We start from the raw sequence: 69501 nt of genomic DNA, 5'->3' as shown, positions 1-69501 counted from the left end.
CATTAGAGGCGCACTCTGAAAGGCTCTGATGGTTTCACCCCCTCCATCAGCATGCTGGGAGTGTTTTTCACTGGCAGGGGGTCTCCCAGGAACGCCACAGGAGCTAGAGGTCAATGACAGTGGAGCAGATATCCTTGTGAGCCAGGCACTTGCCATCGATCTGCATCAATGATGCATCACAGCCAAATACAGCTGAATGGTAGGGGTCCTGCACAACAGCACAGTTCAGACAATAATCACTTGATGAGACAGTTTTCTTTTTTTTTTTTTACACCTATGACACAATTGTTTCGCTTATTGATAAAAAAAAAAAAAAAATCAAAGAGCAGTTTTTGAAGTTAATCCCAGTCTGTAATTGTCCCGCAGTGGGAGATTGGGAGGTTTGAGAGGCTTACACGATGTTCAGATGGAGGGAGCAAAGGCTGGCTGCACTGGGACAGAGGATAGATAATAACCCACAGTTAAAGTAAACAAAATGATATTGCTGTTGAATGGCACCGTTCATCTTGTTTTCGGGAGAATTGACAAGCCTACATCAAGGCTAATTGAGGGCTGTCAGGTCCTGGGTGTGCTCAGAAGCTGTCAGGCTGTTTTTGTGACGGGGGGGGGGGGGGGGGGAGACTCTCCTGTCTGAAGAGCAGCACTGAAATTCCTGCTATCCTCTGCTTCTGATCCTCTGCAGGCTGCAAGGGTTGCTGACAGAGTGAGAACTCTCTCTCTGTTTGTCTGTCTGTCTTTCTCTCTCTCTCTCTCTCTCTCTCTCTCTCTCTGTTTGTCTGTCTGTCTGTCTGTCTGTCTGTCTGTCTGTCTGTCTGTCTGTCTGTCTGTCTGTCTGTCTGTCTGTCTGTCTGTCTGTCTGTCTGTCTGTCTGTCTGTCTGTCTGTCTGTCTGTCTGTCTGTCTGTCTGTCTGTCTGTCTGTCTTTCTCTCTCTCTCTCTCTCTCATCACAGGGCTATGTAGTGTCAGCACCTTGAGTCTCAAAGAAGAACTGTGAACTTCTCTGACACACTCTTGTCGAAATCATTTCACTTTGGCCCGACGGAAGTGCATTTAGCAGCTGGATGCTGCACAGTGCAAGTGATTGTGTTACTTTAGCCTTGTATATCCAGCTCATCAGCAGCGCCGTGACCTTGTGTTAAAGGCAGAGGGACTCTCTGGTTACCCTCAGTGGAAGTCAATAGCTAGGATCAAATTCTTTGCTCCGTTTTTGGAGATGGAATGATAAAGTTGACTCGGTCACCATTTTGAGCTTGGACCACATTTGCTGTGGGAAAACTGAACCTGGAAGTAGAAAAGCCCAGATACACCGTACTGTGTCGCACAAAGCTGTAGGCCTCCATTAGGTCTGTTAAGAAATCTCTAGTCAACCAGTGGTCATGGGATTTCTTCGACAAATTGATAACTTGATTCAAATGAATAATCTATGAAATTGTCTCTCCAGTGTTATCGTCCATCCACTTTCAAAATCGAATGCTTCTAAGAGACGAACTTTTGCCAATTTTCTGAAATGGTTATGAACAGAACAGAGCATTTAGCCACTAATGAGCCATATTTATATACACTGTATAGTTGGTGGAGACCAAAACAAGGCTAAAAAAAACAAGGAGAAGATTGAACTCACATTCACCAACAACAGCTCTTTAAGTAAGGTATCAAAAATGATTGGTTTTGGTCTCTTCAGCTCTACTAAGATGCAGCACCTTCATGAATGTGTTGACCTATAACCTTAGTTGTTTTGCTGATCCTCTGGGTCGAGTGTGACACAAATTATAAATTGCCGCTGTGGGAATAAGGTCACCTGGCCTGATGGCACAGAATCACTAGCAACGGAGGACTTTTTAATTCATGGCAGGTGTTAATTATACAAAATCCTGATGTTTCATACTGTAACCTTGTTGGTCGGTACGCTGTTGTTCTGAGAGCTGAACAAGAGCTGAATATAAATATTGACTTACTTCAAAACTGACTGAGTTTGTGTTCAATTTCCTGAAACTGTGTCAGCAGCCACTGAAGTGAGGGAGATACAAACATCCTCCTGAAGCAGATTTGAATATATTCTGTCGTCTCTCAGGGGGGTTCATCACTATATTCATGCGTCTTGGCCTGTTAGTGATATTGTTTGACATGCTGACATGGGCTGGTTTCACATGCTGAGAAGCTGGACTGAACCTTTGTTTCTCAGGAACGCATCCTGAATGTCGTGTGATTTTGTGCGTAATTACATTGAAAAGAAATCAGTGTAGCATTTACAGAACAAAAAAAAGGAGACGCTAGCATTCATTCACTTCATGTCAAGTATAACATAGGCGTCATTCCATCATGTGGCCTTTACAGTAAAGGAAAGAAAGAGACTCCAGGCTGTAGACGCTGATGGCATAGCCACTAATAGCCTTTCATATCATGTGTACATTACCTACTTTATTGTTTCCCTTCTATTATGCTCTTTAACGTCTTCCCTGTGGCTATTGTGTTGTTACACTGGATCAACCTGCTTGGGAATATGTTCAGTACCATAACACAGAATAATAGACTAATCATGTTATTTCCATAAGCAGTGTTAAATTCAACCCAGAGCTCTGAATCATGTTGTTAAAGTCAGTGAGCCGTCAAAGGGAGTGGTCATTGTTCCGATGATGCTCTGTTCAATAGAGCACAACATGAATGGACAGCGTTTTATGTAAGATGAGCCATCTTGACAATGCCCTAAACAGGGCCACCATTATATGCATGCTCTTTGCATGTCTTTTGCATGTGCTTGCATGTTCTCACAAACGGCTTCCCCATCATCTAAGCTGGAAGAATAGCTCCTTTTGTATCTGGTGAAAGCAACATATCTGGGCTGCTAACAACTGTATGCAGTATTAATTGGGTAAAACACTCGGACAAATGAATGGCTTAGTAGCTTTGATTTCAAACCCTCAATGTGCTTTGCTGTACGGACAGACAACAAAGTCCTGTGTGCTACCAATATAGTTGATGTCAAATCTCTAAGGAATATTCTCTTCACACTGGAAAAGGGATATTTTATGCATATTAAAAAAGTCAATAATGAAATGTAGACTTGTATAAGCAGAACAAGTATAATGTGGGCATCTCATGGCACTTTAAATCACTCTTTTTCTTCAAATTAGACCATCATGACCGTTTTCTTCTGGGAATATTTACAGGTCGGCCTGCAGCTGCAGTTCTTTAACAGCCCCGTGAAATACTGAAGCATTTGTCGTATTTCTCTCAATGCAATTGGCATAGGTGAAGCGGATGCTGTTGATTTGGATATACTGAGGACACTGTGCAGTCACATAGCACCTAATTTAATTGCATCCGAGGATGGCTTGCAGGTCTAGCACACATGGATCACATACAAACTCTCTTTCCGTCTTCTGTTCAATCTGTGAATGCAATACGAGCGATAAATTAAAGCATGACAAATGTAATGTGCAATATTCATGACAAACCTGTCACTAAATCACTAAATAAGAATGATCTTGTCTGAGCTATTGTCATTACTGAAAGGCTCTCGTACAATAAGCAGTATTCATTTTCATCAAGGAAACTTCAAAACATGTTCTCCTGATAGATGTGAACAAATTGCTAGGGGCTAAAAGAATCGGCTACACAATGAAAACAATACAGAGCACAGTGTTAGAAGTGCATCTAATATTAGAAACGTGTTGAAGTTGCAGACATGTATCTTTTCCTTGCCCAAATGGAGATGCTGTGAATAATTTAAAAATGATACGGTGTTAATTTCTTGCCACCACTACCATCTGTTCGGTCCACTATATGACAGCTGTTTGCTTCTCTCTCTGTCGAGTCTTCAGTTTCCTTAGACAGGAGATTGATGGACCTGCAGCCAATAGAGGGTAGCTGCCCACCCGCAGTGGACATGCTATACCCACGGGATGACATCCTCTCACTCCAGTCTGGCTGTGATGGAGTCATATAACATGGCCAGGTGTGTGTGCCAGCCTCGGGGCAAAGGTCATTCTAGTGCTAATGATCATTGTCCCTTTTAAAAACAGTATGAAGTGGCTGATGTGCAGCTTGGTGCCTCTGGTGATTCTTAATTTGCCCTGATTTTTGCTGTGTCTTATTCAATATCCAGGCTTTCTGCCCTTTTCATAATCCAAAAACAAATGTAGTGCTGCCACAAGTGGGATTATTGATGCTGTTGTTTAATGACTGTCAGGATCTTTGGCATTTATTTGTGATTAACGGTCCATGTGAAGAGCTCATACTGGGAAACATGCACCATATTTACAGTTTGATGTCATTTCTCTCTGCCTGGGAAAAGGCTGTCATGAATTACAGGAATCTCACGGAGCGAAACACTGTGAAGCTTTATGAATTCCCCACTGGGAGGCGGGACAAAGAGACGGCGGAGGAGGCGGCGCTCTGAAAGGGCAGCATGTATGCATCTTCAGCGGGACACAGCATCCTCGACACATGGCACAAGCTCCGAAGCATTGCTTAGAACGCGGCTGGCTTCTCATGTAGGGCGACTCGCTCTGCACTCTTGTTAGCTTCAGCCTGCACGCCCTCCTCATCCAGCCGCTCTTTGTCTAGATAAGGATTGCGAAGGGTATTTTAGGAGGAACTGCTTGGTGTTGCTGGTGCAGAGATTTCTGGGTTTATTTATTCCCACTAGTCTTTTAGTGAGTGGAACTTGTGTTAATTCAAACCAGCAGCACTAATGATGTGCTGCCAATATCTTGTGTGCATACACCAGGCCTGCACATCCTGGATACCTCAATGAGATGGATCTGTCTGCCTCCCTTCGGTGCAGAACCGGGGGACTAATTGAATTACACATCCCCCTCCGTAGCTTCTCGGTCCCGTGGGAGTGCACAACTAACCATTTGGAATCTCTGTTTTTCTGAAATGGGGATGGGCGGCTTTATCAATGGTTCTCCTATGAGCAGCCAACTGTATAGCCACTTGTGTTTACATCTCCATAGCTACCATAGGATTAGATGTCGTCACTCCAAGTTCCAGACCTTTTGACCTCCTAATGCATGTGGTCCCGCAACAGCTGCTGCCCAGATGTACCCCACAAAGTTGCATTGCTCACTAATGAAAGAACTAGAAATAGTTCAATTTGATGAAGTACAACAATATATGTGACCTCACTTCACACATTTCCTTAATACAGTTTGTATAGAGCTTTCCCTGCCCTTGGGTGTGAAAGAGAGGTGTGTGTTGAAAGCCCAACATTGAAAAATGTTGACATTGTGACGAATGATGTCGTAAAGATTAACACTTAACCCAATTAAACCCACTTCACTTAACTGTGCTGGCTGATGTAAAGCATTGTTACCAACATCCACATTGCAATTCATAGGGAGTGTAATGAAACAGATGTATCATGTATAGAAAATGATACATGCCGGGGAAAGTAAAGCACTGAAATTATAATAGATTTTTGTGTTTCACGATTCTCACTGAAGGTCATACTTACCTGCCTTTTCTGTGAACAGTAAATAGATTTTCTAAATGCTCCCCTTTTAGTCACGCCATTCAGCTAATGAAAATCAGTTACAAGCTTTTATAACCAGACTCTAATTCATACAACATGACTGCATCTAAATGCTAAACTGTGGCAGCAAGGAAAGTGTGCTGAACGCTTGCTCTCTGTCAAACATTGGTAAAGCTGTGGTGAAACATTGGGTGTCCCCCCCCCCCCCCCCCCCCCATCTTCGCTGTTATGAATCCCTGCGTTTGTCTGTGGCGCTTTCGTTGTCGCCCTTTCATAAATCAGATTTACTGCTACATCTGTAGTGCCCATGCTAATGAAGTAACACCCAGTGCAGAGACACAGCATTGATTTCATTTCCTGCCTCTCTGGCTGCTCCCTGGGTAGCTAGATAGAGATTACATGGCGAAGTCATAAAAAAAGAAGAGATTAAAGAATCTGTACCCAACTGGAGTGTCACAGCTGTGTGCTCAGCCTCACAATTAGGTGCAGAAGTTGAAGAGAGAGAAGCAGAGATGGCGCCCCGTAGTACCGTGGGCCTCCTCTCTTTTCCTACAGATCTTTGGAGCGTAACTTTTTGTCTTGTTATCCCGAGCTGGATGTGGAGGTTGGCAGGTTCTTTTTTTTCTCTCCCACACATCTCTGCCAATGAATCGGATGATGCCTCTCCCTGTCAGGGATCTGCGGAGAGGCAACAATGAAATGGATGGGTTGTCCAGTTATTATAGAACAGAGGAGGGCACAATTCGTTGCCTGCCTGCATGCTCGCCTGCCTTCATACCCATGTGTTCAACCAGTGCCTGCGGTCTGCCTGCCTGTCTTTCCTGTTAGTGGTAGAATCAATGGCTGGTTGTTATTGATCATTGGTGCTATTTCAAACTAATTTAATTAACCTTATTATAAACAGTTTAAAAAAGCACTTGGTTGTTGCTTATCTTGTAAGGGTTGAAATGTCCTGATGTTTACTGCATTGTTACATGCTTAAACTGCAGTTCAGTTTAGTTTTAAAGAAAAGAAAAGGTCAGTTACATGACACGGGGGCCGCGTGTTGTTTATTGAGTGCAGTGTGTTGCAATCCAGTGCTGAACCAATCAACGGGAAATCAATCACAGAACATGATGATAATCGATTACTCGTTTAAATTACATTACATTACAGTCATTTAGCAGACGCTTTTATTCAAAGCGACTTACAATTCAGATTCTATCACATTCATACACCGTAGCTACGGGAGCTATTTTGGGGTTAAGTATCTTGCTCAAGGACACATCGACATGCGACAAGCAGAGCCGGAGCCGGGGATCGAACCGCCGATCCTCTGACTGAAGGACGGTTAGCCACAGTCGCTAATTCAGTAATTTGAGAAGAAATAATGCCGAAGCATCCAGCTTCCCAAAATGTCCCAAAAGCATTGTGGTAATTTACACCTTTTGAGACATTTGATAGACTAAACGATTAATTAAAAAATAATCAAGATGTTAATGATTGAAAATAGATCATCTTAATATCACAATATTTATGATCAAATATCTCGATATTGATATTGTGACGATATTTTAAGGTTAATTTTTGGTGCTTTAAAAAAATATTTACACAATGATATTTTTGATAAATAATCATCAGTAATGTGAAAATAATGACTAAGGGAGTAAACAATAGAACAGCTAGAAGAGTGTGAGTTCAGAAAATGACATCACTTCACTGTAATGCAACCAGGAAAAGAAAACACTTAAGCCAAATTACAAAATCCAAAATCTAAGATGACATATAGTCTCATATCGTGATAGTGATATAATATTGATATATTGCCTGAGTTGCAGCCCTTTTACTATCAAAAAGCAATATTGTGTTGGCAGTCCCTGTGCAATCTCTCTGGTATTCTACGATGCTTCATGCAGGCATGTGCACCATAGAGCCGTAGAGCACATTCTGACTATCAATACACAGCATTGTGTGCTACACAGGAAATATTGCCGCGCACAATCTCACAAATATGCAGCACATTTTTTGCGTGGCTTTATCAGTTAAAATAGCTTCTTCACTTAGTGTTTCCCCTCAAGCTGCTGTAATGTCAAAGTGTTGAGGACTAAATGCCGCCCGGATATCATTTTTGATGCACATAATTTGAAATGCTTCTGTGGCACACTGCGGGCGGGACATTAGAAGCACAAGTTCTGACTCATTCATCCAATCAAGTTTGGAGCAGATGCACTGAAATGCCTTAAGTGTATTTCCTTGTTAGGGCACTGAAAACAATTTGGGCATTTGAAAACTCTGCGCTCCAATGCTTCTAGCACATTACTGGGTTGAAGCCATGCAAATGCTGTAAGGTTTTTTTTTTGTGAGAGATCCCATTCTTTCTTGAAATCATGTGCTGCTCAATTTGGGAATTGTGGTGTTTTCACTTGTGTAGTTTCAACTTCTAACCCAATAAACTGCTTTAGAGTCCGCCTCCTGACTTACTATACAGCAGGAACTTCCTCATGATATCCACCAGGGCTGTCACCATTCAAATAAAACTAGTCAGAAGGAAGGAACGGACACACAATTTGTTCAAATGTATAGTCCTAAACTACGCTGCAGAGCTGATGCTGTTCCATTCATTCGCTGTGCCTCCTCTGCCTCTCTAGGGTTACAAGCTTACAGCTGACTCTTCATATTTGTCTACTGTAAGGTAATTGCATTTTACAAATTCAGATAACAGCTGTTATTGTGATGTATAATGGTGAAGAATCCAAAATTCTTGCCTCTTATTTGGTCCGTTTGACACAACGTGCTAATGTCCTCCATTTTGTGCCAGTGAAGAGAACTGCAAAAGCCTAATTTACTGCAATAGATCAAAGCGATCTGAGCAATCGGACTTTATGAACTGGCCCCAGCTGCAATAGAAGGAATTGGCCTGTTGCATTTATGCAACTGCAATTTTTGAATTCAGACATATCATAATGGATCAGATATTAAATGTGTTCCCATGTTGTCGGCCCTATTGCCCACTGTTCCTCTTTTTGTTCCTGCCTCTCCTGAGCACATGTTCTGCCTTTCTGTGAACATAAACGTTTGTTTATAATGTTTCGGACAACGGAGGGAATTGAATCCTTGCTGGACCCGAGTTCATTCTATCAATTGCTAACTTTATTGATCCCCAAGGGATAAAAGAAAAATGGATACATGTAATGATAAACTGATGATGCCCAGATGTTCTGCAGAATAGATCAAGAGACAAGCAGTCGTTGGGCTTTTTAATGAGGACACTATTACTGATATGAGGATAAATAGTATAGGATAAGCTGATGTCCAACTTATAATAATCACATCTTTGATGTCCTGGGTATAAAGGTTTTTTTGTTGCGTTTGATGTCCTGATTCTTTGCTTTCACCTCGTCTTCATTGAAATTCAAATGCACACTGTCTCTGTGGCAGATGATTGCCATGTTCTCATCTGTGCTATCGCTGCATTTCTCAATTAACGACAAATTGCCAAAAGCTGTCAATGAAAATAACATTTATTCCTAATAGGCTCTTGACGTAGGTGTTGTGTTTATAGCAGATCATGAAATGTTATTGCAGTTGCTCAAAAAGCAGAAATAATAAGAATTAAAATTATCGGCTGGCTGAATGCCCCCACTTAACTAATTAGAAGTCTGTGTCAGCATTAATGAGTTGTGTGCTATGGTTGCAGAATTCGTCGAGGCAATTAGTGAATCACAGAAAGCATGACACTCCACGGCAAACTGCTGAGCTACACAGTAGCTGGGTCACAATCAGCAATACGCTGCCCCGGGAATGACCTCTGGTGTGCAGACTGCGCCAATCAGCCACATTAACATGTGTAATTTACCGCTATGCTGAGATGTCGTGTGGTCGTGCTGTATGAAATGATATTGTGAAGTGTAAAGTCGGTTTTGCTGCGTGTGTAGTGGGAAAGTCTGTTCAGCTGAGTGAGCAATTAGCTCGCCATATAGCCAGAAATCAGGAGCAGATGATGAGAATGTGCTATGAAAGAGACTTTTGTAGACCTCTACATCAAAGCCACATACAGTTATCTGAAGTAGTTGAAAGGAGCTCTTCAAAACATTCCGGACAAGTACCAAAGCATTTTCTTAAATAGTCCATTGTCCCAAATGATGTAACTAAAGCCGTGCTAGTGACTATGTGAGGATGTAACCCTTTAGCTAAATGTTAATGTCAACACATGTCAACATGCTCACAGTGACAATGCTAACCTGCTGATGTGTATTAGGTATAATGTTGATCGTTTTAGTTTGACTTGTTAGCAGGCTAACATTGCTTATTGGCACTAAAACACACAAGTACAGCTGAGGCTGATGGGAATTCCTAGTTTTGCAGGTATTTGGTCATAAACGGAACTATTGGAGAAATTTAGATTTTGACCCAATGGTGGTGCTACATTAGATGCAAAGTCAGGGGTTATTAGTACTCATCATCTGGGGACCATGAATAACAGTCTAATATTTGTGGAGATATTTCAGTCAGGAAGCGGTGGACCGACCGACCTGCAATGCCGTCCCCAGCGTCGTACTGCGAGCATGTCTAAAAATAGACTCGAATATATTCTTTCAAACCCTCTGTATTGTAAATGTCATCTGTCAAATTCTATAATACAGTATTTTCTTTGTCTACTACATTTTTTTGTATTTTCGTGTACAGAGCCTCAGCCACATTGGTTGAAAATTGGTCCCTAGACAGAAGTGATAAGACCGTCGCTCCTGCAATTTCTTTGTCTCAGTTGCTTTGCTCAGAAAAAGCTATAACTGACATGAACAGAACGAAACGAGGCTTCAAGTCATTTTGCAAAGCTGCAGTGTCTTACAAATGCACCTGTTCTCCTGTGGACAGGACTTGATAAAGGAAACTGAGATTTGCATGACAATTGTGGCAAGTAGATGTGTTACTTTTGTGCTATCACAGTAAGATATATCTCCAACAGAGAGGATGATAACTACAGATGTTAGAGCTGCTGTCATTACAGATGCACGTTTGATCATTTCGGAAACATTGCGGTATAAGTGGATATTGTGACGCAAAGGGTAATTTGACTGCAAGTCATGGTTCTTTGTTACCTTCTGTGGTCGAGATGTCAGAGCTAGAATGTCTTTTTGTGCGTCACTGCTTGTGGAGTCTGCCGAGTGCACCAGGGATCGCTTTCATTCCCTCAGGATATGTGTCCTTTAGCCATCACTGAGTGGATTTCAGGTAAATCAACACAGAGAAAAACTTCCTCTTTTTTTCTAATGGGCTTGAGTTTCACTAACATCGAGATGCAGAGACACATCTTGGCTCTGGGCTCAATTTCTTTTTACAGTATATACTTACAGTGCACCAACACACACACACCCTAAATGGATAGCGCTTTTGTGCCACTTTGGGAAATCCTGTTTCTGCAGAACTGTGAGATGGTGAGTGGTGTCATTTAAGGGATGCAGCATACATAGGCAGTCAATAACAAACTATGTTGGCATCAATCAAACCCCATCTTCATCTGATCGCACCCTCAGAGAGTATGTGTATCTTTATACAGCCATACCAAAGGATGTCTGAATTGTTGCAGTTGCATGAATTTTTAATCAGCATAGTGTAAGCCATGAACAGATTTTCTTCAAAGAAAATATAATCTCACAGTCTCTGTCTCTTTGAGAAGTGTTTTTGCATTCACGTTGTCCTTCACCAAATGCTCTTTGACGGGCGGGGGAACAGACTTAATTACACTCTGACTGCAGGGAGGGAAATAACTGCCCTTGTGAAGTATATTTTGGTCACTGAACCATCTAAACACCTTGCCCAGGTTTCCAAAGGGTTTTTGATGCTCTATATTTGTTAATCTTTAAAACTAATTGGGTAAAAGGGTTGGTTAATTTAACAATCTTTATGCCATAAAACGTGAGTAAGGATATTATGAAAGTTATGTATAAACACAGTGATTGCAGAGGACCTCCCACACTGCTGTTTAAATCTACCCTCACTTTTGCAAAGTAGTTATGCACAGTAACTTTGAAAATGACTAGTAGTGCCTCAAGCTCGCACTCTTCCTCCTGTCTTGGTCGGGTATGTCCATGTTTTTTTTTCCGAAGCAATGCAGTTAAATATGTACACTTTTAATTAAGTTTTCTCTGAACGACTGCATGATTATTAAATGGGCTACAGGCTCCTCGGACATTAATTATACAAATGCCATAATAAACTCAAAACATACAAATTTTCGAGCACAAGATGGTTTTCTCAGTACCAGTTGTTTTTCAGCAAACTCATGAACGAGCCACTTGTGCAGTTGCGTCTTTAAACGCATCTAAACTTTGCATACTATGTTGTTAATAGAGTTTTATCTCCTTGTTCCTTTAAAGCTGTTGTGGGCTCCCTGATAACCTGGCTATTGTGGCATTTGTAAAAGCTGCAACAAGAGAGATCTGTTCATCACTGTATATTTGTACACTGGTGTTTAGTCAACATACACAACTGTGGATATACTACATTGAGTCTGTTAATCATTATTCAGAGTTGCACCTGGAAGCAGATATATTACAACAACAACTTCAAACACGGTGTCTTGCAGAGTACCTCCCGTGTTACTCCAGCAAACATGCACCTGCTTGATACTCTTGAACGAGCTGCATGAGCAACAGCCTGGCAGGATTTGGGAATTAATCAAACCTCTGTTTCCCGAAGCCCCATCCATGACAAAATACTAGTTAGATGCAGGACGTATCATAAACTCTGTGTCTTTAAACCATCTGTTGACATCCTCCATGTATGGTAATAACTTTCTCCTCCGCAGACGTTCACTGGCTTGCATCATTTCCTTAGCATTTGGACAACTTTTCTCTGAACCTGCTTCACCTTTGACCAGATTGCAGTATCCGGTTCTCATCCATTACGCCACGATTTCTGTGGTCAATGAGCCATCTAGCTATGCTGGGAGTCTGACGATGGGCCTTGCATTCAGCTGCCAGGGAGAGTGCAGAGAGTGAGTGAGTGCAGTGTGTTTGTCTGCATCCACATAAGATGTTGTGCATCCAACAGTCCCTAAGCTCATTACAGTAATCAGGTTAAAGAGAGGGGAACTGGGGAGCGCTTGGCCTGCGACATGTTTCCTCTGGACTTCCCCAGTGAGACGGAGAACCTCTCACACAGGCTCCGGCTGAGCTACTGGGACCCGGCCCTGCAGACGCCTACTCCTAATGATCGGCTCCCGCTGCTTCTGTTTGTATGAAACCCACACCGGGGCATTCAACTGAACCCATGCTGTCATAATAACCAGCTTGTAATTGTAAAGCCCTTCTGATATACAGCCATTCTTTTGGAAGTTTCTGATCCATGTATTGTGGTCCACACTCATTTAGTAAATAGCAAATCCTGCTCTTTGCAATTGGCTGTGTTTTTGCACAGATGAAGCCTAAATGATGAAACACCGATGAAAAACAGATGAGACTTTCCTTTAGTTTATCTTCCCAAAACTGCAGCAGCAGCAAAGTGAAACTGCTTAAATAGTGACTGGATTTACAAATGTTGCATGACTGTACATGGGAGAGGTCTTTGTTTGCTTTTGGTTTTGGAGCTTGTATTTTGCGGAGTCAAACGCTGTGATTCAGCAGTAATGATAGAGTCTCTTTTGCATTTCGCCCCTCCCGTTTGTGCTCTGGTTTTAATTAGTACTTTCAGTTGCAGAACATCTTCTGAGATCATTGAAAATCTCCTGCTGAGTCTTTTGTATCTAGCCTCTTGAGAAACTGCAGAGTGAGTTCAGAAAAAGTGATTCAGCCACACTTCAGTTGATCTGCAGTAGTGACAGTTTGTCTCTTTAAACACTGAGTGTGTGTGTAACCATTGAAGCAACTTCAGGAACCATCTTAGGAACCACTAATGGAAGTCGGGGCTTCTTATCATTCATGGGTTGTTGTTTTTTTTCTGTGCAAACTGCTCTGCTTAGTAAAAGCCCCATTTTTCCTTCGGTGCTGACAGGAGTCATCTGACTTGGGAATTGCCCAAAACCGGGGTTGCTATGGTAACCAGCAGATGTGGAGCATGAAATGGTGAGCCTGTGAGTCCTTAACTAGGCATGGCAGCACCCCTTTACATGCTCCACTCCGTATCGTGTGGCTCCTCTATCTCAGCATGGGTCCAGCTGCGAGACGTGTCCAGAGGTGTGTCGCTGTGTTTCCCATCTGTCGCCTCGGCTCCGAGCTGGAGGCGGTCGCAAAAAGAATTTAAAGTAGTCAGCGTGACGCTTCTCATCACTTGACCCTGTTGCACAATATGCTGAGGATATTGACTGTGGGTGGTTAGTTGACCAGATGTTTATGTTGCGGATTTAAGCCAGAGATGTTTGTTTCTAGTAATCAGGAACACTTGGACGTGGTTTAGGGGGGGAAAGAGGGAGGGTTTTTTGTGTCCCTGGCTTTGCAGTATAGCTTGTCTCACTTGGTGCTGTATTACATGTTTCACATGTCCTAACTAGATACCAGGGGTGCAAAGTAACCGCTGCTGTTTCTGTGATTGCATTTTTCTGAAACCACGAATTAGAGCTGCGGGATAATTCAATGTGATAATTTAACATCTTTCGATGGAATCATATCATGATGAAGCCATCAGATATCGTGATATAATGATAGATAACATTTTTTGTATTTCATTGACTGAGATAATACTCAGTTCTTTTCATTTGTTAAGTAATTTGTTTACACAAGAGTAAACAAAACCACATGGTTGTTTTATATGTTTTTACTGAATTACCAGAAAACATCAACTTCTTTTGGAAATCCAAGAATAACAGGCTGGTTTACACTTGTACTCTTCTGAAAGATATATTTATGTTGCATTGAACTTTTTCTCCTTGTTTCAATATTTGAGAAAACTTGAGAAAAGACGCTCACTGTTTCGGAGAGCATCACAATCAGGTGTTTGTCGTTACTATGAATGATTTTACTTAATTTGAAATTTGTTCTTTTCTCAAATGGATATTCCTATAGCAAGGCACAAATGAGTGAAATGCATTTATCTCATCCACCTCTCCTCACTTTCTTCTTAAAAACACGTATGTCTTTGAAACATTCTTCAGAAAAGTCTTCCAATTTGTTGGCCAGCCTCCTGCGCGCAGCCTCAGCTTGAAGAACTTTCTGAAGTGTACAGTATTTGTCAGAGGGAAAGTTGTTGTACATGCGGCCTCCAGCCAATTTAAACATTTGACTCTCCAGTGCTTTTAGTCCTCGCTGAGAGGAAAACAAAGCTGCACGGAGTCTCACATGATACTGCGCTTGGAATGTACTCCCAAGTTAACTGAATAATGAGCTTTTTTTCGTTTGCTTTGGCCTTACAAAGTTTGCTTTCAACTTTTATAGTTCGTTCTCGATGTTGACCAATCATTTTTATCCTTTTGAGAGTGCCCTCTATAGAAAGCTGTTTGGTTCATTGCGTGAAAGAAAAAGGTTCTTGCTTAAGTGGTTTCTCTGTACATTCTGTCTGCCTTTCTCTGTACACATAAGACACATACGTCTTCTTCACCACACCGGGGGGGATCAATGCACCGGTAGACGATATCACAGCCAGTTTCTCATTCTCACTGTGCAGCATGTTACATTATGTTTCTCTGCAGAACCTTCAACAAAGCAGTTCAACTGAAGTGACACTTTCACATAAAGGTATTTTCATTTTTCAGAGACGCTCCATCTCGGTGAATCAAAGTCAACTCCCTCAATCTCTCTTTCTGCTCAACATTTCCAATGTGCCTATGACAGGATAGCCGAGAGGCCTTCCGGATGAAACCCGGGATTCTACAGTATAGTCATGTCCTGTATACAGACACAGCAGCCTTTAACATGGCCAAAGCTCCCTCTTTGACCTTGTCGCCTCGACATTTAAAAGCTGACTTTAGTTGAAAGTCCTGAAATCACTGCAGAGTGCACCCTACATCCAGGTGACCCTGGAAGCAGTTGCAGCCGCGGCCCCGAGGGCAGAGTGGATGTGGCTGCTGCTGATGCTGTCCGGCCTTATATGTCCAGGAAAAGGTGGGCACAGCAGCAGCCATGGCAACTGTGGGCAGGAGCTGCTGATCTGGAAACAATGGGCCAACAACATGGCCTCTCCCTGAACCTCACCTCATGCAACAACATGGTCTCACTCAGCATCAGCAGGAGATTTTATTGTTACAAAGACCTCTTTGATGTGGTTATACTTTAGCATGTTGGTAAGTGGTAAAGCTAACGAAGAGAACGGATAATAAGAGATTGTGCGGAAGAAAGTAAAAGGAACTGCATGTCACGATTAAACTAATATGTCTGCTTGTGGCGTTCTTAGCTAAATGTTTGGTTTCGCTTTAAGAGCCAGGACAGGGAATCTCCGCCTTTGTGTGTCAGGTTTCTTCCTTTACAGCATGCCAGAGGATGTAAAATGCTGATGGAGTCCCTCTGTGTATCACGCTTTGGAGAGAAGCGTAAGTGTATGTTCCGTTCCACTGCTCTTGATACTGTAATCAGCATGCAAGTGGTAGTAGGCAGTCGGCTGCTGAAGTATGAGAGAGAGGTGTTTGGGAGGCAGCGCAGACCTTAGATTGGATTGTCGCCTGATTTACAGGACACGACACTTCAGGCAGAATATACTGATTGTTGGAGCCAGAGGTGTGTTGTCTATATTACTCATGCATTTTGAATATTAAGGTCAATAAAGCCAGTTTGGTATGTTTATATGTGTGGATTTATTTTATGCACGCAAACTCCCACATTCCCCTCACCTTCTACCTATTGTACTGTATTTACTTGTGCTACAATCTCAGGCATTAACTCACAGACTTCGTTAAATAAGAAAGAATTTCGCAAGCTGCTGCTTTTCATGAGGAGAGGCTGCATCAGTTTGATTGTCTTGCAATGGTGTAGGGAGGCAGATCAATGCTGACAGCGGGTTTGGCATCTTAACTCTGACCTTTTGTAATTGTGATGCAATGATTTCCTGAGCCTTCTCTTTGTCTGCCTTGTACTTACATATTCTTTCTCTAATTACTGTCAAATCTGCTGAGTCTTTCCTTGATTCTCCTTTATCTCCCTGCTTCTCTCAGTCTGCATTTAATGAAATGGAATTTCAATCATGTCATACTGTATTGCTGGCACATACAGTAGTCCTACTATCAGGAAGTGTAGCAGAGAGGAGAAACAGCAGGCTTATCACTGTAAGGCTCCTTTTTGGTTTGAGTGACATGACTGAAGGAATCCATAGGAGGACACTCTTTTTGATTTGGTTTGATTTTACAATCTACTGAAATTGGATCTTTTTTGGGGGGGTTCTCTACAGCTGTTCTATGGTAACTGAAAATATTTTGTGGTTGTCTATGTATTACTGATAAGATACTCATTATTCATGGTTTGGTTAGATTATTAAGAAATGAAAACGAAGCACAATCACTTAAAAAGAATGGAAGGATAATTTATGTAAAAGTCCAAGCCATATAAATGTAAATGTCTTCCTCTCGCATGTCATCACCTCAGTTAAGAGGGATATTCTGTGATTGGTGTGATCCGTGGAGCTGATTACACTTCACTGACTGCACTACGTGTGCTTCCAGGTCAGTTTGTCGTTTGACAAAAAAACACACATAAGGTACAAAATGCATCTAAGAGGAGGGAGAGAAGGCTGAAACATTCATGTTCACTGTGCCAAAACGCTCAATCACCTCAGGGTTTCCTATGAACAAAGGTTCAGTTGAAGCTGTCCTTTTGTTTGTTTCTGTGAGCAAAAACTCAAACTGCAAATGTGTGTTGGTTGAGCTGAACAAACGCATTGCAGTGACACTAGTAATACCAAGTTATCTACTGTATTTTGGTTCAGATTAATGTCAGCTTGTGAGCGCATATATATTATATTTGACCAAGGTGACATTGCGTTTTATACTCGACATATTGTGTATTATATGTGGGATATATTATACACTATTCAACAAAAAATGGAAATATGTTGCATTTCTGCTGGTATGAAATGATATTCTGGATGTTAATGCTACGTGCCAAGCACCACTTCAGTATTTTATTCTCATTGTAATCATAAATACAGCAATTACATACCCACATATACTACGGTGTGACACAGAGAAAAACTCACAATGTTAATAAAAGAGAAATGAACCCATAGTGGGTTTAATTTGTGTGATCCACCCTCATTCACGAGAAAGAACACTTCACTAATACTGAGAGTATATGATGGGAGGTTTTATAATACATTGTTTAACTAATATTCTATATTAGATAAAACATTTTGTAACCTTCATTTTTTTTTAAGCAAACTATTCTTTAGACTCAAATCATTTTTAACTGTTGACTCCAAACATGTTACCTGTCTCATATCATTACATCACTTCGTCTGGCGTAGTTATCAGTGAAAACCAGATGCAGGCTAGTAGACCGCATGCTGTTAATGCTCCTTCAGAGATTTATGGTTAAAAATGCGGTTGATAATGATAATTGAATCATTGTGGGCTGAGTCCTTTGTTGTTTCAGGCTGATCTGCATCCATCACTGTAGGTAAGGAAAGAAAAAATGTTTGGGCAACGTCTGGCTGAGCCACCAGTAACCATTCCCACTGAGTACCCCCCCCCCCCCCCCCCTCCCCCCCGACTGAGTGGATGGACTGACTGACTGAAAGACTAGTTCATCGGTTGAGTCACTGCAGCAGCTGGGTGGAGCTCTCCTCCTCTCGTAGCTGTTTCTGTCTCCATCTGTTAGGAAGCTCGTTCTTCACGTCTCTAAATGAGGGATGAGGGATGGTGCATATTAAATAACTGTGTGTTGTCAGACTTTGTGAGACTGTTTGGCCATCTGAACCAATAATATCTCTGGTGTAACTGAGCCAAGTACATGTGATGCCCACTCTTTGAATTTCTCAATTTACTGAAGGATTTGCCATCGTAATCTTCAAGAATTACAATTTAAGAATTAATATAATTTCTCTAATCTGCTGCTATTGTAGCTTTAGTGAATACCACTGTCTTTAAAGAGCAGGAAGAAACCGTTACATTTATTGCACTGCTTCTGCTCAGGATCCTTTTGAAACGTTGCTGCTGGAGGACGCTCCACTCCCCTGGATATTTTTAGCGTAATAGGAGCCGCTCCCTCCCTCCCCGCGACAAGGGCAAGATTAATTATTTCTGTCAGCATCCATACCCTCAAATTGCATTACAGCAGCAGAGTGTGTCGCCCAGGAGCAAAGCCTGAAGTCCGGAGACTGGGTCACAGCGGCAAGGTTCCTTTTTAAATGTGGCTGAAAAGTGGCTCTACATTTAGAGGTTTGATGTCTTTCTTTATCTGGATTAATAACCACTGCTTGACTCACACTGTATTAAGTGAAATAATACCATGCAAGCCACTTATAATATGACAGCTTTTTTATAGTAATACTGGTGAACTTTAAATGGCAAGGGTCGTTCCTGTGATCGTTGCGTTGAGCTGAAGCAATGATTAATACATTTTTTGACACGTATTGGAGGAAGTGATAAGGGTAGAGGCGAAAGCCTTTGACTTATTAATTATTTGAATTGCATTCAGTTAGACTCCAGATTCAGTGGGTGTTCTTTGCAAGGAAATGAGCACAAGGACATCTTGATAATGAAAAGAACATAGTCTCTGCAAGGCAAAAGAAAGTGGACATTTGGAAATGCACCAGAGGGAATGGTTCATTTTATATCTACTATCTGACAATAAAATGTGATAATAAAGCAGCACTTTAATATTTTTACACCTTCCTCACCTCGTGAATGAATGATCCTGCTCCATCGATCATTCTTTTGGCGGCTTACGAGTATTTTTTGCATCTTACTCTAATCATATCATCCTCATGTTATTAATGTGGTGCAGGCAATCTGACAGAATGATGTCTCTGTGGCCCCGTGTTGCTACTTATATGACAGCCCTTGGCTATTAAATATATGTATAATAATTTGCTATATGGTAGTTGTAAATCATGTATGCCTCACAGTCACAATAAAGATGTATTTATGATGATTTATGATTGATTAATGCCTACCTCTTGTGCGCTGTTGGTGCTCTGATTCAATCCAATTCAAATTTGGATGCGAAGCGGTCAAAATTATAATTAGATTATTCGATTTAGAAACAGCTTTCACATCTGGAGGAAATGACACACCTGACCTTGACACATCTCTCTGTTGTGGAGTTGTACCGAAATATAGTTCCTGGGTTGCAGTAATATTAGATTTGAATACGCAGATGATCAAAACAACAACCCTTGTTTGCTGTCATGTGACCCTTCGTTGTCTGTGTTCCAGGAAAACGTAATGGTCTCCGGAGACATACTACTATCCTGCATCACCGACCTTGCTTTCAGTCGGACGGGGATAGTATAAATGGCTGATGTTGTGCTCCGAGTGTCGGTGCAGGATGTAAAGTAGGAGGAGATGTGGTGTGGAGCAGTTCAGTCAATTCGCATTTTCTCAACGCACACATGATATAATCCTGCTGTTCTCAACAGTCCTGAGAACTGCTGAGGTCGGAATTACTCTCGGCCCTCCACTTGATGCTATCGACATACTACATGCTTAATTTAAACAATAATAATAATCCACCAGGCTGCAGATAATATAGCGTGGTAAATGCCAATTCAGTGAAGGCAGCCGCCACTGTATTTTCCTGCTTCTTCACTGGCTATCCCAATGAGCTTTGGGGGTTATTTTCCAATTTCATCACAGCTTGTTAAAGTCTAATTGTCATCCTTAACAATAACTGTGCCTGCTTTAGAGTTGCCGTACTAATCTACCTTTTTACCCCAGAGTGGCTGTTTGTGTAGATGTCTGCATCAGCATCTCTATTTCTGTTTCTACTCCCAAATGCTGCTGAAGCAGAAAGAGTGTACAACGCCTTGTTTACCAGGGAATCATTACTGTTCCTCCCGTGGACTCAGTTTAATGGGCTGACCTTGACAATCCTGTAACAATGTGGGGGGATGGTTTAGATTAGGCATTTTGAGAATAATGAATTACAGTATATGCACTATGAATAGTTGCAAGCACAAGTGTTTGCATTGTCTTCATGGATGTTGGTGTGTTTAGAGAACACATCTTGTACTCTACAAAGTGTGAATTGATTAAAGAGACAATAGTACCTTTACATCTGATTTACAGCAGACAGTCTTGCATAGTATGGATGACACATACTGTTCAGTAATTGCAATATGTTTTTGCCATGAATGTGTTCAAAGCAGATGTAAAGAGCTCGCATGTTTCACAGTTTGAAATCATGGCTGTGGCTCCAAGTAGCCCAGGCGTATCTCTTTCGAGAACAATTGGCTTTTGTTGTGCTCTGCATGTCTTACATCTTGTCGTTCACACTGCATGTGAAACACACACGCAGTTACTCTGCTATTGATCAAATAAACACCACACAGTTGAAGCACCCCTGTACAGCATTGTTTGCCTGGTGTCCTTGAAAGAATGTTATTCATTCTCATTCACACCCCGTTATGTTCTGGACGGTCATTCTGCTTTACGTGCGCTGTTCTATTGGAAGCTTTTGGGAGAGACCGGTCCTGCTCAGGCCTGGGCCTCCACTCTTTAAGTAACCTCCTTGGTTGTTGTGTGACAGACCGGTGCAGTGATTGCAGCAGTTGTTATACTCTCGGGCTCTTCACCGCTGCTGATATTACAGTCAATCAGTAGAGCTGTATCCTCTCCAGATGGCTCCTGCCTCCCCTGGTCTCTATTGAATTGTCCCTGTTTGGCTGCTCTTTGCCCATTTTCATGTCTTAATATTTACAGTAGTGGCAACTAATTCAAAGCAGGACTCTTTTCTGATGGACTGGGGATTGTCATAGGAGATAATGTTTGGAAATTACATTTTGTGGTCTACCTAGTGATCTAGAAAAGGTAATAAAAGAGATAAGACTCCTCTCATTGCTCCTCTCTCAGACATCCATCCATGCTGTAAAGCAGAGCCAATGAGGAGCTGGCTGCATTGGAGTGTTTGCACGAGGATCGTAGTGAAAAATGTGCTCTCACACGACTGTAAGCTCAGGGATTATCATTATCCTCTTGGGTTTCATCATGTGCTTTCTGCAGTGCTTACTCTCTGAAGTGACTGATGCTACTCACAACAGATCCCAAAGTGACTGTTGCTTCAGCAGGAGTCCGACGATAATCTTAAGCAAATATCCGTTGTCAGGGGTAATATCGGCTTTTTGGCACAGGCGTACCCGTCTGAAAATATTGCAAAACTTCAACAAAAATACATTTATCTATATTTTAGGTGTGGGTGTTGTCTGTGAGTCTATATTGTGAGCGCATATGTGGCCTGTCGTGTTGTCAGTCTTGGGTCTAAAGCTGCTTGTCTGAAAGAAAGTATCTGCGGAAGAGCTGGATGACAAAAACTCTGTGGGGCTTCTGTAGAGGGGACAGCTCATGCGGCGCCATTACCCCTTCTTCTTTGTGCTCGTCTTTCCCACTTTGTATGAGGAGAAGCTCAGGGAGGGATAGGGGGTATTGGAAAGGAACCCGTGGCCATGATAGAGCCACAGTCACAGGTGGGCTCATTCACAACGCCGACATTATAGAAAATGTACCTTTCTGATTTTCTCTGCTCTGACTCAAAAGAAGCCTGTGGATGAGCTGTGAATCCCGAGCGCAAAAAAACTCTTTGATTCCTGAGATCTGAATCGTGTCACTGGGAATACTTGAACTTTTGCCATGGAGAGAAATACTCAAATTATTTTAGGGTTGAAGTAGAATTTGGAATACAGAAAAGCTGAAACGATTAGTAGAGTAATTGATTAATTGATGCAGCTATTTTGATAATCAATTAATTTGTAATTTTTTTGAAGTGAAAAACACAAAAATGAATTCCTTCCAGTTTCTCAAATGTGACTATATGCTGGTTTTCCAAGCCTTCTATGATATTCATATAAATATATTATAAAACATAAGCAATTTGGGTTTTGGAAAATTGTGAAGGGCATTTTCTTTTAGCATATCGTCCATACATACATGTGTGGACGATTATTGAATTAGTAGAGAATCTGTCTCTACTAATTGAATAATAAATGACAATGAAAATAATCGTTAGTTGCAGAGCTGTAATATAGTACTGTGATACAGTATAGTTCAGTACTTGAGAAGTTGAATCTATACACCCATCTTCTCAGAGATAGCTTGGTAAGCTTTGAATGTGTCACAGACTCATTTTTGTTCACAAAATAATGTAATAACTAGATTGTAGGTCTATAACGTGGTTAAGAATGAGGCAGAGAGCCCTCTGAGTATAGATGGCCCTATTCATCATGTGCATCCCTCCTCCTGTTGAAGCCAAGGTCAGAAAAGAGGAGAAACGCTCTGCAGTATCAGTCTCTTTCCTTTTTTCCTTTTTATGAGTCTCAGAATATCTGAATTGATTCACCCTAATTGCAGTATGTGACTAAAACACTCACTGATTTGTCTCACAGTGAAGTCTGCTTCTGCTGGAGAGTGCGAGCCAGGAGAAGAGCGAATAATGATGCGGCGGTGGAATGTCATTTTCTGTGTTTTGACTCGGCTCCCGTTATTGCTGACGATTAGAGAGATTTGCACAAATTTACCTTCTTCTGCTGAAAGGTTATGTCGCTTGCCTTGGTTCAGAAAACTCTGTACGCACACACCGCAATCAGGCAGAGGCTCCCCATGCACTTAACCCTTTAATGTCAGCAGACCAGCAGGGAAGAATGAGTAGCTGCTGACGCAGGGGTACGGACTGACGCACACGTTCAATTTCACAGGTCAGAATGTCCCCAAGAGGATAATGATTTATTCTGTGCTTTCTGATGTTGTATTCTGAGTCTGGGAGTTCCTCTTTCCACTTTGTTTCATGAGAGGACATTTTAATAATGCTTTGTTGATGACCATAACACAGGCCGTGTATTTGGGATTTTAGCCAGCACTATGACTTTACACACTCCGACACTTACATCATGTTTCTACTTGTGTATTTTCCAGGTGTGTGGGTCGGTGAGGCCATTAAACTACCTACCAAGATGGTGGCTTTGTCACTAAAGATCTGTGTACGCCAGTGCAATGTGGTGAAGACGATGCAGTTCGAACCATCCACGCCTGTGTATGACGCCTGCAGGATCATCAGAGAGAGAGTCCCAGAAGCCCAGACAGGACAAGGTTGGTGGATGACTCATAAAATGTCATTTACATAAGCAAAATCTATGTGCATTCACATTTGCATGCTGTGTTTGACTTTGTGTTCCAGCGTCAGATTATGGCCTCTTCCTGTCTGACGATGACCCCAGGAAAGGAATCTGGCTCGAGTCTGGAAGAACCCTGGATTATTACATGATGCGAAATGGAGTAAGATTACGTCCTATAGTTTGGGGTGGAGAACCGTCAGTGTGACTTATCATCTCCTAAAGTGATTTACATTTTTTATCGTTAACTGAGATATTTATGCCTCGCTGCTCGCTCGGAGCGAATGCAGTTTACTATCCGAGAACAGTCAGCGGGGTTTTGGACCTCATTGTGCTTCCTCTCTTCTCAGGATGTTTTGGAGTATAAGAAGAAACAAAGGCCGCAAAAGATCAAAATGCTGGACGGCGCAGTTAAAACCATCATGGTGGATGACTCAAAAACTGTCGGGGAGCTGCTCGTCACCATATGCAGTAGAATAGGTAAGTGATATTCTCCAAGTACTGCTAATATATGAATCTTGTCAAGCCGTAGTCCAACGCTTAAATTATTCATCTGTATTTTATTTTTAGTCCGAGTCATACCACTTAGCGTCATACTGAGCTGCATTATGTTCCTGTGTTATTACATGCTATTGAATTCATATTTAAGCAGAAGCATTTGTTAAGTACTTTGTAGCATTCATGTACGCTTGATGAAGTCCTAATCACTTTTTGTTCAGAGCACGATGGGCATGATTTATCAAGCTACAACAAGCTTGTTTCTAATAAATGCTGACGTGTTCTTCCTAAGGCCCAGAACGTGCCATCTTTCCTGTCACAGAGGTGTTCCCTAAGCTGTTTATTTCAATTATAATGGGCTGCCATCAAGCTCAATTGGGTGAGGAGGAGAGGGATGTGTGCCTGGCAGATAGCTTTATTTGAAAATGTTTGTTTGGAGTAGGTCTTTCTGCTTGGCTTCTCCTCCTCCTCCTCGGCTCCCATTTTAGTTTGCTGGCTCTGTGCCAGCTTTCCTTCACTTCTGTTTCAAAGCATAGAGAAAGAGATAAAAAAAAAAAAAAAAAACAGAGAGAGTGCAAAAGAATTGCAGAGGCACTTTCTCTATCGCGGCACTGGTTATCATGCCAGTTTGAAGCATCCCCTCCTCTGAGAATTCCCTGGCTAACTTGTGCCCCTTTTCAGGAATCACCAACTATGAGGAGTACTCCCTCATTCAGGAGGTGACGGAGGACAAAAAGGAGGACGGAATGGGGACGCTGAAGAAAGACAGAACGCTGCAGCTTCGAGATGAGAGGAAGATGGAAAAGCTCAAAGCCAAACTCCACACGGATGATGACTGTGAGTGTGAGCTCGGGAACAGCCTCAGAGTGTCGTCGATATCTCGAATGCATTCACGGCCGTTTCTTATTTTTGCATGCGTGAATCTGACTCGACACCGTCATCTGGACATGTGCTTTTTAATTTATTGCATGGACATATCAAAGTTTAATGGAATTACAACTGTTATCTTCAGCCCAGAGGACACCAATTATATTTTGAAGCATGCAACTGTATAAATCACATTTTAACTTTGACTGGAAACTAGCTTTCATTTCCCTGTGATACATTTGGTTGATTGTCTGTCGAAGCTGATTGGTTTCACGTTTCCAAACTGCCGAGTTAGTTTTACCATCCGTATTCTCCTCTCGCAAAATCTTTGTAAATTTAATGTCTATTAATTTCAGCGCGTGTGGTAACAGAGTGTGTGTGTATTGATTGGGCAGTGAACTGGCTGGACCACAGCAGGACGTTCAGAGAGCAGGGAGTGGAGGAAAGTGAGACTTTGCTGCTCAGGCGCAAGTTCTTCTATTCGGACCAGAATGTGGACTCGCGGGACCCTGTGCAGCTAAACCTGCTCTATGTTCAGGTAAAACAATTACAAACACTTCTATGCTGGTGTAGCAAAAAAAAGAATAATAATAACAGAAGCGAGGGGATTAGCTACTGTACGCCCACATGTTTTTGCTGTTACAGCTCAACCTGAAAAATGAGACTCAAGCAGGCTAGCATATGAATTACACTGCAATGTTTTTTTGGGGGGTTTTTTTTGTGGGGAGTTCCAGATAGAAAAGCTGCACTTTGTTTGAGTGCAGCAGAACCAGTTGTGTAAACACAACAGTGACATATTCTCATTTTATAAAGATGCTAATATGTGAACAATCTGTATATTTGTCACTACAGGGGACCCCTTTCACATTACTTACTAATTACACTTGTGCTCATTTGATCCATTGTAAATATATAAATATTGATTAGTGCAGCTAATCCTTGTTCCTCTGGGTTTCCCATAACATTAGTCTTTTTACATTTACACTCTCCATTGAAAGTAACACCAGTGCTGTTTGTGTTGCCCATTGTTGGGCTCAAACCTTGAGATGGCCAGATGTTTTAATGTTGCTGGATTATCTTTAACATCATTCTATCCTTCTTTATGTTTTGGCAAGCTCAACAAGATGGGGTTGAGGAGGTTATATCTATTGTAGTATAATAGTTGTTCATAAGGTTCAGGGGTTTTCAGAGGCAGTGAGTCATATCAGTATCTAAACACTTCCTGTTTGCAGATGTGTCCAACATGCAGCATGTATCTAGCTGGAGAGAGAGATATTCGGCATTCGGAGTTACGTGTGGTTGATGCGGTGTGTATTTAATAGATAAGTGGCTTTCTCTCTCTCTCTGTCTCTATCTGTGAGTGTGTTGGTTTAACCAGTTTTTTTTAAAGCCCTGCTGGCACCGGAGGGGATCCTTGGTGGGGGTCTGCTGAGTCCGGTATTGCACTAGTCAGGGTTTGCTCACTGCACACATCACTGCACGCACATTAACCCCTCCTGGAAACAGTATCCTTGCTCGCTCTCCCACACAAAATCTCTGCAAAAACTGCACTCACTTAGATATATATATATATATATATACCAGGTCGGAAATGTGTGTAGTCGTACGAATTTGACTCTCTTCATCTTTTCGATCCCTACTGCGTTCCTGAATATGTTCATAAAAGGCATCCAGTCATCCAGGAGGAGGGAGGAGAGCAGCTTGCGCCTGCTGTTTTCCTTCCTTCTATCTGTCTGTTTCTGTTTTTGCCTCTATTTTTCTTACCCTCCGTTTCCTTCCCTTCCAGTTCGCCTGTCTCCACTCCCTCTCCATCTCCCACTCATTCTGACATAGTCGCACACATCCCCACCCTGTTACCCTAGCACACATCACAGCGCGGTGCGTATCATGCTCTCCGCTCAACACAGACTCATATTTCCTTTCACAATAACAACCCCGCCCCTTGCCCCCGCCTCCTTTCTGCCTCTCCGTTACCCTTCCCCATCTATCGTTCCCTCTCGATCTCTCCCTGACACACACTGGGATTGTTACACAGGCAGATCACAGAGACTCTTCACATGGCACTGGCTCTAATTTGTCACTGTGTTAAAAAGGCCAAACAGAGCCAGAAGAGGGATCTTCAGCAGAGTAGAACATACCCCAGGCTTGTCTTCCACTTCTTGTTTTCTTTTCTTACACAGCTTTTTACTTCCTCATTCAGAATTCCTGTAATTCTCAGAAACTCAGCAGGATTGAGTAATTGAGTTCAGATTGTGTGGATGATGACATTACTGCTGGCTTTTCTTTGACAAAGCGATGATGTCAAATGTTTATTAATGATTTGATTTAGCTTTCGTGATTTCAAACCCACACAGAGACACACACACACACATACACATAATGGAAGCTCTGCCAGTAACAGACTAATCTCCTTTACTACTTGGCCACTCCCTTTCTGTCATGTATTTATGCTAAGACCAGGATAAACCTCTGTAGCAATAGCATCCCCCTGTGTATCCTGCTCTTTTGCTTTTGCTCTGCATCACTTTAGTTGATTCTGAAAGCATACTATTTGTACCGTGAGACAGCATAGTCCAAAGCAGGGACGGATGAAGAACTTGTCTTCAAAATAATATGTATCCTGTTGCCTCCTGACATTTCATCATTTTTTTCTTCCATCGATAGTTCTGTAAGAGCTTGTGAAGCATCTTTGCTTTATTGGACATGTGAGAAAATAAAGGAACCAAAGGTCTGATTTGAACCAGGCCAGTCCAGGTACAGAACTGTAGCGTAATGAGTCCCCAGGATGCCCCCGAGCCATCTTTTATTTAGGATTTGTCTCCAGAATACAACTGTGTTGTTTAGCTCATCAAGCTGTTAAATATTCCTTTACTCACTGATTTATACCATCCTGATTGAGCACTGTGTGCATTTAGTCGCTTTAGTGTATCCCTATGTCAGCATTTATTTTGAAGGCTGCATTGTACTCTGTGTGCTGAGCCATGGTGGACAAGTTGACCTCAGTGTTGTAGCCTCGGGCTGTATGTGTCACAGCCTCCGATGTCTTGTGCTTCACTTCCACTCGTGCAGCTCTAAAATGTCCCTAAAACCAGCGCCTGTATCGCTTGCCATATCCGCTCTGAGAAAAGTCACGGTCGGTGGTCACTTAATAATCATGGCGGAATAATCTGCCCAGTCATTTGACCAAATAGAGAGACGTGCACCTGTAAGTTGTCTGCTTCATCTGATGTTTAGTTATTCATTCAAAATGACCCAGCCAATAAATAAATTCAATGTTGATCTTAAACTTTACTGAATGTGGCAATGCCAAACTGGATGATATAATATATACTGCAGCGTAAGCAAAGTGTATTGACATGCCAACAGTATCCCATTTTCTTAATCTTATCCAGGTTTTGATCATATGGAAAACGCTTTGCTCCACATGTGTCCTGTTTGCATTAGCTGATTGGCCTCAGCTGTTTCATTCAGACTTCACTGTCGCCAGCTCATTCACAGCTGTGTGGTTATCGCCCGACTGGCAACTTCCATTCATATTCAGCAGGCGTCCAGGGCTGATGCACTCCTACTCCACTATAGTGTTCTTCCTATCACCATTTTCTTCACGTAGGTGGAATATGACATTCATATGGAACATAGACGGACTGGTTGTTTACCTCCTTGTTCATACTTCTAAACAGGCCAGAATCCAGGCTAACGGTCATCTGTGTGTCAAACCGTCATTTCCGGACCTGAATGACGCAGCAATTTAGGATGAGCCCACTTTGGCCACTGTTGCGTTTACCACTCTGCAGGATATTGGCTTCCTCATCTTTTCGCCAGTAATGGAAAGTGAGAGCAACAACCGATAAAATGTATCCTTTGCATTACCGGTGTTAAACTTTCCTTTCAGTTTATGGTGTAGATCATCAAATATTATTTGTTTTATTGGCAGATGGAAACTGGAGCTGAAGACGTATCAGTGAAACTTGGTTAAAGTGTTTGCATCCAACAGTATCCTTATAATCAGTGCTCCAGCAAGCCCATCTGAATTTCTCAAAACCAGGAAAGGCGTGACCTGGTTTCTGAAACCATATTTACATATGCAAATGCATAACTACGATACTCCAAAAACATGATAATAACATACTAGTGTGCATATTAGTATCTACGGCAGCTGTGCTGTTGGACAGATTGTAAAGATAATACAAACCCTCACTGAGGCTATTGCAGACAAGCAGCAAAACCTAATTGAAAATGTCAAATTTTACATTGACTTCTTAGCATCTTACTTTACAGTAATACCGTCTGGTGAACAGTAGCAGAGTGAATGGCATGTGTGAGGGCTAATTTTAGAGTGTCTTCTTGTGTTCAGTAAGAGCTTACTGTATGTACTCCGCTGTGAATTGCACTGGGGAAAGGGCTTGATTGTGAGTGGAGGAGATTGTTGTCCTCATTACAGCAGTAAGCTGCCGCTTAGTTTTTCATTGATGTAATAGGACGTAAGAATGAGCCGAGTCCACGCTGTGCACCGATATGCTAATGCTAAAAATCACTGATGGAGTCTCTCTCACTGGCATCGAGCTTTTGCAGCCATTCATTTTGCAGCAGAGAACTAGAAAGAGGGAGTGAGAGAAGAGCTGACTGCCCCCTGGAGAACACAGCACACACTGGCAACCATTTGACTGATGTCGAGAAAGGTTTCTCCCTTTCCATTTACCTAAATGGGGAAGATAATGTCGACCGCCTGGCTGAAAAGCATTGAAGCATTAGTGATGTACCTAGAGCACCAAACAAGGCACAAGCGTTCTTCTTCTCTCTTTTCTGTTTTGCTGCGGTGGAAAAGAAATCCAGTCATTAGATCTCTTTACATCATATTGAGGGCCCTTCTGTAATGCAGACGGGATATTGTGAAAAACTGCTAAATTCCTGTGATGTGTTTTCTTTTTTAATAACATTTAATGGGCTGTGATGACAAATTGTCAGAGCTGTTACATTTGAAAGCCAACAGAGTGGCTCTTATTGCCACAAACACATCGTATGTGGCTCCCCTGCGTGGATGAGTCTCAGTGATGATGTCCCTGCTCTAGAAATACACTTAGTCATTCACTTAGAAGACGTCCTCGCTGAAGCCACAGTGCATTCAAAGCACACAATGATGTGCTCATTATGGAGCTCTGTTGGATGAATTTTGGATAATTCCCAGGCCTTTGTAGTATCCTTTTCCTGGATGTGTGTTTTTGCCTCTCACTTACCCTCCCCCCTCCCTCTCTCATCATGTCTCCTTCAGGCTAGGGATGATATATTGAATGGATCCCACCCTGTCTCCTTTGATAAAGCCTGTGAGTTCGCAGGCATCCAGGCTCAGATCCAGTTTGGACCCCACGTGGAGCACAAACACAAGCCCGGATTCCTGGAGTAAGCTTTTCCTTATCAAAAAGATGCATTGACACCAACATTCACAGTAACTCTGTACAGCATGCTGTACCTTTTAGATGTTCATTTCACAGCTGTGCATACACAGTGGTTATCTCCTGCTTCAGTACAGGCCGTTGCTTCAGGGATTTCCTCCAGTGGAAAGCTCAGGGATGATGTCAGCTGTTACAAATGTTGTCTGATATGTAGGCAGTAGGGCAAGAATGACCTCATATGTGAAGCTATGTTAACAGAAAGGGAAATGTCTGTAGCTCAAAAGAGTAACCATTTAAAAATGTCATTTATCTCTGTAGCCTGAAGGAGTTCCTACCTAAAGAGTACATCAAGCCGAGAGGGTCCGAGAAGAAAATATTCCAAGTATGTACATTACATTGCTGGAATGTTGCATTTAAAAGTGTTTGAAACTGTGTGCGGCCCCTGGGAATTACACTAACTTGTTCTATGTTTAGGCATAAATTAACAAAATACAAAACATGCAGATAACGTAACACATAACATATGAAATGATCAGTCAATGAAGGAGGTGGAGATGTGACTTGTATTGTTTGTCCAGGATCATAACAACTGTGGAGAGATGACGGAGATTGAGGCAAAAGTGAAGTATGTGAAGCTCGCCAGGTCCCTGCTGACATATGGAGTGTCCTTCTTCCTGGTAAAGGTAAGAGCTAAAACCGTGCTTCTTTACCCCCAGTAAAGAGGTCATTGGATTAATAAGCACAGCAGACAGTATGCTCACATTCCCCACAAAAGAAATCCCATTAAAGAATAATTACATCTTGCATCTTGTTCTCCGATCATCATCATTAGATATGGTGACAGGTTTATTGCATGAGATCTAGAAGTGCAGCAGTATTGCTCAAAAGAAGTTAGTCGAGGTAGACCCAGGTAGGCCAAACGAGTTGGAAGAGAAAACAAAGGGGAATGGTAAAAACCAAAGATCCAATGGTTGTTGTAAAAGTCCTTCAAAGTTTACAGACAGGCTTCAGCTTTGACCTACCATGCTTGTTTTACCTCCATGAAAAAGTGGTAGATAAAGGGTGAGTGTGATAGTCTGGCCGCTTGTGTTTCCTGCTTCGTTTAACTTTGTTGCAGTAAAGAGCCACATTTGCAGGTCTCAGCAGTTAACTTGCAGTACTTAAAGTACAATGTTATTATAACTGACATAAACGAGGGCTGATGATACGAAAATAAAACCAGGGTTTCCCTTTAGTAATTACAATACAAATTTAAAGATACATCTGCTTATAGAAAACAGGCGCATAATGCTGCTGTACTAATAAGAGGCATCTGTGATTTGAAAGCTGCTCTGATATGCTCTGTGCTGTCAAACGGGTATGAAAGCGTGTTGAAAACAACACAAAACCCCATTATCACGACCAATCGCAAGCCCCAGAGTGGAAGCTTGTGCGTTTGCAGTTCAGCAGCAACACTCTGTGCTGTGAAATACTAGTGACAATAGCAATTCTGTCCCGTTCTGGCTTGGCGAACACAAAAGTGGAATGGAAGTGCAGCATGCGAATGGGATGAAGTCGCACCGGCAGATATTTTAAAAGCTCTCTGACAGCAGCCCATTTGGTTACGAACGTGCAGGAAAGAGGGGGAAAAGAGGAAGCGGGCAGTTGTCCGCTGGGGTCTTAATGGACGATAAATGGAATGTTTGGCCCTGAAGTTAAAGCAGACTGCAGGGTTCACATTGTCTTTGTGCGTAAGTGCGCGTACGGAAGAGTGCGTGTGCATCAACATGGACGAGCGCTGTCTGCGTTCGATGAGGAGATGTAGTGATGGAGATTTCAAGACTGTTAAATAATTCACTCCAGCTGCACTCTGCTCTTGATGCTAGCAGAGGCAAAAGCACAGACCTGGCTTTGCTGAAGCACATCTGAGAGTTTATTGTAACCTTCTATTTCTCATCTGTCAGTCTTTAATCACTGCAGGTTCTAGGTAGGCAAGCCCTCTGTAGCTGTAATCTTCACACATATGGAAAAACTGTGCATTGAAGTAATTGAGCCTGTGTATATGTGTGTGTTTGTAGGCCTGTACAATATAAAGCCTCCCACTTCTATTGTGTTTTCTTGCCGATTTTCCCCAACAATAATCAAGGTCAATCTATTTAAAAGGATATAATACCTTAGCTGCCCACTTCAGATTAGAAAATGTAACTTCCTGCTTGAAATCAGCCTTGATAATTGTGACGTTCAAGTAACATAACCTAAAACAATGGAAGTTTTTAATAAATCTACGTTCGAAGATATCATGAATACTGGGATAATGTTATCTGTCCTTGTGTTTAAGAGCCCTGAACCTAGAAGCCGCTCTATTATTGGCCTTTGTGAGGTTCTCAGAGATCTCGGTGATAAAAAAAGAAAACAACGAAAAACAATAGCCTGTGGACATAAATTGTACGTATTTTGAACTCCCCCGTCTCTACAAACCGATAATTTATGTGTAGTCCTCTGCACCCCTGGGGGGGAGCCAAGTGTAGGCTCAGTCTCTGAAGTGAGCTGTAATAGATTTTCAGTGGGCAGAGAGTGGAGGACACCGTAGCTTCTGAGGCAGAGAGCTTGTGGAAGCGCCATGCTGTTGTGCTGACAGTGACTAAACTCCGAGGAGACCCTGCTCAATAAAGCAGCAGTTAAACAAGGCCGAACTCTGCTGGGTCAGTTCACAGCTGCCCTTCTCCTCCTCCAATCGGGGCTGTAAGCCACGGACACGGCGTGTATTACGACAGCACAAACAGAATGGCACAACCGTTTTTTTTTTTTTTTTGCATTCGCGCCTTGAATGAATCATCTGTGTAGGTGTGAAGCACCGACGTAAATGTTGTCTTATGTTGTCCTATCTGACAGGAAAAGATGAAGGGTAAAAATAAGCTTGTCCCGCGGCTGCTGGGGATAACCAAAGAGTCAGTGATGCGAGTGGATGAGAAGACGAAGGATGTGGTCCAGGATTGGCCTCTGACAACAGTCAAGAGATGGGCTGCCTCCCCCAAGAGCTTCACCCTGGTACTGTGCGACTATCTGCATGAGGTTCTCAGCATTACTCACAGATGTTGTATACTCCTTATCCTATGCACATATTCAGTTATTCTGTGAACAGCTTGATTTACAAGGCTCTGCATCCCATTTTCATCTTTTCCCCAGTTTTAATTTCCCAATACAAATGGCGTCCTAAAAATTGTTGAGGCCTTAGACTTCAACATTGAATGTTTTCACTATGCTAGCCAGCTATTTCATCTGCGTTAACAATAGACGCCTGGGGAAGAACGTGCAGAATATAGATGTATTATTTATCTGAAAGCGTTTTCAATTTTCTTTTCCAGCTGCTGGCAACAGTACTGTCTGTTTTTCTCCCTTTATTGGAAAGGAGCGCTCCATTTAAAGATTAATAGATTATGCAAAAAATACTCTACGGTATATTTGCCAACATTGATTTAAACTGAAAATATTCACCCTGGCGTTTCTGTAGAATGCTTTGAAGTTAAAAGTTGGGGAATCACGACATGTCATTTCTAATCAGGTCTTTGGAGAAATAGGATGGGCCATAGAAGCTTATTAGGTATAGAATGTTTTAGCAATGCCAGATAGATGTTAAAATATTGCCCTGAATCTCTGCTGTCTTTAACTCATTACAAAGGATTTCGGAGAGTACCAGGAGAGTTACTACTCTGTCCAGACTACAGAGGGAGAGCAGATATCCCAACTTATTGCTGGATACATTGACATCATTCTTAAGAAGGCAAGTAATAACAAATGTCATTTTTGATATTAGACATACATTCGGTCGATATTGTTGACTGTGATGTGATGTCTGTTGCTCTTCTTCCTACAGAAGCAGAGTAAGGATCGATTTGGCCTTGAGGGAGATGAGGAATCCACCATGCTGGAGGAATCGGTGTCCCCTAAGAAGTGAGTACAAGTCTAGTTATTCTTCATGAAGCTAAACCTCACTGTTTTTATGTGTGCATGTGATTACATTCCTGCCAGCAGTACCCCCAAGAGAGGTAATGTTAAAAAAGCACTTTATATATATATAAAATTAAAAAAACACTAACACTGTTATCGATATTCAAGAATGCAATTTGCTAAATTGCTTCCTTGTAGATTTTTTTGTTTGTGCAGAGCTAAACACAAAACCTGCCTCAGGCTCGAGGCGCAAAATGATCATCTTATTTCACAAAGAAAAAACGCATCATTCAGAAGTTAAGATATCACGCAGGTAAAGAAATCACCTCGTTGGAAGCAGTTTTATTCATTAATTTATATCTCCCAGTTGGAAGCCATCTCTAATGATTTCCCTGTGTAGCTTGGTAAATGATGGAAATGAATGTGATGCTGATGGGCCAGGGCTCTATCACACAGAGCTTGGGAATTTGTTGTCACTGGAAATCCACATGGCTCTTAGAGAAAGCACTCGCTGGCAGAATGGGGCATCATATTCCTGCTGCTTATGGGCCAATTGACTCATGTTGTGGTTCTCAGCACAAAAACATAATTGCTGCCTCTCAAAACAAGCCATAATTAACCAATGGAGTCAGGAGCATCTGTTGAACTGGGCAGGAAAACAGATTTCTTTTCCCCGTACAGTATTTTTTTTCTGACAATGTCTACTCACCTTGTGAAGAGTTTTTAGCGGGATAATTATTTTAATTATAATTTTGTAATTTTCCTCATCTAAATTAGAAACAGTTGTGTTATCATCTGGGACAATTATATGCATTTAAAGATACACTCACAAGTAACACAAAGCATAATGTTACTCCAATGCAACTCTTTCCACAACACGCATGCTTTCACATGATTTATCCTCAGGTCCTTGGGTTGGACTGCATCCTGTGCATGCATGTTGAATATACATACACACTGAAATAGTGTTATCATTGAAATGTGTTTAATTATGAAATTCAGCATGCACGTCCTATCTCTTTTCTTCCTGTACAAGGTCCACAATTTTGCAGCAGCAGTTCAATCGAGTGGGCCGTGTGGAGCACGGCTCAGTAGCACTTCCAGGTATAATCCGGTCTGGGTCTATTGGCGTTCCTGATACCTTCAATATGGGTACTATGCCCTCGGCCCAGCAGCAAATCACCACAGGGCAGATGCACAGAGGACACATGCCCCCGCTGGTGAGTAAGAGCACTTGCACTTGCAAGCAAACATGGCGTCCTGGACAAATGTCCTATTCCCCTGTTGTCACCATATTTTGACATGAAATGGAAGCATCCAACTTTGGGCCAGTCTCCGTAATTCAAATTAAAACCCCAAAAACTGAATCGAAGGAATGAGAAAATGATGTAGCACCGCTGCTGTGCTCAGTTCTATAATTTTATCAGAACACAGTGTCGAGGTACATTATCTAACATCATGTAAATCTGCAGAGTTTGAAATATTGCTTGTGGTCCCTGCTGTCAACAATGAACAACAATGAACAACATGAGGAGGGCTAAGAGCGAGATAGGGAATGAAACATATCTCTGTTCACATTAAAAGCCCATCTGTGTTTATAGACATTAGATTGCGAGACCGAGAGTTTCACCGATTTTCCGAAACATAGTACAATACACATTGTGAATTTAGATTGCTTTTGTCATTTACTCTCTGTGTGTCTCTGTTGCTTGTTGTTGCCAGAGTCTGGCCCAGCAGGCCCTGATGGGGACCATAAACAGCAGTATGCAGGCTGTGCAGCAGGCTCAGGTGGACCTGGGATATGTAGATAGTCTGCCTCCACTGGGCCATGATTTGGTAAGTCTCCCTCCCACTTACTACACAGTTTTATTTTACAGTAGACGCAGCATGGATAGATATACCGTAGTACTCCTCCTTTACGTCATCATTTTCAGAAACCCCTAGAGTTCCACTTTTCTAAAACTCACACTGGATGTGTGCTTACTGATGTTGCAGCCTCTGGTTTTCAAAGCAAAGACAGATTAGAAAGAATTAAGCATTTGCATCACATCAAAGTCCATCATATTTCTCAAATATAATTAGGCTACCACACTGACTGTAAATATAGAGGCTGTATTTAATGCTTGAGTGTTTCCAAAGCCGTAGGTGTTGTACAGCCCTAGTCCTTTAATCCTGCATGAAGTTTATTTGAACTGAAAATCACCCACTGTGATGAAAGCCAATAGCTCTTCTTTTCCTCCTCCACCGAAAGGCATCCAGGGTTTGGGTTCAGAACAAAGTGGATGAATCCAAACATGAAATCCACTCCCAGGTTGATGCCATCACCGCTGGAACAGCATCTGTGGTCAATCTCACTGCAGGTGAGTGCCCAGGAGAATACTAAACAGCTTCAGTATTCATCATCAGCTCCAGAATTCTGTTTTATGTCTGCGCTGGACAATATTGTGAAAATAAAGTTTATCTTTACATTATTGTGTGACTCAATAAGTCACTGTTAAGCCCTCAATGATGTGATCTTTTAAATAAAAGTGCATTTCCAATTTTTTCCCCTGATTTCTACTGATAAATAACTCTTGAACTGAAGCTCAACTTACTAGCTCAACTTACTGGCAGAGTCTGTTTCTGCTCCCCGTGCCGCTCGGCACAGTGCCCGTCAGGTTCCTGCCAGTCTATTGTAGGGTTTTAATCTTACCTCGCCATCTGTTTGGTTGCACTTATACACCCTCCACTTGCAAATACAAATCGTTGTCCTCTTCACGGCCCCTTGCTTCATCAACGTGCTCATCACTGTGGAACCATCTCAAATAGGCACTAATTATGACACTGACACTGATGTGTGTTATAGCATACGACACGCACGCTGCCCCATGGATTGGCTAAATCAATGTGGCAGCAGCACAACAAATTGAGATGCACAGCAGACGTGTAGTTTGTAATGATGACGCTCCAACTTTCCCAGGTGAGCCCACAGAAACCAACTACACAGCGGTGGGCTGCGCCATCACCACCATCTCCTCCAACCTCACGGAAATGTCCAAGGGTGTCAAGCTGCTTGCGGCACTAATGGACGATGAGGTGGGCAGTGGACACAAGCTCATGGGCGCTGCCAGGATGCTGGCAGGAGCTGTGTCGGATCTGCTCAGCTCTGTTGAGCCTGCAGCCGCTGAGGTGAGACGCCCGCTGATGATTGTACTGACTTCGCTTAAATCTTGGTAGCCACAAAGCCACAAACAGGGTTGCTCTGCATGTTATGATTTGTATCAGTGTCCCAGTGAAGATGAAGGTATTCTGGGATGATTTTTGATCCAGAAGTCTGGTTTCGATAATTCATGGAGAATTATTGAGAACGGGCCAAGCCAGAGTAATGGATGTGGTGATGTCATTCTCCCACAGCCCAGACAGACGGTGCTGACTGCTGCAGGAAGCATCGGACAGGCCAGCGGGGACCTGCTCCGTCACATGGGGGAGGGCGAGACCGACGAGAAGTTCCAGGTTGGACGCCACCCACTCACTGTTCCTATGACACTGCCGGCCAAACAGGAAGACACACACATAACCTCAGGCCCCCATTAAAAATGGCAATACACACTCAAGTAATCACCTCAGACTTTATTATTAGACTACTTTATGTGAATTTTATAACCGTGTCAGAGGGAGAGTTTTTAGTAGTAAAACGACAATACAGTATCTCAGACATCCAACACAAGGTTATCTGTAGCCTTCACGATCTGCCTCATTTATGCTTTTACACTGAAATGTATTCACCTGCCACATACACATCTTTTGCCTTCTCATGGCCTTGATACCACTTGTGACCAAATAGCTTTGCTGTATAACAGATTCAATTTATTATTCACCTCCTAAAATACATACTCACTATCTGCCTCTTGCTTAAGGTATTTTCACTGTTACACTATTGTTATTCTTCTCGCATTAGATGGCCAATATTCACACAATTTCACCAAAATGAGTTTAAAACATTTGCACTCTCCTGGTCCCTTCCCTCGCATGTATCGCAGCTGTAGTGTGTTTCAGTGAAGGACATTGATTACTATGTTGCAGGACACCCTGATGAATCTGGCCAAAGCAGTGGCCAATGCAGCTGCTATGTTAGTCCTGAAGGCCAAGAACGTGGCTCAGGTGGCCGAGGACACCATATTGCAGAACCGGGTGATCGCAGCTGCCACTCAGTGTGCCCTGTCCACCTCACAGCTGGTTGCCTGCACCAAGGTACGGATTTAAAACTTGTTCATCTCAGTAGGTAAAGGACACACCAAAAGGCAGGAAATCACTGGCCATTGCAACTTTTTTACAGTTTACTATGAAGATGTGCAGCGTTGTTTATAACTTGTTTATTATTCAACAGGTCTTTGTGCCATATCTTAAACAAAATAAGTGACTTATTTATCAGAAATGAATGAATAACGCGTTACCTTTTCATTTTCTAAAGGCCTGAATTCTTGTGCGTTACTGTGACACAGTCGGTCTAATATCATAATAGTCTTAACTCTCGTAATTATCCTCAGTTCCTGCTAACGACTGTTTATGGTGCAGGTGGTGAGCCCAACCATCAGCTCCCCAGTGTGTCAGGAGCAGCTTGTCGAGGCCGGAAAGCTGGTGGACCGCTCCGTGGAAACCTGCGTCAAGGCTTGCCGCTCGGCCAGCGACGACGGCGAGCTGCTGAAGCAAGTCGGGGCAGCAGCCGGTGTGGTGAGCCAGGCCCTCAGCGACCTGCTGCAGCACGTCCGCCACTACGCCAGCTGTGGAGAGCCCATCGGACGTTACGACCAGGCCACGGACACAATCATGAATGTGACAGAAAACATTTTCACTTCCATGGGTGATGCAGGTGAGTACAAAAAGAAGTACTCTAGGCTAGAGAATGTTATGGGTAATGTCCAGTTCAAAATGCTTTGTATTAAAGTTGTTTTTCTCAGGTGATCTTTAATGAGTAGGATTACCTGCTTTCACTTAATGTTGTCATGTGTTCTGGGTGCAGAAGAGGGCCTTCAGATATTGTTTGCATTTGTGTCCATGTTAAGTGATCTACAAATCCTGTGAAACGTTGTCGAAGCTCAGGATATTTTTTAGGGTCGAACCAAGAGGCTGAAGAAATTCCAAACCCAGCCAATTCTCAAGGGGTTGTCAGAAACATGTCATCCAAAACCACTACAGAGCTCTCAATCTGGTCTCAATCAGCATCAGGGAGGCTTTGAAACTTCAAAAGAAACACATGAGGAGGGGCGTTTTTGGGGGGGGGGGGGACAAACTTTTGACTTTCTATGAATCAACAACAAAAAAACAATGCGGCAAAAGATCAACATTCAGTGGTGAGAGATTCTATTCTACAGATAGTGTATTTGATGGTTTCCAAAGCCATTGGATGTAGGTTGTAAGCAACCTAGATGTCTTGTCTTTCCTCACAGACTTCTCTGGGTGAGTTATTTCGAGCTGGAGGAAGCGCAGCTTTTTATAGCAGATGTGTGGGGAGATGTTACATATATTGTCAAGACTCTGATTTCTGTGAGAGAGGATGACTCACCTTCAGCTACTTATAAAAGTTAATGAAGCTGTGATTGTGACTGAGCAAGACGAGGACATTTACAGAAATGTCTTAGTGATGCACAATGGTTGGGTGACATGATAATATAAACCATAAGATATTATTCATTTGTCAACTGTCGGACAATCCATCGTACCGTTTCTTCTTAAAATGGGTGTCCCTTTAATATATCTGGTTGTATTACGCTCAGTGTACAGGATTTTTGCATCAATTACACGCATTGGTGTATCTTCAAATCTGTATTGAAGTCGCTTGATTAGTCAAAAATAGACATTTCCACTGGTCGTTTTATCTCTGCAGCCTCGACTGAATATCCAGAAAATATATTAGCTAAATGAATGATGAAAACTCTGAAATGTAAACATTATTTTCAAAAAGTTCTGGCACTCGAAATGGATACAAATCAATCAAACAATCTGCACAACAAACAGGCCTCATTGAAAAACATCAAAAACTGAATTTCATCTGTAATATGGGCTTGTATTTGTGCCGTTATCCTAGTTGTGTGGTGTATCTGCCCTTATGTACTCACTTACTGTATGTGTGAACAGGTGAGATGGTGCGTCAGGCTAGGGTGTTAGCCCAGGCCACCTCTGACTTGGTCAATGCCATGAGATCTGATGCAGAGGCAGAAGTTGATGTTGACAACTCCAAGAAGCTGCTGGCTGCAGCCAAACTTTTGGCTGATGCCACAGCTCGGATGGTGGAGGCAGCTAAGGTAACAGTGTTTAACTAGTAATGTAGTTTACTTAAATACCTCAAGTTAAAAATCAAATGTATCTGCTTTCTGTCACTATAACATTATATTTTCTTTAGTTTGATTAGTGCTTTATATGTAATACAGAAGAGTTGATAGTTGGTTTAACCCTGTTACATCAGTATGATCAGTAACTGTTGACATTGTGCATTTTATTCTGTTTTTCTCTTTTTTTTAATCAGCACTGCCATGGTGTTCTTGCATGTCTAATGTCATATACTGAATGCATGATAAGATGAACTTGGCTAACTTGCTTTCATTTGATAGAATACAAATTGTGGCATTACTGTATGCACTACTTTAGCTACCAGCATCATTTCACATTCAAAATAAAAGGGTCCGGTATCAGTGGCTCTTAATAAGCCCCTGGCACTGTCGAGCAGGATGCTATCAGTGTGAAATACCCAGACAATCGAAACGCTGCCTATGGCACATTAGATGTTTTTGATCTGTGACACATTAATAACTATATCACTGCCATCATCGAAGAGGAAGTGGCAATCAGGCACTGACGGTTTCCTTGGAAACTGCCAGAAGCAGACGGAGCTAAACGCCTATTTGCATCTTTCATTGCTGAGGTCTGAATAATTATTGTTATTGTTATGCTGTATCATACGTGGCATTGTGTTTATGTGCTCTTAGGGGGCGGCTGCTTACCCAGAGAACGAGGACCAGCAGCAGAGGCTTCGAGAGGCAGCTGAAGGGCTTCGTGTAGCCACTAATGCTGCAGCTCAGAACGCGATAAAGAAAAAACTGGTCAACAGGCTGGAGGTGAGTCAACGTGTTCTCATCTATGTGTTGTTTGACCTTGATTGAAACACAACACTGCTCCTTGCTTCTCCATACCAACAAAGATTTCATATAAATATTCCTTTCCCCCCTTTGTTCATCTCTTCAGCACAAAGATATTAGAAATAAATGGAGTTTATACATTAAGCTAAAGGAAAAATATGCCAATACCGATAATGAAATCCCTGTACAAATGTGGCCCATTTAGTACATTTGTCTGCGTTATTTCTCTTTTCCCGTCGCAATGAGTTATAAATCCCATTAGTGATGTCCCCCCCGAGAGCACCCAATGTTCAATTTCCTAGGCACATAAACTATGCATTACCCAGCGCTGCTATCAGACATATACGTATCTCGGTCTGCCTCCTTGCATCAGATGGTCACAGTAATGGTGCTAATGGTCGCCTCAATCGAGCAAATGTGTGAGCCATTGAAGACTAAAGTGTCAGTAATCTGCAAGTGTGCATGTAACAATTATCAGTCACCCCTTAAGACCCCATTAAACTTACCTGTTGTCTCCTGACAGACTGTCATCCAGCTGCTGTGCAGATGTGCACATGCTTTCGGTAGAAAATGCTGCTCCTACCTAGCATGTCAGTTCTACATGCGGTTCAGTCTTGTTTTTTTTTCTGTCAGTATAACGGTATCACGTGTTCTGGCTCTCTTTTATCATCCTTGCCTCCTCATCGACTCAACAAGGAATGTCTTCTCCCCCTGCTTTCAATCTTGTCATCACTTCAAAGCTAGTCTTGTGTCTATGAATTAATGTGAGCTAAGCAATGTGTTGTCAGTGCTTTAGTGTTGGAAGCATTGCAAGGGGAAAGAAGAGCTGAACGTCCCATGAAATACAGATTGAGCACTGCAATCCCACCCATTTCTCTCTAATAGTACTGCACAGAGCAAAAGTAATTGGTACTCTCATGATTTCCATTTGTATCTTTTGAACAGATAGCCGCTAAGCAGGCAGCGGCCGCAGCTACTCAGACCATTGCCGCTGCCCAAAATGCTGCTGCTTCCAACAAAAATACCGTCTCGCATCAACAGCTAGTACACAGCTGCAAGGTATGATCATGTACTCTTGTTTCTGATGTTTTCAAAAAAAGTGAAATCAATGAATAAAACAGCCTTATAATATTTATTATATGCAGCTCTTTCAATCATGATGATGTGGATATGAAGCATACATTATTTGTGTGTTTTAATGCAGGGAGTAGCAGATAGCATTCCCCAGTTGGTGCAGGGAATGAGGAGCAGCCAGGCTCAGCCTGAGGAGCTTGGTGCCCAGCTATCCCTCATCATGGCCAGCCAGACCTTCTTACAGGTGAGGCCTTTCACCATGACACAGTCAGCTACTCTGAAACTCTCTGTCATCAGATACGCATACAAAAACTGCTTCTTTAGTGCTTATGAAGAGTTGTTGTTGTTTTTCTGTCGCCGTGGCTCAGCCCGGCAGTAAGATGGTGACGTCTGCAAAGTCAGCAGTTCCCACGGTGGCCGATCAGGCTGCTGCTATGCAACTGGGACAATGTGCCAAAAACTTGGCTACCTGCCTTGCCGAGCTCAGGACGGCAACCCTGAAGGTATCTCACACTGTTAGAGAAAGCAGGAGTCATCTCACTGGTGTAGGAAATGTGTTGCTATCCGTTGTTTGTTGTAAGGCTGCACTTAGGTAAGCCCCGTTCTTTGATCTCATTTAGAGATACCAAGCACAGCATATAGGCTGGCATCCTGTCTGCACTGCATAATGGGTGTGTGTGTGTGTGTGTGTGTGTGTGTGTGTGTGTGTGTGTGTGTGTGTGTGTGTGTGTGTGTGTGTGTGTGTGTGTGTGTGTGTGTGTGTGTGTGTGTGTGTGTGTGTGTGTGTGTGTGTGTGTGTGTGTGTGTGTCGTTTAAAGGCCCATGACGCCTGTGGTCCACTGGAGATCGATTCAGCCCTCAAAACTGTACAGACACTGAAGAGTGAGCTTCAGGACGCGAAGATGTCCGTCATCGATGGCCAACTCAAACCTCTTCCTGGCGAGTCGGTCGGTACATAACAGTAGAAACATCTGCTTTAAAGTTTAATTGACACAATGAGGAGATCGCAACTATAAATCAAATGGTTTATTTGTCTTTTCTTTTGCTCTCACAGCTGGAGAAATGTGCTCAGGATTTAGGAAGTACGTCTAAGGCTGTGGGCTCCTCCATGGCCCAGTTGCTGACATGTGCTGCACAGGGAAATGAACATTATACAGGTAAAATAACTGCACTGTACGAACACAGAAAGCAGGTCTCAGGAGCTGTCTAGAGTAGTTACATTGCCAGAATGGACAGATATAATACATATATGTGGATTGCTGACTGTACATTTTAATAACAAAAACGTTTTCTCTAAATTGTGCCATGTGGGAGTGTGAGGATGAAGCAGGCAGGGCAAATTATGACTCCTTTATTTGTACCATCACTATTGCCTTAAACTGAGCCCTATGAATCCAGCATGGCTCGGCTGTTTTGCCGTCAGTTCTGGCCCAATTGAGGATCTCGGGGGAGGAGAGATGAAGACAGATAGAGAAAAGAATTTCGAACAATGAACGCTCCCCCTAGCACTTCATGCTGTGGCCCACGGTGCTGCTCACTACTCATTAATCTTATTTTCACGAGAGTTAACATTCCATCAGCAAATGGCTCCACTTGGCTGGTTAATGCAATTTGATGCAATTTACTGCTTTTCTTCTCGGCTCTGTTTATAATAAGTTAAGGGCACCTCCCATGTGGAGCCATATTTATTATATTAACTCATTTATTTAAACAATGAGGGCCTTTCAGCGTCACAGTTTGTTCTCAGTGTGCTACAGCTAGCCCCTGCCAGCTGATTTGCGCAATGCAATTACAATTATAGTATAGACAGGAAATGCACATACCGCTCAGTTTGTATTGCTTAAACAGCACTGCTGCAAAGTAAAACTAATGAGATGGAAATTAATGTTTAGTAAAACGTCAGTTTCAATTTGTTCAGAAACATGGTTACTTACTCTCACTACATTTCATTTCCTTCATATCTATTGAATATTACACCTTTGTTACATGAATATTATGATGGAGTCAGACTGTATGTTCACTATCTTGTATTTACAGATACTGTTATTACACTGATTTGGTTTGCTTCCTGATATTTCATCCATCTTGGTTCCTTATGATCAAAATGACACAATGTGTTTGTTCGCAGGTGTGGCTGCCAGAGAAACTGCACAGGCTTTAAGGACATTGGCTCAAGCAGCCAGAGGTGTGGCAGCCAGTACCAAGGAGCCTCAGGCAGCAGCTGCGATGCTCGACTCAGCCCAGTGTGTCATGGAGGGCTCGGCCATGCTGATCCACGAATCCCATCAGGCCCTGGTTCATCCAGGAGACGCTGAGAGTCAGCAGAGACTGGCACAGGTAGCATAGCTCCCAGTAATATGGATGATATTCATGTAGCGATCACATTGTTCCTCTCTCTCTCTCTCCACCGCTGATTTATAAAAATGTCTTCTTTCCATAGCAATCATCCCCTCTAAGCGTTGCTATTTTCTCTCCTGCCTGGTATTCCTCTCTCAGGAGTGCCAGAGTAAGACTGATCATTCTCCTGCAGCCCTTCGGGGGATAAACATATTGTTTGGCTTATAGCTGTGACAGCAGCAGCATAAATTAGTGACAAGGATTATTACTGTGCGCTGCTGTGAGCCCAATTTACATTTAAGATGTTTTTTCCCCTATAGCTTTTCTCTGGGACTTTGTATTGTGTGTCACATTGTTAGAATGACTAATGGCAGTCCATTGACAGAGCGCTGTGCTGTGTTTCAGGTGGCCAAAGCAGTGTCACACTCCCTGAATAATTGTGTGAATTGCCTGCCAGGCCAGAAGGATGTTGACATGGCCCTCAGAAGCATCGGTGAAGCCAGCAAGAAACTGCTGGTGGACATTGTGAGTCCCATCTCAACTTTTCTTGACATTTAGTGTATTTGCACTTACACAAAAACATCCGTACTAAACAAAATAAAGTGAATAACATACCACCCCATAACTGAACAGGTTTTTTCCATCTGACTTTGACTTCTGCAGTGTTCCCTAATTGATGTGTGTCTTGTCTTTGAAGCTCCCTCCCTGCAGTAAGACATTCCAGGAGGCCCAGAGTGATCTGAACCACACAGCAGCTGAACTCAACCACTCTGCAGGCGAGGTCGTCCACTCCTCTCGTGGAACGAGCAGCCAGCTGGCTGCGGCCTCAGGGAAGTTCAGCCAAGACTTTGATGAGTTCCTGGATGTTGGCATCGAGATGGCAGGACACACGCATGTAGGTTTCATACCACCCCCCCCCCCACCCCCCCACACTCTATTGAAACAGTTCAATTGTGATCCAATGTCAGCAGTACTTTACACACGGAGAGGAGCGCTCAAACCCTGATGGACAAACGCAAAACAAATTTAAATGCCAAGTGGCCAAGCTTTGTTACACTTTATTTCCTAAGCTGTTTAAGTCATTTCTTCATTAGACCTGTTCGTCTAATTCATAGTCAGATGTAATGAGATCTTGTGATGTTCTTGTTCTGGTTATTTTGCTCATTAATTTGGAGAGATCGTCTGGGATTGGAGTTGATGTAGCATGACACCCAGCTTTAATCAGGCTCAGCTGCCTGCTGAGTGAGTAAAGAGGATAGAGATGGTATAGAGTCTTAAATACATTCTTTACAATTCTTTATCTTTTGACAGCTGTTGCGATACAGAAAATACTCAAAATCCATCTTAAAAATCACCTGTATATTTCTTTGTCCTTGCTTGTGCAGAGCAAGGACGACCAGTTCCAAGTCATTGGTAATCTGAAGAACATCTCCATGGCGTCCAGTAAGCTGCTGCTGGCTGCCAAGTCTCTGTCAGTGGATCCAGGTGCAGCCAACGCTAAGAATCTTCTAGCTGTGGCAGCAAGGTGCGATAAGATGCCGATAGCACCTGATATGTATCACACATTCTCTTTTCTCAGTGTTTGCTAGTAAACTGAGCCATTTTGTCCAAAATATGAATCCCAGTTCAGATTTTAGCTTTCATCAATTTATGAAAAATTCTGATTTTATAACAACAAAAAAAATTCTACCTGCTGTATGCCACTCCCAAGCTGTCTCTGTTAGGCAGTGCTAGAGGAAGTATGTAGTGAGAAGCCAACAGCTGGTCCCGTAGGGCTTTGGGCCTGACTGACTTCTCTCTGTCTAATTAGGAAGATGGAAGCCTTGGCTAGCGCCTGTCTGTGCTCAGCAAAGCTGAACACAAACTCAAGACAATCTCGGCCCTCCTGTGTTAGCCTATCGCAGTGAGAGGCCAGCAGTGCCATGCTTGAGTAGAAGAGCTTAAAGCATCATGTGTGAGCGAAGCCAGACTGTGCGTGCATGTGGAGGACACATGTGAGAGCTAAAAAGCCTGTGTGGCTGCCTGTGTGTTTCAGGGCAGTGACAGAGAGCATTAACCAGCTGATTACGCTCTGTACCCAGCAAGCAGCAGGACAAAAGGAGTGTGACAACGCCTTGAGGGAGTTGGAGGTAGCCGTCCTCACATACACTGTACCACACACAGACTTTCCTTCTAGCAGGCCGTTTTTTTGTTGCCTGTATGTTTTTAATCGGGGAAACTAAATGCATTTTTCACCCTTTACTTCCATCTATTATCATTACTCTCATAGAGCCATTACCTTGACATTAAAATCATGAATGTAGTAAGTGCATTAGTGACACTGGTTGAACCAGAGTATTTTTGCATGCTGAAGCCCACATTCACTTATACTCAAGTAACTGAAAATGTCAATAAGGCTGTGCATTTTAAAAGCTTGATTATCATCATTTATCAAGGCGGTATGTTTCCATCAGTTTGATTTGCATTTATAGTGTTTCCCTTCTCTTAACTAAGTGGTTGATATAAGTGTAATATCATAGCAGTGATGTGGTGTGTCCAGTGTAGTTTCGGTTCCTATCATCTCTGTCTGTGCACAGGCTGTCAGAGGTCTCCTAGATAATCCCAACGAGCCTGTCAACGAACTCTCCTACTTTGACTGCATCGAGAGCGTCATGGAAAATTCAAAGGTACAGGCTTTTAAACTATATACTTCAACTGTCGGAGATATTTTACTTCGTTGATCAGTTGAGGATCTAATTTGTACTGGTTTTCTCCATTTCTGCATGCCCCAGGTCCTCGGAGAGTCAATGGCAGGTATTTCACAGCACTGTAAGACAGGTGATGTGGTGGCATTCGGGGAGAGCGTGGGTGTGGCGTCCAAAGCTCTGTGTGGGCTTACGGAGGCTGCAGGACAGGTGAGATCAACGCTTGGCACTAACTACTCACTCTGAGTTAGCAGGCTTCTGCTTTCGTCTCAGCTCTTTTTTTTACTGACTTTGTTGTTGTTTTTTTAAATGTATGGTTGAAATGAATCATGTTACATTTCAATTAGGAAAGCAAATTGTTGAACCTTAAAAAATAGGGTGATACAGCCTTCTAAACAATACATAAAAAGAAATGCAAACATCTTGACCGGGTGGAATCCCTTCATAAATGGCATTTAGACCTGAGCAGGACACTTGGCGTGACCAAGTGAGCCAGTTTCATTAGAGGTTTTACAGACTCTCACTACTAACGCTGTAAAATAACGTCCTCACTTCCGTGCAACATTCAGTTGCCGAGTCTGGAAAAGGGCACCCTCTGACAGATCTTTTGTTCCCCCTGAACAAAGCGTATGCACAATGTATACAACATAAATCTATGTAGGGATCTATTCATATATTCATCTGCTTGTGCATGTATGTCATACAATGTTGACTGTGTGTGGGGGGGTGTTAGCTTGTCTGTGACAACAAGTGGAGTCATGGAGGACAATAAAGAACCTGTCTAGTGACAAACTGATTCATTAACATAACTCTGTTTTTCTTTCCTGCCCTGTAGGCCTCTTATCTTGTAGGTGTGTCTGATCCCAATAGTCAGTCAGGCCACGAGGGGCTGGTGGATCCCATCCAGTTTGCAAAGGCCCACCAGGCAATACAGATGGCTTGTCAGAACTTAGTAGACCCAGCTAGTAGTCCTTCACAGGTAAGAAGGTCCATGTGGGGCTTGAAAACATTACAAGGCCATTCCCTGCCATATGGGGGCCGCACTATGTAGATCTTTAGTGACTGTGATTAAATGGCTCGCCTGAATGTCGTACATTATTCACTCTCCACACCTCACCGGAAAGCCTCAATGCATACAACTCTGCTTCCTATTTGTTGACGTTTCTTTGTTTGTCAGATTTTGTCTGCAGCAACAATTGTAGCCAAGCACACCTCAGCCCTCTGTAACGCCTGCCGCCTGGCTTCTTCTAAAACCTCCAACCCTGTGGCGAGGAGACAGTTTGTCCAGTCAGCCAAAGAGGTGGCCAACACCACAGCCAACCTTGTCAAAACCATCAAGGTCAACTCCCCAACCGATCAAAACGTTGAGTGTAAATTTGTTACAGAATCTTTTCGTCCCGTGAGAAGCTGTGAATGTGTGTATAATTCAGCCGCTTACAAAAATACGACGGAAATGGGGCAAATATTCATATGGCGTTGTCTTGTTTCAGGCCTCAGATGGGGATTTTTCAGAAGACAACAGAAACAGATGCCGTGTTGCTACGAACCCGCTCCTTGAGGCTGTAGAAAACCTGTCGACCTTTGCCAACAACCCTGAGTTTGCGAGCATCCCAGCGCAAATCAGCAATGAGGTATTCATCCATTTTCATGTTTGTTTGTAACGCCTCATTTAGATCGTTCTTTCTTACTCTTTCCACAGTTCCTCATTATTTAGCTGGAATGAATGAATGGCAATCTTTCATCAGATGTTCAGAAACATCCTATTAGTCATGTTTTCCTACACATCCGAGGCTCTTGAAGCTTCTCTTAGAGAGATTTCCTGAATAAGTTTGTGACTTCTGCACTCAATCCCCTTCCAACAGACACTTTTATATGAGCCAACACAGAAACGTTTGTACAGCGAACATCGGGGGAATTGGATTGAGGTCCAATTTTACCTTTTCATTTAACGTCAAGAAAAGAGTGGAAAAGATGGATTTTTCTTTTTCAATCTGAGCGTAGCAGTTCTCGCACAGTCCTCTAAAAGCTTTATGGCTGTAATCTGTTGGAGGGCAGTGTCTAACGGCACTCTTTCTCAGCACAGCTGCTCTAATCTTCAGCTTGTTAATCTAATTGTCGAGGGAGGCTTTGGCTCGGATCATAAAGACTGAAGGTGTTTCTCCCTGCATCTGTGTAAAGCTGTCTTTCTAATCTCATCCCTCTCTTTGATTGCACCTTTGATCTCTTCAAGGTAGTCAAGGAATATTAACAACTCTGTCATACCAATGTGTCTAGCACTTTGCTGTTGAGCTGCTACCTGGGCTGTTGTTTCGCATGCCCTAATCTTTTCATTTCCACAGGGCTCAGCAGCTCAGGAGCCTATTGTGCGTTCAGCCCGCTCCATGCTCGATAGCTCCACTTACCTTTTAGAAACGGCCCGCTCGCTGGTCCTCAACCCCAAAGATCCTCCCACATGGTCCATACTGGCCGGCCACTCCAGAACAGTCTCTGACTCCATCAAGAGTCTCATCACCTCCATCAGGTTAGTATTAATCCCACCTAATGCCACATCTGTCCCTGCAGGATCATCCTGAGTCAAAGTTTGTAATGGTTAGCTCACAGTTAGAGGGGGAAAGAAATGTTTCTGAAGCCAGAGGGCTTATCCTGTGATATCTGCCCAGCTAAGCAATAAATTCAATTTGGATTTTTCCCCCATTATCTATCCTTTTAATTGTATTCTATATTTATTGCACAATAATGAATGTATTTTTCAACATTTCTGATGATAGGGACAAGGCACCAGGACAGAGGGAGTGCGATTACTCCATTGATAACATCAATAAGTGTATCCGGGACATTGAGCATGCTTCCCTAGCTGCAGTTGGGCAGACCTTGCCCTGCAGAGATGATATCTCCATGGAAGTGAGTTCAAGTACCCCATCAGCTCTAGCTTGTCCGAGAGAAAGAACCTAATGGGATCTGTAGTCATTCTGGTGTGACTTATACCGTAATTCTCTGCCGTGTTGTAACTCACCAGGCACTTCAGGAGCAGCTAACGTCCTCTGTGCAGGAGATTGGGCATCTGATTGATCCCGTCTCCACAACGGCCCGAGGCGAAGCTGCCCAACTCGGACACAAGGTGCTGGTCTGACCGTATATCCCTTCATCCCCTCTAGATTTAGAAAGAAAAACACAATCTGTCTGTTTTCTATCTTGTGATCCAACCCTTCCTCAGACATCTCTCTTCATCTCTCTTCATCTCTCTTCATCACTCTACATCACTCGTTCTCACAGGTGACCCAGCTGGCAAGGTACTTCGATCCACTCATCGTGGCATCGGTGGGCCTGGCCTCTAAGCTGCTCGACCACCAGCAGCAGATGACCATCTTAGACCAGAGCAAGACCCTGTCTGAGTCTGCCCTGCAGATGCTCTATGCTGCCAAGGAAGGCGGGGGAAACCCAAAGGTACGAAGCAGTTCATAAAGCTGCAGTGGGTTTAGCCTACCATGATCACTATTTCAAGGGTGACCTGAGATATGAAGCTACATATCAGCAGGTCAAGACAGTAATGTAGCCATGTTTTTTTCCAGGGTTTATCTTTTTTTAAGGGAATCATGAAAAACTTCTGCCTCAAGTATTACCGGTGTATAGCGTGTGAACTTTATTACATTTTGAACTCGAAGTTTGAATTATTAGAAAATAGAATAGTACAAGTCTTTACAGCAGCAAGAGTCCAGCCTGTTGAAGGTGTCCTCTCGTGAAACACTGCGTACTCACCAGCTGTAGGGACACTCTGGAGCTATTTTGTCAAGCTGATAAATTTCCTTCTGGCTAAACCAAGAGAGTGTCACAGAAACGTTAATTAGCTGACTGTGTCCCCAGGCGTCCCACACTCACGATGCCATCTCCGAGGCAGCCCAGCTGATGAAGGAGGCCGTGGACGACATCATGGTGACTATGAACGAGGCAGCCAGTGAAGGGGGCATGGTCGGGGGCATGGTGGAGTCCATCGCTGAGGCCATGGGCAGGGTGAGTAGTGATTCTGTTTTGTTGGAAAATGCATGTTTGTGTCAAAACATCTCATGAGAAGTCTGCTCAGGTGGTTTTAAATGGATTGCAGGTTGACACTTGTTCCCCATCTCATTTGTCTGAAGGCAAAATGAGCCTTCCCTGATAGAATAATTCCACAGCGAGTGTGTCCTCGTCAGTGGCTCTCATTAGTCCAGGAGATGACAAGTTTTAAATCCACAGCCCACTGGTGATGTTAGCTGTCACTCATCCTGCTGGGGGACATGTCACAGTTAATAATTGACGATGATCTGCTCATACTCTCACTTGTCTCAGATCTTATCCTTCATTTTTATTTTTATTCCTTTCTTTTTATTTTTTTTATTTTACCCTCAGCTTAAACATAACAGAGCAAACATCATTAAAACACCATTAGCATATATAAAGTGGAACCATTTTACAAGAATGCTAACGTAAAAAAGGTTGCTATGTTCTCACTAATGGCTTTTTAATTGTTAAGAAATTATACATCAATTAACATATCGACCTATAAAAAGAAGGTGGGTTTGTAGCGACCTTTAAACTAATCACCCTCAGTTTGGACTATCCCCGACAATAATGTACCTTCTAGAATAAGGCTACATGGTGTCATGGTCAATTTATTTATAACGTATTCATATTTTCAGCTGCAGATGATAGTGTATTCTAATGTGAGAAAATCCTTTCATTAATATCCATCAAGTTTGCCGTCATAAATATGCTAAACTTTATATGTTTGGTCTATAGCCTGACCGATACTGGATTTTGATACCAATATTGGTATTTGAGAGTTCAGAAATCTGATAACTATAATGTATCAAGTATTCATTTTTTAACATAAGCACAAAACATACACATGCAAAAGGATTTATTTAAGAATTATGACCAAGATATGTTCTGAGCCATTTTTTAGGTGAAAAATATAATTGCTCTCTGGTTGAAAAACTGCATAATGGAGACACGGCTAATAAATCATATCTTGATCGTTTCTGTACTGCAATTTCTTGCTACGTATGAGCCAACACGTACAATAGATAGATATCTTTACAATAGCTAATATTTGAGCATATATTGTCCCTTCAGGTTTAATGTTTGGGCTGTAGTTTGGTCTTTAGCCATCTTCCAAAAATGAGTAAATGCAACGGATCCATTCGTAATACCTGCAGGAAAAAAAACAAGTCAATCTGCATTGGCAGCTGAACAACCAATACGATCCTTCACTTCATTATACGCTGATAACCTGGAACCAAAAGATAACACTAATACAGAATACAGAATAATATCATACAGGAATTCACAGCTTCTTACAGAAGCTTTAAGACCAGGCTAATTATGAACAATTAACAGAATAATCAATTAAAACCTCACAACCCTTTACAGTATGCTTTATTGTAAAGTGGTACCAAACTAAATCAAAAGTCTTACCTACAGTAAATTGGGGTGCGTAGTGTAAAAACACATAGGATAGCTATGTGCTATGTACTATAGATAGATAAGTACTAAAGGGCTGCTCTTCACAGCTGGATGAAGGAACACCTCCTGAACCTGAGGGCTCCTTTGTGGACTACCAGACCACCATGGTGAAGTTCTCCAAAGCCATCGCTATCACCGCGCAGGAGATGGTAAGATATTCATGCCTGACTCTGTGTGTGTGTGTTTTCCATCATGTTTCCGATCTAAAATGACAATATGTGTCAGTAGGGCCACAGAAACATTAATCTGCCTCTGCTGATGATGCATGTCCTGTCTGTCGCCAGATGACTAAGTCAATAACCTGTCCTGAAGAGCTTGGCGGCCTTGCCTCTCAGGTGACAGTGGACTATGGACAGCTAGCACACCAAGGACGCCTTGCTGCAGCCACTGCAGAGCCAGAGGAGGTGAGAAGCCACGCTCTCTGTCCTACGGAGTACGTGGGGAAAAATACATACATAAGATTTAACACATCAAGCCGTAAATCTTTTTGCAATTCAGCACCTGAAATGTCAGACTGAAATATCAGCTTACTGCAGGTCTGCATTTTACACCAAAACATGCTTTCAGATGTATTCCTCACACACTGACCAGAGCAGATGTGTGCTGTTCTTTGAAATGACGCCCCTTCCTCAAGGCTGCTCCCGACTTTGTGAGATAAAACTGAAATATACCCATCCTGCCCCCATTGCTCTCAGCACCCACATAGTATTTTCTTAAAGCTTTTCTGTGTAGTCAAGAGCACAAAAATGTGTGGAAACATTTCGCTAATACGCACATAGCTCTTATCAATATCTTGTATATAACAGGCTGCTAGAAACCCTGCTGGTTACCATAGCAACATTGTGCCTCTACAAGTCTAAAAGCCTACAGTGATGCTCATCATCAAGTACCACCCACCCGTGAATCTCAGACTGTAAATTAAAGGTGTAGTGCCAGCATTCCCTCTCTGAGGGTGCTTGAAATCATTTTTCATCCACCCGCTGGAGTGAGAGACATGCCAGTTTAGGATTATGATCATAATTGTGCAGTACAGTGGCACAGATGAGAAGATGGATGCAGTGTAAGTCAATGCCCGGTTATGCTTTCAGGTTGGTTACCAGATAAAGACACGGGTGCAAGAACTGGGCCACGGCTGCATCTACATGGTCCAGAAGGCTGGAGCCCTGCAGCTCAGCCCCACGGACAGCTTCTCCAAAAGGGAACTCATCGAGTGTGCCCGCGCAGTCACGGAGAAGGTAAGCTGGTACAGCATCTATAACTCATGCATAAGGAAGCTTGTTTATATGTTTATATATATATTTTTTTTCATTCATCTCTCAGTACAGTTGAATAAAGTGATAGAAAACATATAGGCGTGTGCTAACTTCAAGATTTAAGAATAAGCCGTTCAGGAGTGAATAAGTGACTACTATACTGTAAATGACAGGTATGCTTTGTATTTTATTTTGGATTCATTATTTGTTATTAAGGCTTAGCTTTAGCCTTAATGTTGAAGTAGTATAGAGTCAGAGGAATATAGGGTTAATGTATGTTATTTTAGGTGGTAATAACTGGTGCTTTACTGTATTATTGTACCAGTCATGCAGGTCATGAGAGCATGCTCTCCTGATCACCCTCACACTGTGCAGTTAATGATAATACTAATGTCTTCCTGCTGCGACCCTGGAAGCAGCTAACCTTGCTGCTCACACGTTGGAATTTCTTTCCACTTTAAAGGCTATGATTTGACTCGGGGCTCATACCAAACTTGAATAGTTTGTGGTCCCCTGTTTGCTGATGCGTGAAACCTGTGCCTTTGTTGAGATGTACCTCTTAGGGCTTTCCTTTTATTTAGGAAAGATGGGCAGTTTTCAAGGGAGGTGCGTGATTTGCAGAGTCAGGCTCATCGGCTTAAATGTGATTGTGCAGCAGATTCTGATTTGATACACGTTTAACCCTGCTGTCTGTCTCACTCCCAGCGTCCTCATTTAACCTAGCACGTTCAGATCTTTCCCTCTAAACATTTACAACCTCACCTGATGTATAAATGTTCTGTCAACACCCTACAAAGAGGGAAAGCTGCTGGTTAATCATTAAAAATGTACAAGGCATACAGAAACCAGGTTTTTTTTTCTGTTTTCTTTACTCTGAAAACCGCATGTTTGAAGGACCTCTCTGCATATCTAATGCTATGTTTGACATGTTCCAGGTGTCCTTGGTACTGTCTGCACTGCAGGCGGGGAACAAAGGCACCCAGGCCTGTATCACAGCAGCCAGTGCTGTTTCTGGCATCATCGCTGACCTGGACACCACCATCATGTTCGCCTCAGCTGGAACACTGAGCCCTGAGAACGAAGAGTCTTTTGCAGACCACAGGTGCAATGACCTTGACCAAGACATGTGTTAAATGAAAACCTCTAATCAACAAAAAAGATAAATGTTTGAATTTGTTTAAAAAAATTAAAAAAAAGAAGGTGTATATGATTCATAGGTTTCATGAGCACAGAGGAAATACATCTTAATATTTCAGTTATTTTTACATTGTGACACCAGAGCTCCCTTTTTCTTTTCATGACTCACTCTGTGCAGTTTGCCAAAAATACTCAATATTCAGATGCATTTCAAATAATGGATGTAAATTGAAAATCCTCCTTGCTAAACACGCATTCTGTTAGAAAACCAACAGCATCCCTTCATATTGCTGCTTCTTGATTGTGTGACTTTGGAGCAGATTGTGACACAATGTGTCCCGTCCCTCAGGGAGAGCATCTTGAAGACGGCCAAGGCGCTGGTGGAGGACACCAAGCTGCTGGTTGCTGGAGCTGCGTCCAGCCAGGAGAAACTGGCCCAGGCTGCCCAGTCCTCAGCCAAGACCATCACCCAGCTCACTGAGGTGGTTAAACTGGGAGCGACCAGCATGGGCTCTGAGGACCCCGAGACACAGGTGATAAAAATCTAAAACACATTTCCACTAAAGAATGTCTCATACAACCACAGATGTTTCAGCCATATGTAGTCACAGTGGTACGCCTTTTTATTATAACAAAGCTCAGTTATTGCTTTTTAATTCAGCTGCACAGAGCTTTAACCATCTATTATAACCCATTATCATTGTACTTTTCTGTAATATTATTCATCGACAATGAATGCCTTCTATCTTTCTGTACACCCAGCATTAGATTCTCTGTGTAATTGCAGATTCATCTGATACACATTGTGTCTCCTCTTTCCTCTGTGTGTATGCCTCTATCTCTGCCCTTCACTAAGTCTGAAGTATCATGACTACAGTAGGTGGGAGTGATAAGAGCTGCAGTGTTAAATCCTCTCCCCAGGGTGCTACTGATAAACCTATACTCTGACCATTGTGCCGTATTGATTCCAGCTCTATCTATCTCCTCAGGTGGTTCTGATAAACGCGGTGCGGGATGTGGCAAAGGCTCTGGCCGAACTCATCGGTGCCACGAAATGTGCCGCTGGCAAGCCAGCTGACGACCCGTCCATGTATCAGCTGAAGAGCGCTGCCAAGGTAAAGGAATACACTGCTTCAGCGATCATATCCGGTTTAACTGTGTATTGATTTCCGCGCTGTAAGTCTACAATTTATCTTTCAGCTTATGCTTCCTCACAGAGCGAGGATACTGCATGTAGATATATATTCTATGTTTTGATTGACGTATCTAGTAGCACAAATAAGGATTTTTTTCAAAAGAACGACATGACAGTCCTTATCAGGGTTTGGAAGGTATTCGCTTTTTCTGTCATATGTTTGTTCGACTACTAGACCCATCACTAAGACGTGCATTGTGTGCATGCAATTGTGTATGAGAGAGAGGGTTGGTATGCTATACTGAGTAATATCTGTGACCACAGGACTCCCTCTATTGTGACTGTTGAGACAGGCTAACAATTTATTTTTGTCACGTCAAGTCAGTCAAAGTGTACATTTAATGCCGCCAAGAGCTGGAAGAAACTGGACTATTCATACAGAAGAAGGGAGAGAGTTGCCATTTAACTCTTGATCGTCATGACCGCTGTCACACCTGCCATCTGCTGACAAATGAAAACTGCAGATCAGACCTTTTGCATGTAACCTTGGCAGGGACAGAGCCTCAGATGCCTCTAAATCAAAGATTTGCTCGTCTTCTGCAAACGTCCTCGTAGTATTTATTTATTGTTCTCACAACTATCATCCCAAGAACAGCATGTAGCTCTAACTGTTGCATGGGGTTTCTTATGTTGTCTCATCTAAATGGAATTAGGGCCACCCGTGGACCCGGTCATGTTGACAGATTGTTTCTGTTCCACCAACATATGGTGACCTCCAAATGGGACCCCCTCAAACTCCTGGTGATCATGTTGCTGGAATTCCTAACTTAATAATACACTCTTCGCTGAATGCAGCACTGACGGAACAGAATGTATCACCATGAAAAGAACTTTAATCATTTATTTTCCCATCCTAGGTGTCAGTCAATAAACTGCATTACAAGTAGTAAATCATACTCTTTTGATTTGAAATGCAACCTTCATTCTTCTGTTGAGCAGCTGATGTCTTTCATTTTCATGAGAATATCACCTTCAACACATGTAACCAATGTTCACTGTATTGGAATCAGTAAAGAAGGAGGCATAAAATATAATTGAATGTTTTGCAGCTAAGGGGAAAGAGCTCCACCTCCTGGTCTGACTGTGAGCCTCATCCTTTCTCCCTTTCTTTGACAGGTCATGGTGACCAACGTAACGTCTCTTTTAAAAACAGTGAAGGCAGTGGAGGATGAAGCGACTCGCGGGACGAGGGCACTGGAGGCCACTATTGAGTGCATCAAGCAGGAGCTGACGGTAAGAGCTCCTCACAGACCGAACCTCTTCTTGATTGTCTTTTTGAGGGATGAGACACCGCTTCTTTGCAAAACTGTCTCACAAGAGGGTCAGGGATATCTGTGTCTATTATTCTGAACATAACAGGGGAGCTATTTGGTCTTTTTCCTTTATTATCTGTCCAGCTCCTTCCCTCTCAGCCCCTGCAGGTTTCTCACAGCTCTTATCAGGGTCTGGGTAGCAGGCGCAGGCTAAGTGAGAAAGGAAGAAGATTTCAAGAGCTTGTTTTTTTTGTAATTTGCTGCTAATCCTTATCGGAGGACCCCCGAGCCCGAGAGGAGGCTTTACGAAGAGCCGTATTCAACACAGTCTACCGAACTCCTAATCATACAGCACAAGACGTTCTGTCTGCCTCACGTGTGCACTTCCTAATTTCTTCTCTTAGAATATTCCCATCTGTTTTAAAGCTACTACGGATAACTTTCATTTTGTGCTGATTTTGACGGTCCCTGTGGACAAAAGTGTTTGCGAGCACCGAAGTTCCTATAGAAAACCTCTCACTTTACTGCAGCAGGGCCTAACAATCTGCACCGCTCAGTGCTGGTTCTGGTTCTCCCGTGCCTCCCTTTGCTCCAGCAGGCCAATACAGCCTGGGCCTCCTGCAGCATAGTGTCGGTGTTGGCTCCCAGCGTGGGACAGGCGGAGCAGCGAGGCAAAGCTCCGCCCCTGGCCGGAGGAGGAGCCGCTGCTGTCGGACGCGGAGCCCTCTGGAGCTCCGACTGCAGGTCCTGCCGGAGGCCTTCCTAGAGTCTAAGCTGAAGGAGTTTCTGGCAAACCTATGTGCCATTGCGGGGAATCGGACTTGATGATGAGAATTAAGAATAACTATATAGAAATAGCCAATATTCTTGCTGATGGTCATATAGAGGCACCAGTATTAAATTGAGGCTCTTTCATAACCAGTTAAAAGTTCTTTGTAGTATCTTTAACATATCTGAGCCCCTGTCATGCCTACTATGTATCCAACTACCTGTGTCTTTGGGTTCTCATCATGTCAGGTGTTCCAGTCCAAGGACGTCCCGGACAAGTGCACGACACCCGGGGAGTTCATCCGCATGACAAAGGGCATCACTATAGCAACGGCCAAGGCAGTGGCCGCAGGAAACTCTGCTCAGCAGGAGGATGTGATCGCCACGGCCAACCTGAGCCGAAAAGCCATCACCGATATGCTGACTTCCTGCAAGGTGCTAATCCACACCACTCTGCCAGAACAGGCCTCACACAGACATCGCCGGACATGTGAGCCCAGCCTGCTGGGAGCAGATAGGACATTAGAGTCTGGTCTACTTCATGCTGGTAGTGACTCGGCCATTTTTCAAAGTCGTCGGAGCTGCAGTCAGGATGTCGTCAGTGACTGCAGAGCACCTACAAGACAAAAACATAAAAAATACAGAATTATAGGCTATGCTTTTGAAAATCAAAGTATTACAAATGAGTGAATGATTTTTTTTCTGAGCCATGAATGTGGTTTGTGATTGGCGCTAGATAATGTGCATATTCCAGACCTAACATAGATTGTTTTCACTTTTGTATCAGAACATTGAAATGCAATTTTTGAATTCACCACACAACATTGTTTTTCTCACCCTTCCAGCAAGCAGCTTGCCACCAAGAAGTAGGCGAGGAATTGAGGAGCAAGGCCCTGCAGTACGGCTCTGAGTGCACAGCCGAATACGTCAACCTTCTGGAGCAAGTCCTGCAGGTTAGACTTAGACAGTCTCGTGTCTCATGAATAAAGGATGGAAGTGACTTGCATTTGTGCGCGTAAACGTGTGTAGCAACAGTGTGGATGAGTGGATCCTGATATTTACTTTTACCAAGTGAGGTTTCACAGGTCTTATCTGCAGGATTAAATCCTTTAATGTTTGAAAATGTATTCCTGGCTTCCTGCCAGTCATGCTTGCATTTACTGTAGCATCACTTCAACTGAAAGAAGAAGGCTGGTGATATTCTAATGTTTTTCTTATTGACAACAAATCCCACAAAAATACCAAAACCAACAATAAGTTGATCTTACAAACAAGAATTATCTGTGTAGCCAAAGCCTGATGTAGCTTATTCCTCTGTGCCACAGACCTCTATTAATGCCCAGATCATGAGGGATATGTGTGTGTACGTGGGATCGATCCCACATTCCGTACACAGTCCTGGTGCTGTAAAAACTGAAGGACAAGACTGAAAAAGCCCCAAACAAATACAATACTCAGCCCTTTATAAAAACTAAAAGTATATATTGTTGTCCTGTTTTTAAAAGGGTGATGTTTTTGTAGGAAAAAATAGGTTTGGGGTTGAGTGTCACAGTCAGGGGAGGGGAGTCCAAAGTATTGTTGGTGTCCCCGAGGCTCATTGTCAGTAGGAAGACTATAGAATAATACCCACTTCATACATATGTGTGTTACCACATTCATCTTAGAAATACCTTTACAAAGGATCAGATTTTAATTCTGAGCACCTTGTTGCATAAAACTGCATAAAAATCAGCAAAACCTTTTTTCATAATACCACTCCCCATGCGTTATGTTAAGACAAGTGTGTTGAGATGTAAAACATGTTAATCAAGGTATTAATTAACTTAATTAATTATCTCATATAATTAGTTAGGAGGACATCGTGTTGATTCTGGCAGGACATTAGCCACTAAAAGTAACTTGTGTTGTAATATGTGGTTGAATATAAAGAGTGGGCTGTCGCTATATTCAAGTTAATTATTAGTGTCGCCACGTAGTTTTTTACATAAATTGCCGAAAAGTTGCAGAACAGATATACTGTAAATGCTTTTTTGTCGGCTGTCCCTGGCAGCCGCGTGAATGTTAATCATCTTTGCACTCTCGCTCGCTTCTACACTACATTTACTCTTGCCTCTTGTTCCTGTGTTGGCGGGCTTTTGTATTCTCAGGTGCTGCACAGGCCCATACCCGAGCAGAAGCAGCAGCTGGCCTTCCACTCAAAGCATGTGGCAGCGTGTGTGACGGAGCTCGTCCAGACAGCTGAGGCCATGAAAGGTGAGGCCACACACACTGTCACACACTCTTACACAATGCACGCAAACAAAAGTCAGGCTTGACAACCTTTAGTTTTCTGGTGACCTCATTCTGACTGATTAAATGGACCATTGGACACATGACATCTTTGTATATTTAGTATTCCAAATGCTTATGGTACCTTATAAAACAGAATGATGTTATTTTATTAGGAGGCAGAATTTTACAGAAGCGTGTGTGCTGTCCAAAAATTGTTGGCAGCTGATTTCGATTTTAAATTGAGACATTATAGCCACCGCAGTGTAAAACTAGGAAAAGCTGTAATTGGAAAATACAGTCAGTTTGAAGCGAGAGGATTTCCATGAGGAAGCAAGTCAATTTCATCAAATGCAAAACGAAACGAAAAACATGACAGGATTGTGGCGATGTTAGAGATTAGTCAAAGGAGTCCTAATCCTCTTGTGCATGAATAATGTCACGGTGTTATTGAGTTAAACCACAAAACCTGTCTGCGTCTGTAATAAAGATGAAAATTACTCCAGAATATTGAAATCGCAGCGTAGAGTGACTGCCGTGGAAATGAAGCTCTGCAGATCGTTATGACGCAGAGTGTTTCCTATAGAAGCTGCACTGCTGCCTCTGACAGCAGTAATAGATTGTGTTTGGATGAGAATTAGATTTCAGCGTATAGCCTGAGACCCAGCGGGGCTATCCACTTTACCTCTCTAATGTCCCATGTGCTCTTTCCCTCTCTCGCCCCCTCTCTTCCATCGCTGCCTCAGATGGAGGTAAGTGGGATATGGTGTGTTTTGTTCCTCCAGATCACCTTTCACAGAGTCAGATGGGGGTAGCGGAGTAGATGGCTTGGGGGTGGGGGTGCAGAACAGATTTCCCCAGAGCTCAACATAATCTATGAAAACATCGTTCCATCTGCTTTACCAAGCTGTTCCCAAACAGCTCTGTTTTATGGGCACTTAAAAAACAATAAAAAGACAATGATCCATCAAATGTGCATTTCTTCTAACTTTTAGTTTATCTTGTTTAACTTTGAGGCATTACTGTCACAATGCAAACAATTCTGTGGAGTGTATAGAGCTCATTTTCTGCAGCTGAAGTAGGGGCAGAGTTAGCATCTCTGTGAGGCCTGGATTGTGTGAATGAGTTATTATTGAAGAATGATTTTGAACTCTTGTTACATAAAATCAACAGAACGATTGGGCCTCATGCAAGACAAGCACTTGTACAAACAGATTTATTCTGAAGTGGCTTGTATGAGTAATTTAGGAGAACTCGCCGCATTCACCAATTTTGTCGTATTTTGAAAATTCGTCTTCGATATGAGCACAATTATACAAGTGGTCTAGACCTGTCGTAAGAGTCATGTGCAGCCTGCTGTTAGGCAAGTCAAAGTTTGTCACTAATGGATTGTATATTTCATTACTTAATATTTTAAATTACTATATATATACATTACACTTCATATCAATATATTCAATATATTGACATTATCCTGCTTGACTTATCGGCTAATATCATTCTATTATGTATTCATGTAGCCTAACAATATCACCAATAAATTAAATTGGCTTTTGATACTATTGCATAACATTACAATATCAACATGAAAATCTTAAATTATTTAACCCGCTCCGGTTGCAGGAAGTGATGTTAGGAGCCTTTTCTGAATATGACGTTGCACAAAAAAAACATTGGAGATAAGAATATGAAAATCTTTTTGCATGAGGTCCATTGTACTTGTGTGTATTTATATGAAAACCAACGTCTTGGTACGTGTCAACCCCTTTCAGGCTCAGAGTGTGTGGACCCCGAGGACCCCACTGTCATCGCTGAGACTGAGCTCCTTGGAGCAGCAGCGTCCATTGAAGCTGCAGCCAAGAAACTAGAGCAGCTGAAACCCAGAGCCAAGCCCAAGGTATAAGTGCCCCTCTCAACCCTTTCCACCCTCAAAACCCACGCACAGCTTTTTGCCATTAATCAGCAGGGAGTCGATGTGGGCCAAAGGTAGGAAAAGGTGACACTGACTTTGAAGTGGAGTCATTATTTTTCAGTGACTGAGGAGCGATCTCCATGTCATTAAAGGAGAAAGAAATGTTTCTTCCTGACACTTACCATGTTGACTCAGACAGCTGGTCTGGTGAGCTAACATATCACGCTCAGAAAACCTTCTTCAAAGGCACTTCTGGACATTATTTTGAGTTGTGTTGCCAGGAGACGCAATTATGGGTCCTCGGATGGGTCCTCAAGCTTATGTTGGAGAGTTCAAATGTGTGATGAACTTTCCGAAAGAGAGGGCCTCCGTCTTATTGAACGTATTTCCTTTATTTTATTGCAGTGTTCCTAATTTCTAAACTAAACTGAGGGAGGCTTTTTTCTTAGCCTGTTATTCGTCCCCCTGGGAGATGGTAGTGATAGTGCCCTTGGAAAGTGATATTTGTTTTATATTGGTGTGTATGTAACACAGGGTCGTGTTTGTGGTGTGTGGTATTGCATGATCGTGTTGTTTGTTTATTTGTCTCTGGAGACTGGATAGTTGGATCCCATTGTTCTTCCTCCTGTGCCTGTAGTGTTTTCCTCATTTTCTATACCTCTTCCACAGAGTGAGTATCAGTTCACCCCTCTGCACATATAATATATATTAAAGCATATTTAGGCTACCCCACTTTTAATAAAGCCCATATAATGCTCTGTCTCATACTATAATTCCACAGCTACAGACTGCATTTATGAGGACCTTTGTGTTTATAAAAAGGGATTAGTGAGTTAAAAGCTTTACCTCTTTTTAGTTTGTCAGTGTCTCCCTCTAGTGATCGAACAGGAAACAAGCTTTACAATACAGCATTTAGTACCACTGGATTCTACTACATTTATTCCCTCTTGTGAGGACAGTTCAAGTGTTTTACATGAGCATGTCTTAGCAGAAGCGTAGTCAGAAGCTAAAATATTTGTTTTCATATGCTGTGCACACATTATCGCTCAGAGGGATTCCTGCTTATTCAAGTAGTCCACAAAGTAGTCTGAAACCATTTCATAGGACCACATATGTTTTTTTGAAATTATGATAATGTTCTTCCTTTAGTTACTTTTCTTTTTCCGAGACAGAGCTAACAAATATCACAATTCATAGAGGCATCAAGCCCCTCTAAGGTCTGTAAACTAGCCCCTTAGATTGAGGTGTAATTTGTCTGAAACAGCTTGGATTCTCCTTCTTCCTCCTCTTTACTCACTCTCCTCTGTGCTCCTTTGTCCCTCTCACACTTTAAGAAAAGGAGGACTCTGATGCTCCCAGCATGCTCCCTTGTCCCGCCTCCCCATCCCTCTCTGAGCCGTTGTATACCTGGAAGCCTTCTCTGCAGGGCTCTGTCTGATATGTTTGATATATTAGGTTGTTATTCCGTCCAACTATATATCAAACATATTCCTACAGTGTCCCGCCCTGTCTCCAGCCACGTGTGCCTTATGTGTTTATGGAGGTCTGTGGTCAATCACATGCTGATGACTGCTGAGGCAGAGATGTGCTAGCTGTCTCTGAACTGATGCACTGGGATCGTCATAATGGTGTTTAGTACAGGTTTGGGAAATGGGACATCATGTTCGATTGTGCTGATTGGGAAAGATTAGGTTGAACATTTAGGCAGTAGCTACCATTGAGGACACTGAGGTCATGCACTCTTTATTTTGTGAGTTTTACGAAGCTGGAATGGGCTAAATACTACAATTTAAAAAAGAATGTTATACTCGATGGATAGGCTACTTTAAATATTCTCTGTATGCAAATTATACTTCTTTTTATGCTAATAAAAAAATCAGTGTGTGAATCAATATTCCCCCACCGGAAGTTTATTCCTGGCAGTGTAGAAAAGGTTTTGAAACAGAAATTAGACCATCATGTTGGGGAGTAAAATGTACAGTGGAGTTTGTCGTTAACTGTTCGTTAACGACAAACTCCACATACTATAAAAACATTGTTTTTTGTGATCATGACTCATGATTTTAGTATTAATAAAATCCTGGTCACGACCCTAGTTGACACAGTGGTAATAATCTATTATTATCGTAGCATACTATAGTTGTAAGTCTAAATTAATATGTGGTTTTTCTTTCAGCAGGCAGATGAGACGCTGGATTTTGAGGAGCAGATATTAGAAGCAGCAAAGTCCATCGCTGCAGCGACCAGCGCTCTTGTTAAATCTGCATCGGCAGCTCAGAGAGAACTGGTGGCACAAGGCAAGGTCAGTCAACACACATACTCGGACGCTCAACAAGATCCTATACATTACTAATAATATTAAACAAGATACACAATATCTCTCTTACCCACTGTCAACCTCAGGTGGGATCCAATCTAGCAAATGCAGTGGATGACGGTCAGTGGTCACAGGGTCTCATATCAGCTGTAAGTTCCCCTAAACACATTTGCAAATCACTGTACACATTTGTTTAATGTTACCCTGATTAAACCAAAAAGCCTTTGTTGCTTGCTGTAGGCGCGTATGGTAGCCACAGCCACCAGTAGCCTGTGTGAGTCAGCTAACGCCTCAGTGCAGGGCCACGCCAGCGAGGAGAAGCTCATCTCTTCGGCCAAACAGGTTGCAGCCTCCACGGCTCAGCTGCTGGTGGCCTGCAAGGTGAAGGCTGACCAGGATTCTGAAGCCATGAAGAGACTACAGGTAACACTGAAACACAGCCTTAACTTGTCCGTGGAATTTGCATACAGATGCATGTTTTGTTATGTTATGTGCTAACTTTGAGATGATCTGTTTGAAGGCTGCCGGCAACGCAGTGAAGCGGGCTTCAGACAACCTGGTGAAGGCGGCTCAGAAAGCAGCATTTGATAAGACTGAAGTTGACAGCGTGGTGGTAAAGACCAAATTCGTTGGAGGCATAGCTCAGGTAAGACAAAAGTCTGTAAAAATGTTGCGGTATGTGAGACCTGGAAGAGAAATCATTCCTGTTGTGTGGTTTGCCCTTTTCACTGTGTGTTTGAACCTCTCGCTGATGTGCCTTTTTTCTGCAATCGTGAAACCATCAGCTTCATTTCAAAGCTGTTTACCAGACACCCACAGCTGCAAAACATCATATCTCTTGAAAACTGGCTTCTGTTTCATCTCTGCAAAAAAAACTGAAAGTAACTCCAGGGTGCCACAGGAAGCTATACTTTTCATCTTGATTGATTGAGTTCCTGTTTCAGTTGGTGGTGCAGCTCAGCTGGGCATCAGTAAGGCTCACTCTCATTGATTTCTGCTTTGGTCTTTAACCGCTTTAGACTGAGTCTGACCAATTACTGTTAGTTTTCCTTTTTTTTTTTCTAAATGGCCCAAATGATAACGGCGTTATAAGCTTTATTATTGGCTATCCCTTTCTCATAATGTTGATATCTCAGGAATGCCTGGAGGGAATTTGGCACAAACATCCACTTGGACTCAAAGTTGAACTGATAAGAATTTGATGGTCAATGGTCATCGTGACATCACAAAAGGTCACGGTGAGGCCATATTTTTGGCCATAACCACATGCCAATTTCACATCGATGTCTAATAGGATAAGATGATGAAAAATAAAGTGATGTCATTTTGGACTTAACTGGTTGGCGGAGACATACAGCCCCGAGGCGGTTTCAAAATGTTATTCATTTGTATTCTGAAAACAGTTAAAAAAAATATTTGAATCTGATTAATAAATTCAACAATAGAGTACAATGCTGAAATTACCTTTCCCCTGTAATGTTTAAATGCTTCTTTCTACATGCATCACTACCAATCTCATCCACTTGAATGTATAGACATTTTCAGGAGGTTTTGTTTATTTATTTATTTTTGTCACTATAAGAGGCTGTATTCAACGGGTTGTGTTTGGAGTTCACCTCTGCACATCTGTACTGCTGAGTTTCCATATCAAGCTATCCGCAGGAATGGGATTATGTTGAGTAGAAGGCACATTTTCCTGTCAGCTGTTCCCGTCCTCTTCAGATCATTGCGGCTCAGGAGGAGATGCTGAGGAAGGAGCGAGAGCTGGAGGAAGCCCGGAAAAAGCTGGCTCAGATCCGACAGCAGCAGTACAAGTTCCTACCCAGCGAGCTGAGGGAGGATGAGGGCTGATTGACAGACGGGGTGTGAGCCGCGCTGATGACACCCTCTTGTCATGGGGAGACGTTGCCGATGTACGATTGGCTGCTTTGCTCTCATATTACCGAGGAATATACAGCACTTGAAACAGGCCTGTTTGGTGAGAAAAACAAGTGCCTGTGCTCTGTCGTGTATTTGTGTGCTTGTGTGTGTGTGTGTGTGTGTGTGTGTGTGTGTGTGGTGTGTGTGTGACGTATGTATGTATTTGTTAGTGAACGGCATTGGTATTCAGAGTTCAACATGGACAAGGTTGTTACAGTTGTCACTATAAGCAAGTGGAGACAGTATGATAAAGTTGTATGACAAACGTATCATTGCTTTGCGAGTGTTACTGCATCATGAGCATTATCGACTGTTACAATCACCAATCGAAGATGTTGTGAATGCAGAAATCCTCTATAATCAGTGAATGTCCTATAATTATTGAAGGTTTAGAGCAAATATAAATGACCTGATTCTGGCAGAAGAAACCTAAGGGTCCATAGCTTCTATTGTAAATGTAAAAACCTCAAAGGCAGGAGGGGGGGGGATGCCTCTTTTCACCACTGGCTTGCATGCACCATAATGTCTATACATCTCAATGACGCTACTAACCAATAGAGTAGTATATCTTGGAGAGGGACTTATATTTTACTAATAACAATGTGAATTTGGGGTTTGCTGATAAAGTAGCAAATCTTTAGAAATAAAATAATTCTGATTAAGCTATGCTGTCCAGCTTGATGCCAAACAATGAGGGTTTCTGATTGGAGTAAATAAACAATTACAGAGCACTGGCCAACACTAGCTATAAAGATATTTATTCTTGGCAGATTTTTTTCTTAAAGAGCAGACAGGTGTTATTTAGAGAATCTGGATTATATGTGACCAAATATGTCATGCTGCTTGAACATCTCGTCACTTCATGTAACCCCATCGGTTCTTCCCTCACATATACAGAGCTGTGTAAGGAATATATGTTTACATTACTTGTCATGTTTGTTCTCTCTTGTCTTCATGTTTTAATTCCTCTCATATTGACACTGGCCAGATTTTGTTCGGGTACCCACTGTACTGTACACACACACAGTTATTCTCCACCAGTCACCGCCCTGTAATGGTAAAGGCATTTTCACTCTAGACCGACTGTCTACAGCAATACATTACACTGAATATCCTGGCTTGATAATAATGAGAGTCTGCGCTGTTATCGGTTGTAAGATTGTTTATGTGCAATGATATTTGGCTTCGGGCTCTTGAATGAAGCGAGCATACATTATGCACTGCAGTTGCTCATAAACATACGCACTGAAGACGGCGATTTAAAGCTTCCATTATATTAGAAGTAGGACATTCTTCTTACAAACTAGAGGAAAATAGCTTCGAGCTCTGATTGAGGAAACTTATTAAATGCTTCTTCTCTCTCTTTGCTACATTGATTTATAATATATTGGAAATTTGAAGCAGTTCATCTCCTCAGTCTGTCCATGCCAGTGTGTGGACTGCATTGTGTACTAGTGCCTTACTTGAGTCTGCCCCGCGAGCAGCTGAAGACCAGGCTGAGTGGGAGCCTGAGCCTTGTCCTCTCTGGATCAGAACCATTATGCCAGTCTAATCCCCATCGGGGTCTTAAACTGTCACTTAGTCCTTTGCCATACAATACAATGCCTTGGCTGGTGGCCTACTTGCCTACAATATTAAAATGCTGATAGACAAGGGCATCCGTGGATACCTTAGGATTTAGAGAGCGTGTTGGAAGACTTGACACTAGACTGCATTCCATGAGCATGTGGCAATTTGTGTTTGAAGTCAAGAAATTGTTGAAATCATTATGCCAAGTCTCTCTTAAATGTTGGACTTAATAACTTCCTTGTTTCATTGTCTAACCACTATAACAAAATCAGTAAATGTAAGAATTACCCTGAAATATATTGTCTAACTGATTTGTCCGAGTATAAACGGAAATTAGAAAACATTACTAGCTCTGTTATGAATAGGTGTTGTGCTTTCTTTAACAGACTGCATTAGTTTTATCATTTGATGCTGTATGTATAATATTTATCTGGTCACAAAAGTATTTTTTGTATTCACCAAAAATAAAGAGTTTCAAACAACCAGCGTCATTAAGATTATTTTTGTCATTTTTCACATCGAGGTATGTGTTTGAGGAAAAAAAGATGTCTTACTGCATTCTTTCCAGCAGGTGTCAGCATTATCCTTCCCAGATCAGTCAGAGGGCTCAGTGGATGTTTGGAGAAATATGTTCTAGTGGAAGGATTGGCAATGATAGCCAGACCAAATATGGACATAGTGGATGTGCTTTTTTTTTTTCCCCTCCTGGTTCACAAACCAGACCTGGAAGTATGCAGTGATTCCCATTTCGATGTTTTGGTCATGAATGAGAGTTCACATCCATTTTACACTCTGGTTTTCACAGTTAAACAGCTAGAACCTTAGGGATGTTTAGAAGTAGCCTCATGTTGACATGTTGTTGGTCTGCTACTGGCAATAACGCAGACTT

The 69501-nt window shown here is 42.5% G+C and overlaps 1 protein-coding gene across 3 annotated transcripts; it reads left to right on the top strand.

Moving 5' to 3' along the window:
* The first annotated feature begins 23473 nt into the window (after positions 1 to 23473).
* tln2b (talin 2b) lies at positions 23474 to 69086 on the top strand. 3 transcript variants are annotated; one of them, XM_076089117.1, is made up of 57 exons: positions 23474 to 23609; positions 23698 to 23795; positions 23983 to 24112; positions 24812 to 24967; positions 25393 to 25535; positions 30267 to 30394; positions 30706 to 30769; positions 30966 to 31070; positions 33259 to 33414; positions 34046 to 34147; positions 34241 to 34317; positions 35351 to 35534; positions 36037 to 36150; positions 36566 to 36674; positions 37274 to 37482; positions 37708 to 37806; positions 38377 to 38544; positions 38869 to 39163; positions 40429 to 40595; positions 41277 to 41405; positions 42372 to 42485; positions 42631 to 42744; positions 42869 to 43003; positions 43319 to 43447; positions 43555 to 43657; positions 44629 to 44837; positions 45243 to 45362; positions 45535 to 45732; positions 46223 to 46362; positions 46873 to 46966; positions 47414 to 47503; positions 47609 to 47731; positions 48357 to 48500; positions 48699 to 48860; positions 49012 to 49152; positions 49861 to 50042; positions 50290 to 50422; positions 50538 to 50639; positions 50795 to 50965; positions 51054 to 51056; positions 51383 to 51529; positions 53068 to 53169; positions 53305 to 53436; positions 54121 to 54255; positions 55209 to 55375; positions 55760 to 55943; positions 56400 to 56525; positions 57722 to 57838; positions 58876 to 59061; positions 59472 to 59579; positions 60774 to 60879; positions 62667 to 62791; positions 64983 to 65108; positions 65210 to 65272; positions 65364 to 65546; positions 65644 to 65769; positions 66846 to 69086. In XM_076089117.1, the coding sequence occupies exons 1-57, from the start codon at positions 23474 to 23476 to the stop codon at positions 66972 to 66974; spliced, it is 7638 nt and encodes a 2545-aa protein (XP_075945232.1). In that variant the 3' UTR covers positions 66975 to 69086. The 3 variants fall into 3 exon arrangements, with proteins under 3 accessions (XP_075945232.1, XP_075945230.1, XP_075945231.1); XM_076089115.1 differs by lacking the exon at positions 51054 to 51056 and having other exon boundaries at positions 53305 to 53424; positions 54109 to 54255; XM_076089116.1 differs by lacking the exon at positions 51054 to 51056.
* The last annotated feature ends 415 nt before the right edge of the window (positions 69087 to 69501 follow it).

The sequence above is a fragment of the Anarhichas minor genome, unplaced genomic scaffold, assembly GCF_050575085.1.
Source record: "Anarhichas minor isolate MPS153535 unplaced genomic scaffold, ASM5057508v1 ptg000011l, whole genome shotgun sequence".
NCBI lineage: Eukaryota > Metazoa > Chordata > Actinopteri > Perciformes > Anarhichadidae > Anarhichas > Anarhichas minor.
Note: the sequence above shows the minus strand (reverse complement) of the source record. Positions and strands in the feature narration are given on the sequence as shown.

Coding starts and splice junctions, on each gene's coding strand:
- tln2b (XM_076089117.1), top strand. CDS start 23,474: ATGGTGGCTTTGTCACTAAAGATCTGTGTACGCCAGTGCAATGTGGTG. Junction 43,004..43,318: donor TCAGGACGGCAACCCTGAAG/GTATCTCACACT, acceptor TGTCGTTTAAAG/GCCCATGACGCCTGTGGTCC. Junction 65,109..65,209: donor AACTGGTGGCACAAGGCAAG/GTCAGTCAACAC, acceptor TGTCAACCTCAG/GTGGGATCCAATCTAGCAAA.